General features: G+C 37.3%; 3 protein-coding genes and 1 long non-coding RNA gene across 6 annotated transcripts in view; all 4 read right to left on the bottom strand.

Annotated features, from left to right (window-relative positions):
• Positions 1–35,510: 35,510 nt before the first annotated feature.
• LOC110703630 lies at positions 35,511–38,556 on the bottom strand. 3 transcript variants are annotated; one of them, XR_002507714.1, is made up of 4 exons: positions 38,209–38,556; positions 37,930–38,035; positions 35,944–36,010; positions 35,511–35,839 (listed from the first exon to the last, which is right to left on the bottom strand). It is a non-coding gene; the product is annotated as an uncharacterized LOC110703630 (long non-coding RNA). The 3 variants fall into 3 exon arrangements; XR_002507713.1 differs by having other exon boundaries at positions 35,516–35,839; positions 37,930–38,030; positions 38,209–38,554; XR_002507712.1 differs by having other exon boundaries at positions 35,530–35,839; positions 37,930–37,999; positions 38,209–38,540.
• A 13,660-nt stretch (positions 38,557–52,216) lies between these two features.
• Positions 52,217–65,326, bottom strand: LOC110703684 (ATP-dependent DNA helicase PIF1-like). The gene is made up of 5 exons (XM_021881475.1): positions 65,162–65,326; positions 64,639–65,050; positions 64,242–64,531; positions 52,330–52,518; positions 52,217–52,231 (listed from the first exon to the last, which is right to left on the bottom strand). The coding sequence occupies exons 1-5, from the start codon at positions 65,324–65,326 to the stop codon at positions 52,217–52,219; spliced, it is 1,071 nt and encodes a 356-aa protein (XP_021737167.1).
• Positions 65,327–70,323: 4,997 nt separating this feature from the next.
• The window catches only part of LOC110703594, a 2,431-nt gene continuing 665 nt past the window's right edge, over positions 70,324–72,089 (bottom strand). Inside the window, exon 2 of the mRNA XM_021881374.1 lies at positions 70,324–71,490. Within this exon, the coding sequence (XP_021737066.1) occupies positions 70,525–71,172 (648 nt within the window). The 5' untranslated portion in view covers positions 71,173–71,490 and the 3' untranslated portion in view covers positions 70,324–70,524. The remainder of the gene's footprint in view (positions 71,491–72,089) is intronic.
• Positions 71,233–72,089, bottom strand: part of LOC110703681 (25S rRNA (cytosine-C(5))-methyltransferase nop2-like) — a 10,920-nt gene continuing 10,063 nt past the window's right edge. The window contains exons 19-21 of the mRNA XM_021881474.1: positions 72,026–72,054; positions 71,897–71,914; positions 71,233–71,433 (exon numbers count right to left, since the gene is read on the bottom strand). Of these exons, the coding sequence (XP_021737166.1) occupies positions 71,233–71,433; positions 71,897–71,914; positions 72,026–72,054 (248 nt within the window). The remainder of the gene's footprint in view (positions 71,434–71,896; positions 71,915–72,025; positions 72,055–72,089) is intronic.

The raw sequence follows: 72,089 nt of genomic DNA, 5'->3' as shown, positions 1-72,089 counted from the left end.
CATCTAATCTTTTCTGAAATATATTGTTCTCCCTTGTAACTCTTATCATTTCTTGATTATATTCCCAAATCAAAATAAGCAAGCACAAGAAAGACAAACAACAAAAGCGAAGGCAAATAGCAAATAGACAACAAGAGTAAAGTATGAGAACATCTTAGCGTCAAAGGCGGGCCCACGCTAGCTACAAACAACCTTACATAAGAGTCATTTAAGAAAATCTTAGGGGCAAATTGGGGGCACGCTAAGCTAAGAATAACCTTGCATAAGGATCACTTGAGCAATGTCATTCATTCGATAATTTTATATGATTACAACAAGAAAACAAAAAATAAGGTAAGAATTATTCTAAAAATATGCATTAGCTATGTAATGCTATGTTATTGAATATTCTAGCTTTACAAGGTAGGAATCTTATAGCATTATGTAAGGCCTTGATTAATTTGTTGGCATTCTACACTATGCCTATTTCTAAGAACTATTCTTAGGCTCTAATTCTCCCATGTACTGCTCACCTCTTTGCTATTCTATCTCCTTTTTTCTACTCTATTTTCTTTTACTATTCTATTTCTTCTTTGGAATTTTTAGGCTACTAAACAAGGTTGGTGAGTGAAGGTCATTTAAATTAATAACATCAGTTTATACTAAATATGTACCAAATTGTTGTTGCTAAATTGCAAACATCATAAGGTTACTCTATGCACAACAAGGGTCATAGGTATAATCTAACTATTTCATGTAGCTCATTAGTTATACCTTCTCATTCAAGTCAAGTGTATATTGTATATAAATTCCATATTGATTTCCATCATGATTCACATAAGTCATTCAAATTGTTCATTACTAAGAACAATCTATTCCAAACAAGGTAATCCACAATTCCATAAAAGCACGATACAAAATAAGTCAAGAATTTATTAACATCAAAGTACACTCATACTTGAGATTGTCATGAGAAAGCTAAAAAAATCACGCATTCTATGCAATTATCCCCCTTCAAATTATTGTATATCATCTATCTATAAGACAATCATTTTATACTGAAATTAATAACAGTATTTTAGTTCTACGAATTCTAGCCTCTCAACAAAGTTCCCCTAGAACACATGCTCATAGATCGAAATCCCGAAGTGTACCATCCCAAATTGAAAGTGCTTCAGAAAGAGCTTAGAAGGCCAATAAAAGAACATCTTAAAAGAACTTAAACTGCAAGGATAACATCACCCAACAAGTTCATTATCATATACACCATAACTTAATATACTATAAGATCTTAATAATCAAAAGGAGCTAAGAAGGCCAATTTAAAAAATGATTTGTTGCAACCAAACAACATTAAAGTTAACATATACTGAGTAACAATCAATCATACACATATTTAACGCAGTCATATAAAAGGTCTCAGTTAATGCCCCTCAACTCGTGATCGACTTGCTCGATTAGCACCCCTAATCAAGACGATGAAAAAAATGAAATGGGTTCCAACTTACAAATTATCTAAAATATAAATCTTATAAAAAGTATATTTTTACCGGGAGTTAAAATATATTTTCATAAACATGTGCAACCGTTAACAAGTATAAGTATTTTGTGTAAGGGCTTCAGATCACAGTCGAGGCACTGTCCCAATGGTTCCCATTATTCACTATCTACACATTAGCATGAAACTTGCTCATAAGTTCGATCCCCATTGCCCCCCAATTTTTTATTTTCTCAGACCGAACCATTGTGTTCTTTGCCTTTTTTTTTTCCTTTTTTAAATTTCCCTTGATTAACACTTTATAGTTGACGAGTGCTAAAATTTCATTCCCAAGTCCCAACATTATATGATAGTTTTAATTCATTTATTTTTTCTCTTTACATTTTTTTTCAACTTTTTATTTTATTTTTTGTTATTTTATGATAGTTTGTACATTTTAATTTATTTCTCTTCACAATTTTCTTATTTAGTTTGTCAAATTTGATTGAGAGTTTTTTGTAAATTTTTAAAAATTTATCCTAATTTAATGGAAATGTTGTATTTGTAAGTTAGAACAAGAAAGGGATCACTAACATCACTCCTTTGAGTAACTTTTAAAGAGATTGAATTCATTCCATATGAAGTTATTCATTGGATTAAAAGAGATTGGGTACATTGAAAGCTTTTGAGAATAGTAATTTTTAGGGTAATTATGGCTATGATGTTTTAGGTCCCTATGTCATCCCATCATGTCATATAGGGAGATTAAGGTGACAATTTTAATTTTATGTATTTATTCTTTTTTTAATTTATTATGGGTGGAAGATTAAAATGACTTGGTGGTGAGATAAGCTTTTAGGTGAGGTTGTAGCATTTATGGTGTAAGAAATATGCAATTTGCAACACATATGATACACAATTTACTTCATGATGTGTTATGCAATTTGTTAAAAACATTATTTGAATTGGTTAAAAAAAATGTCATTAATTAATCGACCAACATAGTACTACAAATGCTAATACTACGGAATAAAATTGCTAATTAGTAATCCATATGAACAAATTTAGACCTTAAAAATACATATTTTGCAAACTCAGATTTGGTAGGTGTCATTTAAAGGCTTATACCTTTTGGTAGATATCATTTACAGATTTTTTGGTAGCTTTTCCTCAAAAAATAAACAAAATTTTAAAAAAAATTAGTGAAAAAAAAAACTTATAATATGATGTTATAGCTAACTTGCATTGAAATATTTTTGACTATTTTGGAAACAATATCATCACCCTTATAATTTTATAGAGTACAATACTCTGCAAATTATAAAGGGTTCTCACATACACTTAGGGTATGTAGGGTTTTGTAGAATATAATAAACTTTACATATTGATTTAGAAATCCAATAAACAATCTCAATTATGAACAAGTTAAAATGATTATAAATTGCGGAACTTTCCTATAAACATACTATTATCGAATTATATACTACGACCAAGTAACTCATGTAATATATTATTGATGTGAGATGTAAATGAGAAAAATTTGTTAATTAATACCTCAAAAAAGGGGTCTTTATGAATTACTACCCCTAAAAAAATGTTGTTAATTACTACCTTAAAACTGATGAATTCTATAGATTGCTACCCTTTTCCCTAATCAGCCCCTAATTAGGCGATTTAATCTATTAATGATATCATTATCCGACTAATTTGTAATTAGTTACTTTTAAGGCATGATTAATTAAATAAACCCTAACACCACCTCTAAACCACCATTGCACCGCCTCCGACAGCCCCCTTACACTATCCCCACCATCTCTGGCAGCCTACCCCCGCCCCGCCCACCTCTAAACCACTCATTGCACCACCTCTAAACCCCCCAACAATCCCTCCTCCCCACCCACCGGCGACCCTAGCCCCCTCCCCCTTGCCAGAGAACCCTATTAGGCCCTCCCTAAGCCTCCTCCATCCTCTTCCCCCCTTTAATCACCACCCTAATGTTCCAAAATTAAAACCCTAAAGCCCTAAAATTGAAACCCTAGGGTGGTGATTAGGGGGAAGGGGATAAAGGAAGATTAGGGATGGTTGTGCAAGGTTTTCCGGCGAGGGGTAGGGTGTCAAGGCCGCCGCGGTAGGGGATGGGGGTATCGTAAATGGAAGGTGGTTTTAGGGTGGGCAGATGGTGGTTTTAGGGTGGGGAGTTGGAGGAGGTAGGTTCGGTAGTGGGTGGTGAGTGGCCGGAGGTGGTGCAATGGTGGTATGGAGGTGGTTCTAGGGTTTAATTAATTATTTAAGGTTTAAAAACAACTAATTACAAATTAGCCGGATAATGATATCATTAATAGATTAATCACCTAATTAGGGGCTGATTAGGGAAAAGGGTAGCAATCTATAGAATTCATCAGTTTTAGAGTAGTAATTAACAACTTTTTTTTAGGGGTAGTAATTCACAAATACCCCTTTTTTGAGGTAGTAATTAACAAATTTTCCTGTAAATAATAAGGCTTAAAAATGAGAGCATTTGAGGGTCATCTATGAATAATGTCATCAAATTTGGTTTTTATTGGGTTGAATCACTTGAACCTATACAATTTATAACAATGTGTTCATATCTTTTTAACGCTCAACATTTGATATACCTAGAATAATGTGTTAGTATAAGTTTTTGGTTCGGCTTCCTAATGTTCGACTTTTTAAATGCCCTATAATTACTTAATACTTGTGTCTGTGTGTATATTTATCGGATAATTTATATAAATTGTCCAAATTTAAAAATTTGTTTGATATTTATTATTATTTTTTATTTTTTTTGAAGGAGATATTCTAACTTCCACACTTTTTTAATAATTTTGTTTTTTTTTTTGTAAAAAAAAACAAATAATTCAAAGTATCCTTGATGTGCAATAACGTCTTGTTAAAAAAATAATAATAAATAACTTCTACTAAATAATTAAATAAAAACCAACACCTTAACTTGATGAAGTGACACCAAAAAATGAAAAGCAACAGTTAGTTTATAAAAAAAAAAAAATCGAAAAAACAAACAAACAAAATTAAACAAATATCCTTTTATATGAGTCTCTTTAACTTCCTCATAACACTTCACTACTTCTCCAAAATACTTCACTTGTCATTAATATCACCTTTAATATTTCCATTCATGTTCTTCCTTTTTGACTTCCATCATCTTTAACCTTACTGTTCTTCTTTCTTATTTAAATAACCAAAAAAAAAAAAAAAAAATCAGATACAAACTTTTACCAACCAAGATTAACTTAACTTTGAAGATGAACAACAAAGGAAAGTCAATTGTTTCACAGTTGTCCAGTCGTGAAATTGGTTGTACATCAAGAATAAAATTCCACCCTAAAGCCGTATGTTATTTGCAACCATGCATGAGCACCACCGTTGAATCTGATATAAACAATACTTCTTACTTTGAGAATGATTTCCTACGTCTCAATGAAGCCTCAACACCGAATGAGTATATTCGAAACGAAATTTTAGCGTCCACGCCTATTCCGACGGCTTATGGTGGTGGAAATCCTGGCCGTGTAATGAGGACCCCCACGGGTGATATCGTTCCTGCACATGTTCCCTTAAGGGAAGATTTCCTTGCTGGCCAAAAAAGGGGGGCTAAGATGTTCATCTTATGGGATATGCTCAAAAATCAAAGGGATTTGGTGATTCCAGAGGACCTCAAAGTTATAATTGATCCAAGACCCTTTGTAGATCCACAACCGAGTGTTATATTGCTTGTGTCGGATACTCCTACTACAATTTTTATGGGCGGCTATAGTGATGGTGTGCATGCTATGGAGGTAAGTTCCACGATCCACACATTACAAGTTGAAGTTGGGTGCCGAAAATTTGAAAAATCAAGAAATCGTTATTTGTGAATCGAGTTTTGCCCGAAAAGAGTTTTCATATTGAAAAAAGGCCTCCAATTCCCGAAGGTACTATTATGTTGTTGTGGAATTGTCGGGGGTATGACAAGAGACTCATTCGAAGAAAAATTTATTTTCTTGCATCACAAGTACTCACCTTCAATTATCGTACTCACCGAAACCCGTGTATCGGAAGAAGCCCTAGAGTTTGTTGAAAGGAAGTTGAAAACTAACTACAAAATTGAGGTATTCGGGTCGCTTGGTGGACCGGGTGGGGTGGCTTTATTTTGGGATCCAGTCCTTTTGTATCCTTCCTTCGAGCACAAGGGCTATGAGGCTCGGGGTCTAGCTGTGTCGGTGGTATTCGAGGTAATCTTGACTTTATTTTAGTTTACTATGTTTTGTATTAAGTTTTTTTATTTTATTTTATTCTGAAACCATGTTTTGTATTAAGTTGGTATTATGTGAATATAATATTCTTGTTAATAAAAAAACAAATTTAAGATGAAAAATGGTTATCTGTTTTATCTTTTATAGGAAATACAATTACCACTAGTGATATGTTACAAGTTTATTGATAGTGAAATTTATTGTTTGCTTTCTATAATAATATTTTTACATGTTTAGTACAATTGCGTGTAAATGTGATAGAAAAAGTTGTTACTACATTACTTGTTAGGTTGCTAATGTATTAAATGCTAGTAAAGGTAAAAATTTAAATATAAATATATTATATTGAAAGATATCAATTTAGCCAATTTTTAAAAATATATTATATTGAACTTGAATGTACAAATAGTGCTATTGATTATGATAATGTCAGTAAACTAGGCTTGGAAAGTTGGAATGAAGTATAAATAGGTATAAACTAGATTTTGTTACTGGAGGAACATTTTTTTGGGCATGTGGCTTCAAGTATTTAGGTTGATAGATTGAACTCCCACTTGAGATATGTTACTGCCAGATTTTTGCTTAATTTGTTGAAACAATGATTCCAATTTTGTGCTGTGTCATTTCTGATATATATATATATATATATATATATATATATATATATATATATATATATATATATATATATATATATATATATATATATATTATAGTTAGGTGGAAGGTAATAAATGAATATACTAAGTTCTCCTACATAATCTTTTTTAGCATAATGTTCTATTACACAATGAATTTAGATCTTCATAAATATGGTGATTACGTTATACTTCGTCCATTATATATTAAAATTCAATGTTATATTCAATAACCATTGTATACAATAATAGGCTTCTATTTGCTCTAATTATATTGTGATATATATATATATATATATATATATAGATGCATCACCTAGAGGATGAGTTTGAGGAAGAGGAAGAGGAGGAGGAGGAGGAGGAGGAGGAAGAGGAAGAGGAAGAGGAAGAGGACGAGTTAGAAGAGGACGAAGAGGACGACGACGAAGAGGACGAACAACATGACCCAAGTGGCAGTTCTTCCGGAGATGACGCAGCTGAAATACTAGGTGAGATTCAAGACGAGCTTGGATGTAGTCTAATAACCTAATGTCCATCCTTAATGGACAATCTATTAATTAGCTTCTATTAATGTATGTAATGTATGGCTACTAAATGTCGCATTTGTACTTCATATGGGTACACTATGAGCTATTTTTACATCCGCATTTTGACTTCTTATTGGTTCGCTTTGAGCTATATATAGTACTTGTTGCATGTTTAATTGGCCTTTTGAAAAAGATGAATTACCACTAGTATGGTAATGATTACCACTTTGTCTATGTAGACTTCTTATTGGTAATGATTTTTTGTTAACAAATCTATGACAACAAATAATCGTACAAATTAAACAAATTTCAGTTGTTGAAACAATAAGTCGTTTTAGTTTAGTTTTGCAACCCGGATAAATTATAAGGCGATCATCATCAGTGGTGGAACCAGGATTCTGGACTAGGGGAAGCGCTCAACGCATTATACATTTTGCTATGAGTCATTATTGTTGCGGATAAAATATGCATGCATGTACAACTTTCAAGCTATTAAAAAAAATAAAAAGCATTCATAGGTGCTTTTTTAATCTAAAAAAAAATAAAATAAAATAAATAAAGACATATAATAGAGCATAAAGAAGGTGCTTGTTGTCCAAATTAAAAAATTATAATAAAAAACAATAAAGAAGAGTATGGAGAGTGAGTCGAACCCTGATCCCACGGAACACAAACAAGCTTTATTTACATACATTGTGTAATTCATCTAGCGCCGCCTTTGCCAATTTTGCTCTGACATTTTAACTTTATGCAAATTAAAGCAATTTAGAGACAAAACGGGATAGTAAAGTTCGACCAATGGCATAGAGACTTTTTTAGGGCTTTAGGCAACCACTTACATAACATTATATATAATGAGTGTAATCATTTTAGTTAATAATTAACTATAAGTCAAAATATGTCTCTTTCATTTATCTTTGATCGTTCAATTATTTCACTAGTACCCTTGACCATGAAATGGGTGCCCTCCAAATAGTTAATAGTACAAAATAGATTACACTATAAACAATGGTAAAAATACCAACTGTATTTCATTTAGTACCAAGGCTTACATTTTCCAACATCTTATTTCTACAAAATTTTCTAAGATGAAATATGCCACAATAAAATTATTACTCACAAATTAAACATATACGACCCTAGGGGTGCTAATTGAGTTGAGCAATTCGTACTCGATTTGAGTTAGCTTGACTCGAATTCCACTCGACTCGAGATGTTAACGAGCACGAGTTGAGCAAGCTCTAACTTGACTCGATAAGCTCATGAGCAGCTCGATAATATATTATTAATATAGAATTTACAAACAAAGTTACTAACTTTAAACAAATTTGACACTTATTAACTCTTAATTTATATCATAAAAAAAAGAGTTAATTTTTAATAATATCTATATATGATTAGGAAAATAGTATAAATTGAACAAAAATAAATAAAGGCATATGATAATAGAAGGACCAAAATTTTAACGAGCAGATCATGAGCTACTCGACTCAACTCGAAACTTTACAGAGCACGAGTCGAGCAGGTTTTATTTGCTCGAAACTTTAACGACCATGAGTTGAGTACATGTAAAAAGTTTTCGAGTTGAGTCGAGAACCCCTCAACTCGTGATCGACTCGCTCGATTAGCACCCCTATACGACTGTAAACAATAACGAGATAGAACTTGTTATGTGTATTAACATTAGAAGTTACAAGCACATCTTGCCAAATGTAACCATTTTCATATCCAATCATTCGAGTATTCGACCATGACCATTCTTCAAGCTAAGGGGTGCTAATTTAATATATATATATATATATATATAATCGAGCGAGTTGATCACGGGTCGCTTGTTTAAAGGTTTACCACCTTTGAAATTCAATTTTTTTCTTTTTTTTTTTTTTTGTGGGCTGAAATTCAAATATTTGTTTATGATTCTTCTCTTTAAATATTTTTTTTTAGTTTAAATTTATCAAGTGTCAAAGTTAATTTTTGTTTTTAAAGATGAAATCATATATAAAAAAATTGAGTTTCTTGTACACTTATCGAGTTTTGAGCGAGCACGAGCAAACTTAAACTCGAGTCGAGTTTTAACAGAGCGTTGACCGAATCGAGTATTGAGCTGCTCGCGAGTTGCCTTACTCAATATGCACCCAGATTCAACACACACCAAATTATTTGCCCCTTTTTGTTGAAATTGGTATGTAAATCAAGGGGTGCTAATTGAGAAGGGTATAGTAACTCGCGAGTAGCTCGAATTCGACTCGGTCAACTCTCGGTTAAAACTCGACTCGAGTTTGCTCGTGGTCGTTCGAAACTCGATAAGTGTACAAGAAATTCAATAATTTTCTATTATTTTATCTCTAAAAACAAAAATTAACCTTGGCACTAAATAAATTTAAAAGAATAAGCTTAAGTAGAAAAAAATTTAGGGATATTCTCATTAACTGGTACACTAGTGGGTTTTACTTACCAGATATTTTGAAGCAAATTCAAATTTCTTCCCGGGGTAGCACGTGCCCCATGCCAGTGATCATCATTGTCCCGACCCGCAAACGGGAAAGATTTTAGTTAAGTAAAACGGAGTTCTGCTTAATATACACCAAAATTTCATCTGGCGCCTTTGTTTGCCAAATTTTTGCTCTAACACTTTTAACTTTCTGCGAAGCAATTTAGAGACAGAAAGTGAGAGCAAAGTTCGATCAATGGCAGAGTACCGATTTTAGGGCTTTAGGTAACCTCTTATACAAAATTATATATCATGAGTGATTGAGTATTTGAGTGTAGTCATTTTAATTGAAAATGGTTTTTTTTAAAAATATATATAAAAAAAAACAATTAAAAATAAATAAATGAAAATGACTATAACACACAATATGTCTCCAAATATTTTACCAGTACCCCTCTCCATGAACTTAGTACCTCATCTAATAGTAAATAGTACATAAGAGATTACACTATGAACACTGCTAAAAACTCCCAAGAATGTTTCATTGAGTACCAAGTAGCTCAAACTCAACTCGGTCAACGCTCGATTAAAACTTGACTCGAGTTTGCACGTGCTTACTCGAAACTAGATAAGTATACAATAAATTCAATATTTTATATTATTTTATCTTTAAAACCAAAAATTAACATTGACACTTAATAAATTTAAAATTATTAGCTTAATTAAGTAGAAAAAAATTAGGGATATTCTCATTGATACACCTGGGGTTTTGATTTTTCTCGTTGATACACTGTTAAAATTTTGCCTTCCTGTTGGTACACCCATGGTTTAGTCTTTTTCCCAAACTTGAAAAAACACCGTTAAAAGTATTTCATTAAGTTATACAAGTACTTCGTAATAATTAATGAAAAGACTATAATACCCTTTTAAACTTCTAATGTCTCGATTTGCGTGTCCAAATTATATGTACGGTTAGCGTTTAGGAAGTTATGTTAGACCTTAAGGATCCAAATTAACTTCGAAATTAACACAAAAAAATAAGGCAAGTATCTCACATGTTGTTCAAAAATTGTCTTGGTTTGCGTGTCGTTACTTTTTAAAGATAATAATAACTGTTCATTTAAGGTTGTAGGGGTCATTTTGTCATAATAATTGTCAAAAAATAAACGAACATATCTTATTTTGCACGTCAGGAGACTCGTTAATTTTTTGACAGTTTCGAGTAACCCTTAAATGGTCAAATGACCCCTAAAACCATGAATGAACAATTACTATCAAAAAAAAGTATCGGCATGCAAATGAAGACATTTTTTACATGCACATAAGTTGTTTTCTTTTTTTTTTTCCCCTAATGTCGAGGTTTACATCCTTACCGACTAATAAAGAAACAAATGTATGCATGATCAATAGTGCAAAAATAAAAATTTAGTTTATTACAATCCTTAAGTTCATGTAAAAGAATTTAGTGTTTGTCTCATATTGCTTGAATTACAATGTTACTTAAAACTTCATCAATTGTGCATAATGATATATGCCCCATATAGGATTTGTCCACTTAGCTTGTTTTAAGACAGTAATAGAGAGTTAACGCACAACTTGCTCATGTTTTTGTTATATTGCACTCGAAATTCAACTGTATTCACCCTCGAATGGGCAATATATATATATGTTTGTTTGAGATTGACTAATTTTGCAAAAAAGAAAAAAAACACACTTCCTTGGTTTATACGGAGTACATTAGTAATCTTATTTCAATTGAATTATATACTAATGATAAAATTACTCCATGACACTATTTTACGGAGTATATTAGTAATCTTATTTCAATTGAATTATACGGAGTACATTAGTAATCTTATTTCAATTGAACTATGTAGTAAACGAAGTGGAGAAGGTCCAATTGTTAGCAAGTAGGGGTAATATCGATTTTTCGCCACTTAAGTAGGACCTTCGTTTTGCTACAAATTTTTAAATGGACCTGTTTCACACTAATTTATTGTGGACTACTAACATTAGAGAAAGTAGGGTTGTTTTATTAATAAAAAAAAGGGGTCACTATAATTAAAAAAAAAGGTCACTATATTGAAATAAAAATTTATTTTGGTAATATATATGCCTAAGTGGTTATTTTTGTAATGAAATATTTTATATACTGATCAATATGAATAATAAAGGCCACTATGTTAAAATTAGGGTAATAGCGTCATATTTCAAGTTCACAATATTATTAAACGTTGTAGTAGTTTTAATAAAGGTTACTAGGTTAAAAATAAGGTTACTATGTTAAAAATAATGGTCACTATGTTCAATATAATGTCAGTTGCGTGTGTATAGACCTCGGGTCCACAATAATATTATTGTGGACCAGGCCCACGCAAGTCTTTTTGTCGTTTTGCTGATTGTATTTAAGGATGAAATTTTGGCAAAAAATTCATAATCTACGCGTTTCTTTGCCAATTTTTACTTTTTCCACTTTCTGGAAAGCTATTTAGAGCAAGAAAGTGAGAGCAAAGTTCACCAAGACAGAGAAAGTGGGAGCAGGAGAGATAAAGTGCGAGCAAGAGACGCTCCTCCTTGTCATCTTGTTGTGTAAGGTAAATCTGAATTGAATTTCTGAATTTGTGTGAAATTTAGTGATTAGTTGTATATTTTGTTTGATTATTTCTATAAGTCAAGATATGTTCGTTCAATTGATCATTGATCATAAAAAAAAAAATATTATCAATGATCAATCAAATTTTAACAAGTACCCTTAATCATTAATTTGGTACCCTCCAGCAAATAAATAGTACACATCAGATTATACTAATTAAAAGGGTGGTACCACAAAGTCTTGTAAAATTCCCCTTTGATTTTTATTGACCAAATTGAATGATATCCTCCTTGAATTTTATTATTAATTTTTTTGATAAAAATATTAAATATTTTATTTCACTTTAACAGAATGACACTAATTTTTATGTCGTATTTGTAAAATAAGTAATTTTTTAAAGTAATTTTTGAAAGTGAAAAAAAGCGAAATATGTTTCAACTATTAACAAGGTATATATTAAAATTTTGGGGCAAATTTATCATGGTGCAAGCACTGTCCCAATGGTCACGTAGTACGCAAGTCTAATCATTCTACAAGTAAGAGGTCATGGTTCGATCCTTACCAAAGCCAATTCAGTTTCCTTCTACCCCATTTTTTTTGTAATTTATTAATTTTTAAATTTTTTATTATTGAATAATTTTTATTTTGTTATATATATTTTTTTAAGTAATGATTAAAAATACATTTTATTCCACACTTTAAAAGAATGACATTAAATTATATTTGTATGGTGTCAATTTTTATTTTTTTTTCAACTCAAAGAAGTCACAATATGTTTCAATTGGTAACAAGGTATATAAGAATTCTTTTGGGCTCCTTTAGCACGGTGCAAGCACTGTCCCAATGGTCATGTAATACGCATGACTGTGAATACTATCAAGCATAAGATCATAGGTTCGATCCTTACCAAAGCCTATTCGGTTTCCTTCCACCCCATATATTTTTAATTTATTATTTTTTAAATTTTTTATTATTGAAATTTTTTTTATTTTGTTATATACAAGTATATTTTATTTGTGTATAATCTAAACTAAAAGTTCTTATTTTTTTTGTAAAAAATCAAAATCTCTTTATTTGTGTATATATAATATTATAGTAAAGAATCCGGGCTTCTTACGATCTTTCGAGTCGAGTAATGATCAACTCAACACGACTCGTTAACATTTCGAGTCAATCTCGAGTTCGAGTCGAGCTAATACTCGATTCGAATCCGAGTTGCTCGTGAGTTGTCTCGTCTCATAAGCATCCCTAGCCCCAAATAATTTTACTTATACATAACAATTAATGCACTAATTCGTATTAAGAACTATTGAAACTAAGCTAACTTCAAAAGGAGTGCATTGGATCATATAAGAAATAAAGTAGTAGTCCATTACATGCATCATAATACTAAATTCAATATACATAATTTTTGATTGGAAATCTAAATAATAGCCGTCGATACTATGTTTGTAGAATAATAGAAAATTAAAATATTACATAATTTAGCCGGAGCTTGATGCATCAGCATCGTAATAGTCAGAGTTGACGTTTAAGTCGTGCATCATAGTTTCAAACTCCGTAAGATTCATGCGACCGTCATTTGCTATTCCATCTTCATTTTCAGTTTCATTTTCATCATCAGTGTCATTGTAATCATACGGTAGAACTTCATAAACCTTTCTAACAGTCGATGAGCCATCGGGATTGACCCTCTGTTTGAAGATTATAAAATATAAATATTTTTAAAAAATTAAAAAATATACAACATCTGCACAAATATCCGAATTACTATTCTGACATTTTAATACATCAAACTTTAAAAGCCCTATGTTATTTTCTAAAAGATATATAACTTTCTTAAAATATACAATATGTGTAACATTATTAAAAGGTACCCAACTAACTTAAAATATACAATGTATGTAACATTATTTTTTAAAGGGGAATACATATTCAAATACTTAAAGTGGGTAAAAAAAAATACGACCGTAGTAATTTGGATATTAAAAAAGCTACTACAAGCTAAAAATACTAGCAAAGAACATGTGAATTTTAACAAATTATTTTATTTAACTTAAAGCAAAAAAATTTGAAGGCTTACCTCAAATGAGACATGCGCAATACGACCGTAGTTCGCAGAGCCCTTAAACAAGTAGAACGGCTTTACAATGGTTGGATTCCATAAAAATACGATACCACCGGGTCCTCCCGTTGAGCCAAATACCTTGACTTAACCACCAATGCTTCCCTTGATACTCTAGATTCGGTAAGGATTATAATTATCGGATTGTATTTGTGATAAAGATACCAAAAATTGTCTTCAAATGACTTCCTAGTCACCCCCCTACAATTCCAACTAAGCACAACCGACCCTTTCTCAAATGGAACCCTATACGGATTTTTAAGGTACTCATTTATATTAGCCGAAAGTATTTGAATTGTAAAGTAATGGGTTTTCCTCTTGGATAATTCACGGCCGGCAACAATAAAATCAATTGAGTCAACGGTTGACCTCACCTCCATTGGGTGCACACCATCACTGTACCCACCCAAAAAAATTGTAGCATCGTGTGGAAGGGGTACGTGATAGTGTTCGGATAGTTCACACAAGGTCTTGGATCAAACACAACTTGAAGCTCTTCAGGAACAACTAGTCCTCTTGAGGATCTTTCGTTGCTCATAACCCATGGAATGAATTGAAGTGCCCAATCTTGCTGGCCAGCCATGAAGTCTTCTCTTAGGGGAAGGTGATAGGGCACGGTTTCCTCGTTGTTAGTCACCATTAGTCGTCGAGGAAACCACCGCCCTAACCACTGCCGGTCTGGTGTGGTGGCCATTATCTCCTTCTTTATATTATTTGGGTTAATTTGTGCATACTTTAACTCATCATCGTAGAACAATGTTTTATTGATTTCCATTTCGGAAATGTTGTTAAAACATGGCTCATAATAGGTGATTGCCTTAGGGTGGTGATCAATAGGCTTTGTTTGCCCAATTTCCCTAGCATTTAGTCGTGAAATAATGGACTTCCCTTTCCCTTTCAAAACAGATTTTTTTGTTTTCATTTTTGGATGCTTTAGAGTTTTGGATGGTGGCTTGTTAAAAGTGGTGAAAGAATTTTGGAGTTGGCGCAAATGGAGTATTATTTTTTGGAGAAGTGAAAATGGAGTAATTGTGACTTGTGAGTTAAAGGAAGGTTGTACTATCCTTCAACTTTCCATAAGCATTTATATCATACATTAAATGTATTGTGTTAATCCCTTACTCATATTATCATCAATTTTACATTATTTTTTATTGCAAGCATATTATCAATCAATTTAATTTATTTGAAACCATATTATCAACATAACCTTTTTTTTTGGATATCATATTATCATCATAAGAATTTATATCATACATTAAAGGTTGTACTATTCTTGAACTTTCCATAAGCTTAATTTTTTTTTTTTTATAAAAGGATCATTGTTAAAATTACTTATTTTTATAAATTTAAATTATTTTTAATTTTTTAATTTGGGTTTAATCTGTTGAAGATATTGATGGTGGTAGTAGAGATATTAATGACTTGTGTGTTGAATGATACCAAGTAGATAATAAGGGTAAAGAATAAAGAAAGAGAAATGAAAAGTGTGTATTATTAAACTTGGATTCCAACCAGAACTCATAATCATTAAAAACGGAAATCCGGATACAACCTTTGAATTTGTTAATAAAATGGCAAATCCAGTTAATAATACAAAATTTTATGCAATAGTGTTTCCTACTAGACAAAAAAAGTTGCATAAGTCTAATTGGGACTCCCATTTATAGGCACTAATTATTTGATTAAAAATTACACATTTGTACATTGTCAAATATGGACAATAGATATAGCCACAACCACAACTACTTACATTTGGTTATAAGACATGCATTGTGCCCATTTTTCCTACTATCATGTCAAAGGAGAAATTAATTGTAAAAGGTGGTATGATAGGTGGAAGAACTTTTCATCATATGTGTTTCGGGGTTTTCTGATGTCCTGCGGGAGAGTTACAATTCCGAGACTGGAACCAGACGCCTGTACCTGCAAAATAACGGAGACTCCTGTGAGCTCCGCCTCCAACGGTCAAGTTAGTAACTGATTAAGGAGAAATTAATACGGAAATTAAAGTGATTAGGGTCTCTCTGGTGAGAGTGTTTAATGTAGGTAATCTGCTTTGTTAGCGAGATCAGTCGGTTATTACTGTGTGTAATTAATGTGTTTGTTCCGTAATGTTTTTCGTAAACTTTTTTTCTCCTCCCTTAATGAGGATTAAGGGAGGTATTTATAACCTTGGGAAATGCGCCCATCCTAGGTTTAGGTAAACCTAGGGCCGATTGAGCTTCCCTCGGAAATTGGGCCTGGGTGGCCGGTTTCTCCATTAGGCATGGAGTATGCCACATGTCGTGACATAACAGGTCCAAGGTGGACGAATAAGCGCGTGCCACGTGGCAAGCCCTGACAGTTCCAACTAGGAGACACTTGGCAGGACCTGATTGGTCCACGTGGCGCATTCCGATTGGTAGGAGCAAAATCCCCTAATCATTTGCCCCTCACAGGTGGCACGTGATTGGTCACGTGTTACCTGTGACAGGTGTCGCACAGTAACGGGCGACGGCCTGCTACAGGTGTCAGTCGGCGAAAGGACGAGAGATTTTCCCGCCCAAATTTTGAATTCTGGAAGTGTCCCTTCGCCTTGTCACTTCGCCTATATAAGGGAGAGTTGCCTTGAGTCATTTTCACACTTTGAGAACTATTTGAGAACATTCGGACCCCTGAACTTGCTCTGACATTTTGGACTTTTTCTGCCTACCGCCTGTTCTGACAAGCCGACTGCACAGGATTTTCAGAACTTCATCAACCGTCACTCGTTCAGGTAACTCAGTTCTCTTACTCTTAATTTTCTTTTTATTTTCTGAAATGGCACCACGGAAGCACACGACACGACCTAGGTTAGTGATCAGCCGGTCACCGGGGACGGCTGAATCTAGGACTAGGAGTGCCGCCTGCCCTTTTCCGGACCCATCTTTGCCCTTTATACAAAGTCCGACTGTATCTGTGTCTATGCAGAGCAGGATGGCCAGAACGAAAAAGACAGCTAGGATCTCAAATTCAGACGGCTCCTCCCACAGGGTGCCGATTAGTGAAACATCTGACCAGGCGCCAGATGTTGAAGTTAAACAAGGCGGCCTGGATGCCGGCAATTCTGTGGGGGGAGTCATAGTGACCCCTTCCAATTTAACAGTTAACAAATCTGCTCCTTTTCAAAGAGAGGAGGCGGGCCCCTCCGGGAGAGGGGAGGAGTCTTCCTCTTCAGACTCATCCGAGGACGATTCCTCGTCAAGCTCTTCTGGTCATGCTTCTTTGGGTACAGAAGAGAAAAACAGCCGCCTGCAAGAGGCGAGACTTTCTCACGCAGTTGAGAAGGGGGACAATTGGGCGGAACCATCCGCCTCGTACTGAGAGCTAAACACCCCTTACTACTGCACGGTACCTCGGGGCCGAATCACAGCCATGCAAGAGAAAGTGGAGAGCTTTATTGCCAACCACACCATGGGCCCCGATTTTCTAGTGTTTGTGCCGGATCCAGAAGACACAGTCGTCTGGCCGGCTGGTTCTAGTTACGAAAGCTCCTGTTTTGGCTGCTACGAGGCGGCCATCAAGGCAGGGCTTCGCTTCCCATTACATCCGGCTGTTCAGCGGATTTTGGATGGGTATGAGTTGGGGTTATGGCAGTTAGCCCCAAACTCCTGGGTCAACGTACTCGGCTATGTGGCCGGGTGCGAACTGCACGGGGTGGAGCCGAGCTTCGAGGCTTTCGCCCACATGAACTATCTCAGCCGGACCCCTAAGGCAGGCGGTACCGGCTGGTATCAATTGACAAGCCACAGGGGCTACCTCATGACGAGAGGTAAAGCAAACAAGTGGAAGGACTGGCGGAGCACCTTCCTCATCATTGAGAGTTCTGACATTGAACAGAACAAGCGCTTCAATAGGTGGAACAGGAATCCGCCCCTTCTTGCAGGCGGCCATAGCATGCCGCCTGTTCCCCCCAAGGCTAAGAAAGAGATCCTTGATAAAGGACTCTTTAAAGTAGAGTCGAGGGTCGACTCTACTTCAGGGGTACGAGAGCAAGTACCCCTGCACTGCGTCCCGAGCTTCAAGTGGCTCTATGACGAGTACTTTTTGGCCGCCTGCGGCCTCAGCAGTCGGTGCTCAAGAGGTAGTCGGCCTGTCGAATACTCTGTTGTTTCATACATTTGTTGTTTATCTTTTATTAACTTTGCTGTTTGTTTTTGCAGCTGACGCCATGAGCAAAATCACCGCCTCCAAGACTGCGGCGGCCATGTTGCGGGCCTCTATTATGCAACAGGCTTCAACCGACTCCCCCAAGAAGGGGGCACCCTTGGTGAGATCCAAACCTTTCACCCTCTTTTTGGAGTGTTTATGCATATACTGACTTTTTTTTTTTAGACGGGTGCTCCAAGAGCTTCATCTTCCCAACAGCCGGACCCCAAGGCCCGGAAGACGACTGTTGGGAGCTCTCCTAGTTCTGCCAGGAAACAGGTGGCGGCTGAGAAACAGCCGGCCACTTCTTCTAAAGCTCCAACTGGGCCGCCTAGAGGTATGAAGTTGTCCTTGTAAATTTTAGACTTGCTCCCTTTTTTACTAAGTCTAATCCGTTTGTTTATGCTTGATGCAGCCGGCCCCCAGGAGCCTGACTTGGTAGAGATGGCCAAGTCTATGATCAGGGCAGTTCCTCCAGCTGAAAGGGAGGCGGTCAGGGGTGTCGGCACCCTTGACCTTGACGGGATTGCAGGGGTCCTTGCTGAGGTATACTTAGCATATTTTTGAGTATTTGAATTTCTGGACGCCTGTTTTCTTTTTTGTTTGGAAACTGACGCCTGTTTTTTTTTTTTTTTTTTTTGTACTTAGGCCCTTCTCCGAGTTAACGGCCTTCGCAAGCCGCTTGATCGGAAAAACAAAGAGGTAAAGGCTGCCAAAGCTATGGCCGCCTCTGACTGTGATAAGGCAATGTTTCAAATTGCCCGAAATGAAGTACTGACCATTGATATTCTTTATTATCAGGCGCAGGCTACCGCCGCTGTTCGGGCTCAGTTAGAGGCGGCCCAGAAGAAGAATGACGAGCTGCAGGCGACCATCACAAATCTCCAGGCCGAGCTGAAACCTCTTCGCCTGAAAATGTACTCTTACGAAGCCATGGAGAAATCCTTGGCGAGCGTAAAGGAACGCCTGGTGACCCAGGAGAAGAGTCTTACCCAAGAGCTCTCGGAAAAGGCCGAGCAAGAGAAGAAAGAGCTGGTCCGGGAGATGATGGAAGACTCCGCTCAAATCCAGCGCATGACCTGGGGCCGCCTCTTCCCCAGTGCCGACTTTGCCTCTTGGGAAAAAACGTACCGCCAGTGCTCGGATGCATATAATCAACAGATCCTGGCGGCTGCTGAAGAAGAGGCGTTGGGGGAGGAGTCGGAGGAGGAGGAGCCGGTAGTGGCGCTTGTGCCGCTTGGGGGTAAGGCATCAAAAAAGGATGCAGATGAAGCCGAGTCCAACAAGAAGAGTGCTGACCAGGCGGCAGCTGCTAATACTGAACTGCCCCCTTCTTAAGCTTTATGTATTCTTTCCACGGCCTGCGTGCCGTTTGCTTTGTATTTACCCGGCCAGGGGGCCGGGGCTTTAAATATTTTGCTGGTCTTTAATGACCGGCTTATTTTTAATGAATTTTTGTTTTGCTTCAAATTTGTCTAAGTATTCCATATCTAATATCCAATTGTTCACTAGACAGGTACGGAGAGTTAGTACGCCGCCTATGCCCCTGGACGACTGGTTGTCTGTTTCCAGGATAGACGATCAGTCGACCATTTATCCAATCGGTATTCGAACTATTTTGTCTGGATCCTTTTTAGGCAGGCGGGCATGTCTTTTGTAAATTTAACCAAGTAGGAAAGTGGTCTGACCAAGTAGATAGAGTATTACCTAGTCTCCAAGGAATTGAGTAGTAGAGAAAACAAGCGGCGGGTACCGGTTGTTTTCCCTTTATTGCCAATGTTGTTGGCTTTTAACTCATAATTTTTTAACCTAGCAAGAGTAGCGATTGAGGGCCCCTGTTTGTTAAAAACAGGCGGACGACTCATACTTTTTAGGCTCCATACTAAGTTTGAGTGACTATAAAGTTAACATAGGAGTTACTTAGTCTTCGTCACAATCTAGATTGAGTAGTAGAGGTACCAGGCGGCGGAGACCGGTTGATCCCCTTGATTTGCCAATGTTTGTTGGCTATTAACTCAATAGGTTACCTAGTAGGAATAGGGGTTTGAGTGCCCCTGTTTGTTAAACAGGCGGACGACTCAAACCTTTTAGGTTCCATACCAAATTTGAGGGAGTGACTTATGAGTTAACTTTGGAGTTACTCAGTCGCCGTCACTTTTGTTTGAGAAGTAGAGGTACCAGGCGGCGAAGGCCGGCTAGACCCCTTGATTCGCCAATGTTTGTTGGCTATTAACACAATAGGTACCCCCTGTATTTATCCCAAGTAATACAGGCGGTCATCTGACTCAGATGTCAACTGCTACCACTGGTTTGGTTAGTGATAGAGTTATCCTTGTCTCAAAAACGGCTACGTGGTTGCCCTTGGGGACAGTCGTATAGGTGCCGTGTAATTAGTTTATAGAACAATGTTCCACCCAAAAGGGAGCTGCTCTCTGCGACGAATTTCATCCGGATGGATGCCGTCGGACGCCTGCTATGATGTTGGGACAGGTCGTATTAGTTTTGTAGATTTGATCAGTTGACTTGGCGCCTGGTCTGATCATTCGGCCTGTGGCCTTGGTAAGTTCTTGGTGTACGTAGGTGCTAAGTAAAAGGAGGGTTGCCGCCTGTTAGGCACACGGTCGGCCAGGCCCTTATCTTTTTTAGCTAAGTATTGTGAGTAAAATACTCAATGGAGAGTAGCCGAATGTAAAGGTACAGACGGCATGCCCCTCTGAATATAGAGTGAAAAACTCAATGGAGAGTAGCCGACTGTAAAGGTACAGACGGCATGCCCCTCGTAGTACAAAATTGAATAGTAAGTGCAAACTTTTATTAAGTAGCTCTTGACTATTTGCATCATTCAAAAGAAATATTTCTTAATATTATCTACATTCCAAGTTCGAGGCAACGGTTGTCCGTCTGGTGTTTCCAGACGGTAGTTACCGTCCCTGAATTCCTCATAAATTCGGTAGGGTCCTTCCCAGTTGAGAGTTAGTTTGCCAGACTCATTAGCCCTACCAACTGCTTCCATTTTTCTAAGTACAAAGTCCCCTATTTTGAGTGGACGCCTGTGTACTTTTTTGTTGTATGATCTAGTCATTCTCAGGCGATAGATTTCATGGCGCAAGACAGCATTGCCCCTCTTTTCAGGAAGTGAGTCTAATGCCAGGCGCATGGCTTCCCAGTTTGCCTCTTCGTCATATAGCATTACTCGAAGAGTCGGCTCATAGTGTTCTATTGGAAGAACAGCTTCCGCACCATAAGTTAGGAGGAATGGAGTTTCTCCAGTCGCCCCTTTTTCAGTCGTCCTAATGGCCCAGAGAACATGTGGTAGTTCATCCGCCCATAGGCCGCCTGCTCGTTCAATCTTTTTCTTGAGACCGTCTGAGATGATTTTATTAAAGGCTTCTACCTGGCCGTTTGCTTGTGGACGGCCGACAGATGCAAAGTAGTTTGCAATTCCTTGGTCACCCAACCAGCTTTTGAGAACAGGCGTCTCAAATTGGGGACCATTATCAAAAACCATAGACATGGGAACCCCGAACCGAGTGATGACATTTTTCCAAATGAATGAAATTACATCTTTCGTCTTGATTCCCTTTACAGCCTCCGCCTCTACCCATTTAGTGAAGTAGTCGACGGCAACAAGTATGTACCTCCTGCCGCCTGTAGCAGGCGTATATGGACCCAGAATGTCCATGCCCCACTTAGCAAACGGTAGTGGGCTGTGAATGGTAGTGAGGTCAGTAGCCGGACGGTGAATTAGTTTGCCAAACCTTTGGCACTTGTCACATTTTTTCACTATCTCCATTGCATCTGCTTCCAAAGTAGGCCAAAAGTAGCCCTGACGCCTTGCCCTTTGAGCAAGCATCCTACCACCTATATGAGAAGCACAGTAACCAGAGTGAAGATCATCTAGTATCTCTCGTCCCTTTTCTGGAGTAACACACTTTAAGAAGGGTTGAAGGTACCCCCCTCTTGTGAAGTTCTCCCTTTATCATTTCAAAACAGGTGGCTCCTTTTTTCAGTGCTGCCGCCTGTTGAGGATCGTCCGGCAGTGTACCGTTTGTCAGATATGCCCTGATTGAATCCATCCAGGTTGAGCTTCTGTCTAGGATTCCAATAGGGTTTTCCTCGATGCTTCTCTTCTCCATTACTTCCCAAAAAACAGTTCGAGGAGTATCGGAGGAGGCGGATGATGCTAATTTTGACAGTGCATCCGCCTCGTTGTTTTCTGATCTCGGCACTTGGATCAGATGGAAATCCTCAAGGGAGCCGACTGCTTGTCGGACCGCCTGTAAATACTTGATCATGGCCGGATGGGTTGCTTCGTATTCGCCATTGTACTGACTCACTATCAATTGTGAATCGGAACAGGCGTCTATTTTTCTTGCCCTTGCCGCCTTGCACATGCGGATCCCGGCTAGTAAAGCTTCATATTCTGCCTCATTGTTTGAAGCCTGAAAACTGAAGCGTAGAGCATACTCGTACCTGTCGCCTTCTGGCGACTGACATATGACGCCTGCTCCACAACCATTTGAAGTAGAGCTTCCGTCCACATATACCTTCCATACTTGGTCTGGAACTTGAGAGTTAGGAGGACGAGTCATCTCTACAATAAAATCAGCAAAGGCTTGCCCCTTCACTGCTTTTCTAGGCTCGAAAGTAACTTCGAGGCTCTGTATTTCTATGGCCCATTTGATCATCGGCCTGACTACTCCATGATGGTCAGTGGCCGCTTGATAGGTTGGTCTGTATACACGACGACTGCATGTGCCAAAAAGTAGGGCTTCAATTTGTTAACAGCCATGAAGAGTGCAAGACCGAATTTCTCCACTAGTGGATACCTTAACTCGGCATTTTTCAGTACGTGACTGACAAAGTAGACCGGGAGCTGACAGCCGTCCCTTTCAGCAAGGAGAACAGCGCTTAACGCATGATCCGAGACGGCCAGGTACATGTTGAGAACCTCTTTGGGCAAAGGGCTGACCAGCCTCGGCAAGGAATGCAAGTGAACTTTTAATTTCTGGAAGGCGGCCTCAGCATCCGGCCCCCATTCAAACCTTGCCTTTTTCTTAATTGCCTGGAAAAAGTATAGGAATTTGTCGCCTGATCGGCTTAGAAATCTTCCCAAGGCCGCCAGACAACCTGTTAACTTCTGAACCTCTCGGATGGTACGAGGCGACTGCATGTTAATGACCGCCTGCACCTTCTCAGGGTTCGCCTCTATTCCTCTCTGATTGATAAGGAATCCGAGAAATTTCCCAGACTCGACTCCAAATACACATTTCTTGGGATTGAGCATGACATGGTGCCGCCTGAGTGTGGCGAAAGTTTCTCGGAGGTCCGACAGATGATCTTTCTGAAGTTTAGTCTTGACAATCATATCATCAATATATGCCTCGACGTTTCTCCCAATCTGATCAAAGAACACAGTGTTTATCATTCGTTGGAAGGTAGCCAGGGCATTCTTAAGACCAAACGGCATGACCGTGTAACAGTATAACCCCTGATCAGTGACGAAGGCCGTCTTCTCCTGATCTTTCTTCCATAAAGGAATTTGATGGAAACCAGAATAGGCGTCCATAAAACTCATTAAGGCATGGCCGGCTGTTGAGTCGACCAGGTTATCAATTTTAGGCAGAGGGTAACTGTCTTTGGGACACGCCTTGTTTAAGTCTGTGTAGTCTACACACATTCGCCAGGTGCCATTCGGCTTTTTAACAAGCACCACATTTGCAACCCAGTCTGGGAAGTAACATTGCCGAATGAACCCTGCATCAAGTAATTTTTTAACTTCGGCGGCTGCCGCCTGACTTCTTTCTTCGCCATGGTTCCGCTTCTTTTGTCGTACCGGCTTCTTTTTCGGATCCACGGCGAGTTTATGTACTGCCAGATCAGGACTAATGCCTGGCATTTCATGGACTTCGAATGCAAAGATGTCCTTGTATTCTTTCAATAGGTTGTGAAAGTCGTCACCAAGGTTTCTCAGAGCAGTCGTTCCAACTTTGACTGTTCGGTCAGGACGTGAGTCGTCTAAGATCAGGTCCGCATGCTCACCAGCCGGCTGAGGGCGGAACTCATCCGGACGCTCCTCTGCCAATGATTGCTATTTTCTTGCTTTTCTTGTGGCCTCTGTCTGGGACGCCTTTCTCTTTTTTCCGCCTGCCTCTTGAACAGGCGCACCCTCCTTGACATTGTCAAGGTTTGTTTTTTCACCACTTGACCTAGTGGCCAAAACAGTGGGCTTGACATCCGAGAGATAGCACTCTCGGGCCATCCTCTGATCTCCCCTTAGGGAGCCGACTGTTCCATTATCCCTCTCAAACTTGAGCAACATAAGAGACGGGATTATAACAGCCTTGGAATTATTTAGGGTTGGTCGACCCAGAATCATGTTGTAGGCCGAGAGTTCCTCTACTACTAGGAACCGGACTACCATGTGTCGTCCTTCCCCTTTTTCGCCCAGGCGAATGGGTAAATCTACTCGTCCCAGTGGGTGGACGACTCCTCCTCCAAACCCTACTAAAGGGTGGGAGGCCGGATGTATGAAATCAGTCTGATATTTCAGTTTCGACAGACATTTGCTACTGATGAGATCTGAGGAGCTCCCGGTATCTATGAGGATTCGGCCAACTCTCTGGTTGGCCACTTTACATTCAATAACGAGAGGGTCGTCATGCGGCCCCCTTACCCCTCCTAGATCTTCTTCAGTGATGACAATCTCAGGAAATGTATATTTGGACGGCCGTTCTTGGTGAACGGAATTTACATCTAACCGCCTTATATTATCTTTGTTGCCCCTAATAGTGGGGCCGCCTCCTGAGAAGCCGCCTGCAATGGTGTAGACGACTGCATCATCTGTATCGGAGCTGTCGGCCTGTTGATTCTTTTTGGCCGACTGCTTTTTTGAGGAAGTGTTCCCCGTAGATTTCTTGACATAAGTGTCAAGATCACCTTGCTCAGCCAGGCGGTCTAGGTACCGCATAAGACTGATGCAGTCATTGGTGTGATGACCAACGTCATCATGATAAGCACAGATTTTATCTTGGTTCCGGTTGTTTGCAGAACCCTTCATGGGGACCGGCTTATCAATTGAGATCCGTCCCTTGATTTCTTTTAGGATAAACTGGTTATCCTTGTTAAACGCATACTTTGGGGAGTATGGTTTGAATTCTTTTTTCTTTTTCTGGGCCGGCTGTTTAGAGGAATCAGCCGCCCAGACCTCTTTTCTTTTCTCATCTTTGTTTGACGACTGTTTCTGTCGTCCTTCTCTTTTGTCGAACCTTTTCCCGTCCGACTGTTTTATCGTACAAAGATCAGTCGCCTGTATATAGGCTTCTGCTTCAATCAAGGCCTCTTGAAGAGTCGCCACCCTTTTTCGAACCAAATCAAATTTGAAGGTAGACCCGTCTTTGAGACCTCTAAAAAAGTCGGTATAAGCTATCTCATCCGGTAACCCTTGAATCTGTATTCTCATCAGGTTAAACCGCCTGATGTAAGAACGAAGCCCCTCCTTCTCGCCCTGCTGAATTGTTCCCAAATCAAGGGTCGTTTTCTTCGCAGGGATGTTCATGGCGAAGTTGGAGGCAAATAAGTAAGCAAGCGTCCTGAAGCTATTAACACAACCAGTCGGCAGGTTGCCGAACCATCGCTGTGCGATTCCTTTGAGAGTCGCTGGGAAACACTTGCACCAGGTGGGATCATCCAACACTTGAAGGTACATCAGGTTGGTGAATGCCATCAGATGGTCTTCTGGGTTAGTAGTGTCGTCATAGGCGCCTACTAGTACATTTTTCACTTTGGTCGGCTGAGCGGCTTCAGTAATTTCCTTGGAGAAGGCCGACGACTGTTCACCAAGTCTAAGCAACCGTAGCTGCCAGTCCATAGGTTGGACGTTTTTTGCTGTAGGTCCACCAAATGGAGGTGGCTGCATAAAATACTGTTGTTGCGGCACAAATGGTAAGTTTGGTACCGCCTGGGCACTATGAAAGCCGGACTGACGGGAGGTGCCGCCTGACTGACTCTCATGGTACGACTGAGTATGCCTCATCGAGGCATTTCGCAAACTGTCTTGAAAGTTTGAAGTAGAAGCCGACTCTGACAATCGGTCACTCTTCTTCTGCTCTAGCAGTAGCCGAGCATCTGTGAATGTTTGCTTCGACCCGTCCGCCTGAATATGACGAACCGGTTTCCTATTTCCTGTAGGATAACGGAATTTTGTGAAATCAAGGGCAGGTGGCTCCGGTTCCTAGATTTAGGATGAGGAGTCGCCTCTCGCCCTTGAACTGGCTTCCTCTTCAGTGAAGTGGAGGGTTTCTTGGCCGACTGCTCCTTGACTGGAGCAGTCGACTTCTTGTTGATCAACTCTTGAATCTCTCCCTTGAAGTCCCTCATGAAGGTCATGAGTTCGTTCCTTGTGATGGGAGCAGACCCATCAGTCGGCTGTTGCCGAACAGGCGGTGCGCCTGCTGGCTCGCTTCCTGTTTGAAGATGCTCCCGTTCCCTCCTTTCGGTATGACGGGTACTTCAGGCCCTTAGGGTCCCGTCTGAAGCTGTATGAGTTTCAACTTCAAATTCACTTTCGGTGTCATGGTCCGACTGAACTTGAGGGTCGTCTAGGGGACGCCTCTCTTCAGGAGTCGGTACAGACTTGGATGCCGTCTCTGAAGTACTCTCCCCACAGACGGCGCCAAATGTTTCGGGGTTTTCTGATGTCCTGCGGGAGAGTTACAATTCCGAGACTGGAACCAGACGCCTGTACCTGCAAAATAACGGAGACTCCTGTGAGCTCCGCCTCCAACGGTCAAGTTAGTAACTGATTAAGGAGAAATTAATACGGAAATTAAAGTGATTAGGGTCTCTCTAGGTGAGAGTGTTTAATGTAGGTAATCTGCTTTGTTAGCGAGATCAGCCGGTTATTACTGTGTGTAATTAATGTGTTTGTTCCGTAATGTTTTTCGTAAACTTTTTTTCTCCTCCCTTAATGAGGATTAAGGGAGGTATTTATAACCTTGGGAAATGCGCCCATCCTAGGTTTAGGTAAACCTAGGGCCGATTGAGCTTCCCTCGGAAATTGGGCCTGGGTGGCCGGTTTCTCCATTAGGCATGGAGTATGCCACATGTCGTGACATAACAGGTCCAAGGTGGACGAATAAGCGCGTGCCACGTGGCAAGCCCTGACAGTTCCAACTAGGAGACACTTGGCAGGACCTGATTGGTCCACGTGGCGCATTCCGATTGGTAGGAGCAAAATCCCCTAATCAATATGCTTGTCAAAATGGATAACCTTTTAATGATTTATAACTGTTGCTTTTAACATATGCACAAAGCACAATATATGCATATAAGCTAAGAGTATACAAAATTAGTCCAAATCATTTAACCCAATTAATTCATGTTAATCTTAAAATTGTAATTGTTTGTACTTTTTTTTTTTTACTATGTATATATATATATATTAAATTATGATTTAGGGGTGTAAATGAGCCGAGCCGAGCCGAGCCGAGTACTACACTGTTCATGTTCAGTTTCATTTAACTTAATCGAGTTTTGAGCACGATCTCGAGCTTTAAAGTGAGCTCAAAATTTGTTGAAGCTCGTCTCATTTACTATAGTATATGTTCACGAATGGTTCATGAACAGCTCGTTTATCAAACGAGTTGAACGAGCTTAATAATAAACGAGCTTTTATAATAAACGAGTTTTGTACTATTGACATATGATAATCTCAAAAGTAACATAATAACTAAAACTAAATTATGAACTTAAGAATTAAATTAAATAAACGACTAGTTCTTGAACAAAAAATAAACGAGTTGTTCATGAGCTTGTCTGAACAACCATATCTATGTTCCTGTTTTAGATCCTTTGTTACGTACTTACGTGAAACGGGCTTCAAAATTTGTTCAATTAGGTCTGTTCATTTATTTAATAAATGAACTTGAACGAACTTCAACCGAACTCGAATCCAAGTATTTTTTGGATCGGCTCGGTTCATTTACAGCCCTAGTTATAATTTTGAACTTAAAAGTGATATAATCAGTCTGTCTTGTTGGATAAAATACTATCTTAATAAAATAGGGTACTAAAATTTCACATATGATTTTAATCTTTAGGTTGAAATGGTGAGTGTGTAATGTGCTAGAATAGTGTACCAAAATGTCAAATGAAATACTATTTTTGTAGATATTAGTAAATCATAAGTATATCATCACCATCATTTCAAAACATTTGACCTATGCATGTCATGATGGTAAAAAAAAAGAAGTAGGGTGCTATGACATAAATAAGATTTCATGAATCTTCCCTTAATTTATGGTTTCATCTTTTATTTATTAATAGTTCAGTTTTTTTAAGTTTTGACATTCTTTAATTATTATATAATTACTTAGTTAGGATATATTGATTATTTTGTATTTTTGATATGTTATTGTTAATTATTGAATTAAGGTCTATATATTTTAAGTTAATTTTGTACTAGAAATAGACTTAAAACATTTTTCTTTTTGTGAACTAAATTATACTAAACATAGGATTTTAATCTTTACCTAAAAAAAGCGTTTTAATTGATTAGTCTATGCATTTTTTAAAAGTTTGATGATTGTAAAAATAAATTCCATTTATTTTGTTTTTACTGTATTTTTTTGGCCTTTATTTTCAGCTTCATTTTTAATTATTATATCTTACTTTTTTTTAAATTAAAATTTACAAATTTTTTTTAACATTAATGCCTATAGCTGCATCACACTGACACGTGAATAACAAGACACTAATGGGAGAAAACAGAAAATATTAACTATATCACTTCCTTTGATCAACTTTCTTATTGTCATTTAATTCATTTCAATTAATTTCTCACTGCTCTGCATCTTCCTCCTTCTCTTCCATATTTTCTCACCTTCAACTTCCTCCTTTTATTTCCCAAAAAATTGCAAAAAAAGTCTAAAAACCCATTTTACTTTTCTAAATTTACCAAAAAAAAAAAGAAAGAAAAATAACCAAAAAGGGAAGTCAATTGTTTCACGATTGTCAAGTCGTGAAATTGGCTCAACATCTAGAATTAAAAACCACCCCAAAGCCGTTTGTTATAATAAACCATGCACAAGCACCACCAAAGAGTCTGATTTGAACAAAACAAAATACTACGAGGATGAGATGAATTATTTTAATAGATATGAAACCCCTACGGAGGTTATTCAAAGCGAAATTTTGTCATCAATCGCGCTTCGGATGTACTTGGAAGGTGGAAATCCTCGCCGTACGATGAAAGCCCACAAAGGTGATGTCATTCCGGCACATGTCCCCTTGAAAGAAGATTTCAAAGCCGGCCAAAAGGAGTGGGCTTACATTTATATCATGTGGGATATGGATAAGGTTCAAAGGGAAAGTGATTTGGTGATTTCGGACGAGCTCCAAGTCGTGATTGATCCAATACCCTTTGTAGATCATCAACCGAGTGTTACCTTGCCTATGCCGGATACTCCCACTACAATTTTTATGGGAGGCTACAGCGATGGAGTGCATGCTATGGAGGTGAGTTCAACAATTCACAAGATCCAAATTGATGTTGGGTGCCGAAATTTACCAACATCACAAAATCGTTACTATCTTTCTCATCTAAGGCCCGGAAAGAGCTTTCACATTGAAAATAGGCCACAAATTCCCTTAGGAAGTATTGTTTTGTTTTGGAATTGCCGGGGAATGACAAGAAAATCATTCTTAGACAACTTTATTTTCTTGTTTGACAAGTATGCGCCTAAAATTTTTGTACTCACCGAACCCGTATAGCTAAATTAGCCCTTGAATATGTTGAACGGAAGTTGGGAATTCAATACAACCTCGAGATGTTTGGTCCAAGGGGTGGACCGGGTGGTGTGGCTTTATTTTGGGATGCGGTTCTCTTTGACTCATTTCTTTGAGCACAGGGGTATAAATATCGGGTCTAGCCGTGTCGGTAATATACGAGGTAATCTTGACCTTAATATTATTTTACTATGTTTTGTATTCTTTTGGTATGACTATCATTTTATTTTTTTTATTTAAGCATGTGGATATTATTATGTTGTGTATAAAAAAAACAAAATAAAGATTAAAATAAATTATATACAATATCAATTGTCAGTTTTCTTTTATTATTATTATTTTTTTTTTGAGTAAAATATTTTCATTCATGTTCACTACTAACTCATATTTGGGAAATTAATTTCATGTCAGTTTTCAATTGATACATAAGAGATGCATTAAATTTATTTCTTCCCTGTTATGAATGTTTACTAGTCATTACAAGTTGTTTTTTTAAAATGAATAACATTTAAGTATGATAGTAAATTAGTAATTTGTGTTTGGTTGTTTAAAAGCTAAAGTTAAATGATATCATCTATCTAAAATAATGTAGGAGTAGTGAGTGATATCAATGCAATTAAAAAAATAATTGTTGTACATTTATTTTTTTTAAAAATAGTGACATAAAAGGGCTAGTGTCAGTGTGAGTGGTGAAAACCTAATAGCCTAATAGGTGGATTTTTAGAGTACAATCTATGTCAGAGAATTTAATTGTTAGGTAGGTAGATTGAACTCCCACTTTATGCATGGTTTTTGCTAGATTTATGCTTGTTATATTGAAGCTATTATTCCCTTCTTTCAGTTCTTTGGTCTGTCATCTTGTAGGCTGTAGTGCACTTATTAGGAATAAATGATTCTTTATTCAAAAAAACAAAAAAAAAATTATTCTTAACAGCTTTTTTTTTTTTAGTTAGGTGTTTTTTTTTTGTTTTTTTTAATGAGGAAAATGAATGTACTCACTTCACCCACATACTCACTTCCATTATGTTTGTAACAATAATTTAGTTATGTACGGTTTTGTTAAGTTACACTTTAAATCCGTTTAAAAAAAAAGTTACACTTCAATTAATACTCGTACATAATATAATTAAAGAACTACATTATCCCTTTTAACTTAAGGTTCTGTTAAAATTTTTGAGTTTAAGTTAGCTTTTAAATAAGATAAAACCTAATAGCCTATATTTAACCATGTGTTTTGTACTTGAAGATGCATCGGACAAAGGTTGAGTATGAAGATGAGGCTAATCATGAGGATGAACATGAGGTAGAGGACGAAGAAGAGGAAAAGGAAGAGGAAGAGGAAGAGGGAGAGGAAGAGAAAGAGGAAGAAGAAGAGGAAGAACAAGTGGGGTACAAGGAAGAGGAAGACGAGTAAGACTCTGATGAGCACAGCTAGATGTTTTTTCGGTGATGACGCTCCATAAATTTTATTTGTTATTCAAGATGAGCGTCGATTTTGTTAGACTATATTGCCTAATAGTTTACGGCTACTACATGTTGCATTTTGTTAGACTCTATGGACATAGATAACCTTAACTATATAAGTCATACAATTTAAATTATTGCATTTTAATTGGTCTATGAAATTATAAGTCATACAAAGTTGCGTAAACTTGAGGATTTGCTCTCGAGTTTTGAATTGTTTGGAAACTCTGTGGATGATTTCTCCAGATTGTTCCCATGAGATCGTTTTGTCGTCTGCCATTTTGGTTTTTACTCCCTAATCTTAATTTGGTGTTGGTGTTGCAGTGTTTTTAGCTTACTAGAGAGTGAGATTCGAGAGAGAAAGAAAGTTGGAGTGTAAAAACCAAAATGGCAGACGACAAAACGATCTCATGGGAGTAAAAAAAACTTATTTAACAAATATTAATTAATGTCATTGTGTTAAAGTGAGTTAAAATATTTAATATTTGGTATCCCAAAAAAAAAAGGATAAACAAAAAGGGGTGGAGGGGAGGACGATATTGCTTTGGTAAGGATCGAGAACCCAAGACCATTTGCTTATAAAGTGAATAGACTTGCATGCTAAGTGACCATTGGGACAGTGCTTGCACCGTGATAAAGTGAGCCGAAAAATTTATATATACCTTATTAGCAGTTGAAACATATTTCGAGTTATTTTACTTTTTTTTTTTATAAAAAACATATTTAACAAATATTAATTAATGTCATTGTGTTATAGTGAATTAAAATATTTAATATTAGGTATCCAAAAAAAAAGGATAGTGTTCAATTCTAAGTTTAAATTTGTTACGTGTTTCTTTTAAACATCTTTTACTAATTTAGCTAGTTTAGCAATTATAAATTTTAATCCATAATTTTTGTACTATAAAATCAATCACTTTTTGTTTGTTATAAAAGAATGATAAATTATTAAGACAATACAATGATGTACATGACATTGAAAACACAAAAACCTCACTATTATATAAGTCAGTGTATATAGGACATAAAAGTCAGTACTTGTTACAGAAGAACCAAAGTCAATAGTTAAAAATTATAGATTTATAGCTAAAGTAATTTTTGTCTATAGTGTTTTTTATAAATTATATTTTGTTGTTTTAAGGAATGCATTAAGTTTATTTATTTATAAGATTAAAATTGCATGACTAATAAGTAGGTAAGCATAAATATATAGTTAAATATGATGAGAAGAATAATAGTCACCTTTTAATGCAACTAACACATGTCTCAAAATCAGCAAAGTCTAGAGTATCAAGTACCCCATCCTTTACTAACCTTTTAACTCTCTCAATGGAGATATGTCCTAATCTCCGGTGCCATAGCATAGAGGATTTTTCATTCATAATACATCTTTTAAAACCAATATTAACATGCATGGAATTATGAGTGATATCATTTGGCAACTTAAGACAATATAAACCATTAGACAAAATACCATAACCAATAACTTCAGAATTTCTTGATAAACTGAAACCAGAATCTGAAAAATTAAAGGAAAATCCCAAAGGTACAAGTCTTGAAACTGAAATCAAATTTCTAGAGAAATTTGGAACATAAAATGTCCTTTCTAAATGCAAAATAAAACCACTACTTAGAGTTAAGCTGCATGTCTCAACTGCTTCCACATGCGAACTCATCTTGTTGCCTGAATAGATGTTATGTTCACTCCCCATTGGTTTCCTTAGGTTTGTCATACCCTGCAAGGTATTCGAAATATGGATTGTAGTACCAGATTCAATCCACCATGTATTAGAATTAACATCAACCATATTAGATTCATAACAAATAAACGCTAAAAAATTACCTTTCTTCTTAAGCCATTCCTTAAACTTGGTACAGTCTTTCTTCATGTGTCCCTTCTTTTTACAAAAGAAACACGTAGACTCCTTCTTAATGGATGACTTTGCTGGAATCTTTCCCTTTCCCTTTTCTTTAGTGTGATCCCTTTTCTTCTTTTCAGAAGTTGTGAGGTTCACCTTTTCACTCTCTTCCATAGCCAATCTTCCCTCCTCTTGAACACACATGGTCATAAGTTCATTAATTGACCATTTATCTTTATGTGTGTTGTAAGAGACTTTAAAAGGGCCGTATTGATTAGGAAGAGTGCACAGAATAAAATGCACTAGGAAAGAGTCAGACATGGTAACTTCCAAATCCTTAAGTTGAGCTGCTATATCCCTCATGCGCATGATGTAATCACGCACTCCTTTGGTCTCAGTGAGCTTCATGGATGAAAACTGCATGATTAAGGTGCTAGCAAGAGCTTTGTCAGAAGTTGTAAACTGCTCATCATGGCCTTAATGAGTTCTTTGACATTAGTATGCTTATCGACAGAACCACGAATACTAGCACATATCTTAGTCTTTATGAACATAACGGAGAGACGGTTAGACCTCTCCCACTTTTCATAAAGACTAATTGCATCTTGAGTGCTATCCTCCGTTATGGCAGGTGGTTCGTCTTTCCTAATAGCATAGTCAATATCCATCCATCCTAATTGCAGCAACACTCTTTCTTTCCACACCTTATAGTTATCACCCCTTAGTTCAGGAATGTCACATTTGACATCAGAAATATTTCCAGGTAAAACTACTGCAAAAAATAAATAAAAATGCTTAATATCAATATAGACTGTAAAATATAATCATGCTTTACCAATGTAAATCATGTAAATACATAAATCTAGTGACATAAAACTTGCCTGTGGGCTAAAGTTCTACTCAATTAGATAAACATAATATAATAATCAAACAGTGAAGCTATTAAATTGTATCAATTTCTTAATTTCCTGTGGGACATTTAAGAAACAAAGTTCAATACTTCACTAATTAATCATTCTAATATAATAAAATTCCTGTGGGTAAGTCTTATTATATCATAGAGGATTAATTACAAACAAATTTCTAGTTTCCACATGTGATTTCTATATAAAATTTTAATAAATAGAGATGTTGTGGCTACTCCCTAAATAATAAAACCTTAACAGACTTGACATTTACACAATTTAATTCATTATCCAATTGATCCAAAATGAATAACAAAATCCTTAAACAATGATGTATTACAAGATTAATAAAGTATGCAAATAATTATCATACTGACTATTAATGCGTTGCATATGAAAACGATTTTACCGCAATAGCACTAATAGAAATCCTTTTCCTATTATTTTAATTTATCACATACTATAATTATGTAACTGGATAAATGCAAATATATTGTATAAACATTAAACAATGCATGCAGAGGGGATATCCATACTTTATATATACATAAATCAAAAAGATATGTGAAAATATAAATATGTGATGATGAATACGATATACACAGAAACATCAAGTAGTAGTGATACATTAAAATCATAGCTTTCATGCATACTCCTTATCCAAAAACATATTATACAGTAGCATATATGAAATAATCGCCCAACACAATCGAGATTGTTGCATCGTCAATTTAAGCAGCATGTAAAAAAAATATTGACGATTCTAACTAAGCAAGGAAGAGGAAAACATGGCTCTTGATAGCAAATGTAAATCATGTATAGCCACTAGTACAGGAAAGGGATATTGCGACACTAAGAAATGGGCTCCTGCGACGCAAAAAAGCGCTGCTAGACCCTTTACCGACGCCACGAAAAGTATCGTTTAAGCCGGTGCCGCAAGACCCTATAGCGACACTATTTAATAACGTCGGTATAGTGTTTAAAAAAGCGTCGCGACCTTGACGTGCTTTTTGGCATCTTATAGAGGCACTTGTAAGCGTCGCCAATTCCTTGGAACCCGCATAGTACATAGCCTACCAAGGCACTTGTAAGCGCCACCATAGCTTGTAAGGGAGTGCTTTTCTATACTATTGGTGTCACTTTTAAGCGCCGGCATTATTTATGTAACGCACTTACCTATAGCCTATAAAGGCACTTTTAAGCGTCGTAAGAGGTAAACTACCACACTATCTTACAATATGTAAAGGCACTTTTTAACATCGCAAGATGTACAATGGTGTGGTTCTGTAATAGCATCTATAATAACATTTAGAGCGTTACTAAATAACCTGTTTTTTACATGATAAAATTGTAAACACCAAAAATTTTATTAAAAATAAATTATAGTCATAAATGTCATCAAACAAGAGACATTGAAATAAAGTACCTAAAATCATTTAAACAAATAACCATCTAAAGTCCTAAAAAAAAAATAAAAAAACGTTCAGTAGCTAGAATGTACTTAATGCCAAAACCAAATCTATGCCAATATAAGATTTATTTTATAAGACTAAATATTGATGCTTTAAAATTGCTTTCATGTTCCAACTTTGAAGTTGCCAAAGCATACCCTACATGAGTGAAAACAAATAGTCAACTACTATATTAAAAATTATTATATGATGAATAAAAAATAAAAAAAAATAAATGTAAGACATTTAATAACCAATCTAACCTTGGTAACGCAATAACTAATCTCTACGATTAGTGTCATTGTTAGCTCTGGGAGAAGCTTCAACATCCTACAAAAATAACAAAGGAGAAAAGTTATCAACTCCATATCATCAAGTTAAAAGGCGCAAATGTACCAATCAATAATAAGAAATCAAACCTGGAAAATTACTACATACATATTACTAACATTCCCAACATTAAACACTCAAAGATGAAAGAGACATTCCCAACATTAAACAAAGTATTAATTAATAGTTCCTACATTACTAACATTATCGTCAATGTAATATGCAAAAGTGTTAATTTAGAATTTCGCAAACGACAATGTTCAACCAATTTCACTTAAAAGTAATGAAAAAAAATTGTAACCAGATTAGTACGATCCTTAATTAAGTTTTCCAAGTTCACACAACATATTTCTTTTATATGATTCTAGTAAGTAATCATACCAAAGAAAAATAAGCAACTTATGTAACTAGGAGACGGAAAATGAACAACACTGGAGAATGAAATGTTTATGAGTTTAATTTATTAGGCGAAAAGGAAAAAGGCAATCACGATATAACATATAGTAGATATAATTTTCAAATAATCTAATAACTTTAAGTAGCTTAAATGAATTAAATTAAGAAGATATTTTAGCCTAATGTAGACTTCTTTCTTTGGTTTTTAATACGTTCTTTTGGGTTGAGGATGTCTTATACACTACCAACAATTTGAATTTTTATAATTACAAATTAAAATTCATCCCCCCACCCCCAAATATCGAGAATGCAGTGCTTTACTAGTCTTACTGCAGCTTTAGAAAAGAAATTTGATCCCTTGACACCTATAAGCACTAACCTTTAAGATTCTTGTCCTATATCATACCATGTGAAACACAAGATTGTAATATATATATATATATATATATACCCTAGTCTAGGATTACAGAAATATCACTTGAGATTAAAATACAAGTTTTTCTCCAAAAGGCTTGGCTCATGTTCTTATTATATCAGAAGCCGATGTGATTTTTGACCCAAAAAAAATAAAGGAGAACAACAAGTCAAAGAAAAGAATTAGAGCAGCAACTTTTTACTTACAAATATATCATGTCAAGAATTCATGCCCACATACATGAACACTAGCCTTCTCTAAAGCTATATATCATAAATCCATTTACTTCCTATATTTCTAGGCTCTTCCCTAATCAACAATCTATTCCATGTAATCTTTTTTCTTACCCTTTTATTCTTTGCATCTAGTTTTGTTGGATTATCTCCAATAACATATCTTATATAGTTGTGTATAGGCAATTAGGATACCAACCAATATTATATAACCAACTGACACATAATTAAAATAGGCTAGAGGATAGGCTAGAAGATGCATATCACAAACTCCACAAATCCAATCGTAAAAAGTGCCCACAGACTCTATAGTCAAGTTAACTACTCTACATTTTTCTTTTTTTTTTTTTTTTTCTTTTTTTGTGGGGGGGGGGGGGGGGGGGGGGGTGTGAAATGAAGTACAGTGTAGTTACTAATGCATTAAACATGTAGTAAGCCTATAAATTGCAAAGTAAAGGACTCTTAATACAATCTGTCTCATGTTTGAGGTGGATGAAAACTAACATACTATGATAGAAACAATATGTCTAATGGCTTAAAGGTGTCAAACGACCAAGTTTAATTTCATTGACATGATGTTTTGAGAATCTAATCATACTGGTTTAATTCATATTCAATTTGATTGAGATATATCATTGGACCTTATTAATTTCATTACTTATACAGAATTATGAGACATGAGTAATCAGGGTATATACTAAAGAATGAATTAAACACTCAAGAATACATAATTACAAAATTGATAGCCAAAGAAATTAAACACAGCACATGATAAGCAACATGAAACATTAAACACTTCTATTGATGAAAAATTGCTGAGAAAATATGCATTACATAGACGAAATTACATCTAAATAAACATGCAATAAACATACCTGAAAGTAGCCTCTTTTCTGGATCTCTTTCTTTTTGACAAGAATTTTTTCGAGAATATTGAAATTAGATCTGCAATTATAGCCGAAATTGATGGGCAAAACTGAGCTTAATTCAGCAAATTGCAATTGGAATTGGCGAAATAAACATATAAAGATTAGAAATTGACAAAACCCGGCAAAAAATCAGCAAATCGTGTAAATTAATTTGCAAAACAGAGAATTTAAGTAAATTAAAAGGGGAAATTCAATAGAAAAAAAAAATTATGAGAAAAACTTTACCTTAGAATGAGAATTTTGAATTTGTATGGGTCGATTAAAATTCTCAAACAAAATTGACGAATTGGGCAAATTAAAAGGGAAAATTCAGCAAAAAGAAAACGAATTAAATGTTTATGGTTCGTCAAGTAAAAATTTGAGGATGATATTCAGAGAGATTAGGGAGATTGATGAGCGCACAATTGGGGCAATTTCATATTTTCAGTAGTGATAGGTTAGGGATTTGCAGAAGTATAGTGGGAGTCGTGGGAGTTTTGAAATATTTCACAAAATAAAAAAAACTAAGTGGCACGGTTTTTTTTGGCTGTAACAACGCTATATTGCAGTGCTTTTTAATAAGCGCTCTAATTTTACACGGAAAGTGCATATTTCAGCACTATTAACATGTTGCGCGGCTACCAATGCGCCTTAATAAACTGTTTTTGTAGTAGTGAGCAAACAATATGTTTATAGGTTGAATTGTAAACATACAAAACATGATTGCGGAAGCGATAATTGATTAGTATACCTCCAGCCATTGCAAATTAATTACAAGGAAGGCAAAGACTCGAACAACCTCGTCGCGACACCAAAACCGTGAACAATCTCTTCTCAACTTTGGTGCTGGACCCTCACTCTCACTTTGATGGTGTATATGTATTTTTGAGAGTTGGATGCAGTGACCTTGTTGCTTGAATGAGACTCACGTTGAATTACATATATATAGGAAGTTTTGCCATAAAAAACTCCTACTTTACGTGAGTTTGTTATGAGTGGTTTCCTAAGTTAGTGGGATAATGGGTAGTTAGTTTCCTTGATCATGGGAAACTAATTTTCAAAATAAATGGACCATTTTCTTGATAATTATCTATTTTCAAAATAATTCAAAGTATATCCAACAGTTGTAGAATAGAAGAAAGAGAAGAGATTGATTGCAGAGGAAATCGTAGAGAAAACAAAATCGCCAAACCCTAGACAAGGACAACGAACCCTAGGCCAGGGACTTAATATGTTGAATACTTTCTATATATATATATATAGTTGTATTGCTTTTGTGAAAATTTTGGGCCAACATGTCGTCTAATATGACGATTGTTTTGTTTCGGCGCGCCAAAATGGTTTGAATTTTTGTCCAGTTTGTCGCACGAGTTATTCTCCTTTCAACCCTCAATTTATTCGAAACACCGAGGGATTTACCGGACTTATTCCTGACCCAAACCGCTTCCCTGACATTTCTCTTGGTTACATAGATGATAGTGGAAGTGTGAGTGAAGGTGATGGTCAAGGAAGGGATAGTGGTGGTAGTCAAGGTCAAGCGAGTTGGGGTGGTGGTCAAAGGAGTGGGAGCAGAAGTGGTGGTCAAAGGAGTGGGAGTGGAAGTGGTGGTGACAATCGTAGAAGAGTTAGTGCTAATGGTGGAAGTAACCGTCGCGGTGGTAGTTATTAAGTCTAAGTTTAGTATTGATCATGTATGTTATTCTAGTTATAGTAATAATGACAGAAGGTGCTCATTTTATTTGTGTTTGTGTGTTTTAATTAGCTTAGTGTTTGTGTGAAGGTTATGATTTGGGATTTAAAACGATATGTATTACCTATTAGTTCGTTACTCCAAATAGTAATAAACTTGGTGAGATGTTTCCTTATTTGTTTTCGTTAATTCTTAATTTGTAATGTTTTATTCCCTAAAAAAAAAATTGTAATGTTTTACTCCGTACTTTTACTACTTTATATCTATTAAAAAAAATGTTTTACTAAAGTTAAAGTTTATTTATTAATTTTGGCAAAAGTGCTTAGGTTTTTTTTTTAATTTTTTTTAATAAATAAAATAAAATCAAGGCCGAGAGAAAACGCAGAAGGAAATTGTCCCTCGATTTGGGTTCCTCGTTGACTTGGTGCCTTGTCCCTGTTTAGGGTTAATTCGTGTTGGTTGTCTGGTTGATTTGATCCTGGTGTAGAGTTTGTGCTGCTCTCTGTTTCAATGGACTCTGAACTATTGAAAGATTGGGAGAAATTTAAATTGTTAGAAGAGGAAGAGGTGATTGTAGGGGGTGACTTTGAAGAAGCAATTGATGATGCCTCGAACACCGAAATTTCTCTGTCTTTGGTGGGGAAATTATTGACTGATAAGACTTTTAATTTTGAAGCTTTCAAAAGAACCCTAATCTCGATTTAAAGAGCGAAGGATGAGGTTGCGATTCGGATGGTGGAATCTAACTTACTACCGTCGTTAACAGTTATTTGCAACAAAGGGGGTCTGCAAGGACTCCTAGGAAAAAGTTTTTAAGTGTAATTATTGAAAAGTAAGGCATATGCTTAAGCCCTTAAGTATTAATCCTACTCCAAAAATAAAAAAAAAAACAATTACACAAAAACCCAGAACCACCAAACCAAAAACCACCAAAAACCATCAAAACCACCAAAGCCATCGAAACCCAGAACCCAAAACCACCACTAAAACCACCAAAATTCAACTACGGACCCAGGCAAACCACCGGTGAACCATTGAAACACGACCTTCGACGAACCACCAAAACCACCCCTACCGAAACCCTTTAACAAACCATCAAAACCACCCCCACCGAAACCCTTCGACGAACCACCAAAACCCTTCGACGAACCACCAAAACCACCCCACGAACCACCAAAATCAACGAAGAACCACCGAAACCACAATCCACCCCCACATAAGCCACCAATATCCGTGAAGAACCACCGAAATCCACGATCAACGAAGAACGAAGAACAATAGAAACCCACCAAAACCACCCCTTACGAACCACCAAAATCAACCGAGACCACCGAAACCCACGAATCCACGATCCACCCCCACAAACCTGCAAACCCACCCTTAAACCACTAAATGGAACTACAAATACAAGCGAACCATTGATGGACAACCAGATTTGGAATTTTGAGAGATGAAGAAGATGAGGGAGAGAGAGAAAGATAATGGGAATGAAGATGCATTGAAATTAATCTGATTATTAGGGTGGGAAGGCTTAGATAATTAATTTAGATTAGAGTTAAAATAATCTGTAATTATATGTAATTTTATGTGTTAGTAATTATTAAATGACGGTATTTTGGTCATTTTGATAGAAAAAAATTACTAAAATAGGAAAGAAATAAGTTTGTTGCAAATAATAGTTAGCATCCTTTTTTTAGTAAATGTTGCAAATAACTGTTAACGGAGGTAGTATTTGTTTTTCAATTCTTTAATGAAACTGTGAAGAATCGAGTTGTTGAAAAGAGTCCTTGGTTTTTTGACAATAAACTTGTTGTGCTGAAGGATATATCTGGTAACAAGCAGCCTTCTGAGGTGTCGTTCACTCGATCCCCCTTCTGGATTCACTTGGAAGATGTCCCGTTTAACAGAAGAAAAGCCTTTGTGGCGAATGAAGTAGGAGAGAGTCTTGGAGGTTTCATTGAGTACGATGCATCAGATCCCTTGGGATATGAGAAGGTAATGAGAATCAAAGTTCTTCTTGACATAGAGAAACCGCTGCGTCGTGGACTTAGAATAGCTACTGGTCCGTCCTCTTCGAAATGGATTGGCATAAAGTATGAAAGACTAGCAGATTTTTTTCTTTTACTGTGGCAGACTTGATCATACCAAAAGGGATTTCCAATTCTTGAATGAAAGTGCAAAAGCTGAGGAGGAGGTGGTCTACCAATATGGCCCCTTTCTTCGAGGTTCTCCACAAAAATAAGTCGTGTCACTGATTCTGAGCGAATTAGAGAAGCAAATTTGCTACAAAATCTGAAAGAGAAAAAGCTTACCCTTCGTCCTACCTATGATGACCCGTGTGCAATTAAGCTAGGACCTCCTGGTGTGGCAAAAATGTTACTTTTTGAGACTCCAGAGAAGTTGGGACAGGGGGGCTTCTCACAGTCTGGAGAAGCAGCAGAATGGGCAGAAAAAAGAGCTGAGAAGGGAGCAGCCTGGCCAGGTTGTTAATTTAGAAAAGTAGAGCAATTCCCACAATGTGAGTGTGTGGATAAATGGACAGAAGGCAATTCCTCTTTTGCCTCCCAATTCCCTTGTGGAGGCAGAATTACAGCATCATGTTGCTATGGAGTCAGATGAGGTGCAAGGTGTTGAAAAAGTGAAAAAAATGGAAAAGAGTAGCTCGTGAAGGGGGGCTTGATCCACCTGGTGGGCAACTATCAAGTTCGAATGTGAGGAAAAGACACCATGTAAATCTCAGTGATGTAGAGGAGAGGTTACCTGACCAAGAGAAGAAAGCGAAACTGACTGAGAGTATGCTTTTTGAATCAAAGTCGTTTCAAGTAGCGGGAGTTGGAGCAAGCCAACCCCGCGAACAGCAATGAGTTCTTTGTGTTGGAACTACAGGGGCTTCGGCAACCCCAAGGCAGTTCGCGCACTACGAAAGTGGTGTGTTTCTCTTGCCCCGGATATTGTTTTTCTTTCTGAAACTAAAATTAGTAGTTATGATTCTGAAAAAAAAAATTCGAGACTTGGTTTCGATTGTGCTTTTGGTGTTAGTAGCATAGGTTTATCAGGAGGCTTGTGTATTTTTTTGGAATAGTAATAAAATAAAATTTACGCTTATTTCTTATTCCCAAAACCACACCTGTGGTGATGTTAGCTCTGCTGATTCTGGAAATTGGAGATTTATAAGATTATATCGTTGGCCTGAAACTTCGAATAAGAACAAAACTTAGACTCTAATCCGTGAGTTGTGTCAAAATTACCATAACCCTTTGCTAATTGGAGGAGACTTCAATGAAATCTTGGGCTCTGCTGAGAAGGAGGGGGGTGTAGATACTTTTAGGAGAGAAATTCTCGAGTTTCGTGACACTCTTGAAGATTGTGACTTGCGTGACTTGGGGTTTAATGGCCATTGGTATACATGGGAGAAGGGGAATGAATCAGGTAGAGTGTTAAGAGAATGGCTGAATCGCTTCTATGGGAATAGTCCCTAGTGTTCTTTGTTCCCTGATGCTCATGTTGAGCACTTGGTCAGATTTAACTCGGACCATACTCCGATCTTTGTCAGGCTCAAACGCCCAAAGAGGAAGCGAAAGAGGGGAAAAAAGTCGTTCAAATTCAAAACTGCACTAGTAGAATAAACGTGAAAGGCACCGGTTCAAACTCGGTTTAAGCCACCGGTTCGAACCGGTCACAATGTGGGGGGTGCCAATACCTCCCAATTTTGCCACCGGTTCAAAACCGGTGGTATAAACCGGATTTGGCATCGGTTAATTGGTGCCAATAATAAAGCCCGCGCATTTTTTTTTTGTGGCAACCACTTTTGGCACCGGTTAACCGGTGCCATTTAACGCCTTGTAATTCCAGCAATAATATTAACAAAAATAATTAATAATATTATTATTATAATTACCAATAATAATAATATTATTATATATTATAATAAGATACAAATAATATTAAAAAAAATATTCATATATAGATATAAATATTTCCAAATAATACAATAAAAAGAGTGTTATATATATAAAGGATAGTAAGTAATTAATGAATAATAATATAGTTAAAAAATTAACAAAACATAAATGCACAATAAAAGTGACATTTACATGTTAAAGGTCATAAAAGACGCCAACATATCACGAGCTTCATTAAGTTCCTTGATTGTCAACGGACCATCCTTTTGTACCCTGCAAAACTTGAAATACAGAAAAATTATGTTAGAATTAACGACTATTTCACAAAATGCCACTGAGCAATTTAAAAATTCACCAAATGCCATCGGACTTTTCAAAATTCACCAAATGTCACCGAGTTTTAAAAAAATTCACTAAGTGTCATTATGGACCAACGGCCATTTACTCCGTTAGTCATCAGGGGTTAATCATGACACATGTCATGATATAATTTGTCCATTTATCTTAATTCATAAAAATTAAAAAAAAACAAAAAATTAAAAAAAAAAACTCCAAAATTTTCCCAGCCACCCCCACCACCGCCAAACCCTAGCCCCTGCCCTTATCTCGTCGGAAAACGGCCGGCCACTACATTAACCACCAAAAATCGGTCGGCCGTCCCTTTAACGCCCAACCTGACCCACCGCCGACCCCCAAAACCACCCACACAAACTGCCCCGACCCCAAAAACCAACAGCGAGCACGAGCTTTGACAACAACATCACCACCGCGCAAAACCACTCACATCCGCCACCCTTGAAACGACGATATCGGCCATAAAAATCGACCATTCTGGGTTTCCATAGTCGGGTTTTATTTTTGGTTTCCATGGTCAATTTCGGTGGCTATGGTGATGCGTCATTTTGGTGCGTGAGGTGGTTGCGGGGGCTGGGGTGGGAATCACTGCGGGGGTGTCGGGTAGGCGAAGTTTTGTAGGTCGTCGTCAAGGTGCTGGAGTCGGGAAGGCGGAATTGTGGGCATTGTGTGAGATAGTTGCGGTGGCTGGGGTGATTTATCAGGAGGAGGATAGGGGGATTAAGAGGGGTCAGTGGTTTTGGTGGGGTCAATGGGTTCAAAAGGGAGGTTAGGGGGTTCCGGCGGATTCCAACGGGAGGTTAGTGGATTCTGGCGGTTGGCTTTGGCTAGTGGTTGTAGTAGTGGGGGCTGGTTTGGGTTAACATTTAGAGTTTTTATTTTTAAAAAATAATTTATTTTAATTTAATTTACTTTTTTTAAAACAAATAGCTGACTCACACGTGTCCACATGTGTCATGATTAAGCCCTAGTTATTAACGGAGTTAACTCCGTTAGACAATAATGGCACTTTGTGAATTTTTTTAAAACTCGGTGGCATTTGGTGAATTTTGAAAAGTCCGATGGCATGAATTTTTAAATTGCTCAATGGCATTTGGTGAAATAGCCGTAGAATTAATTAAATAGGCTAAACAATATGTATTTTATAAAAAATGGCCTATATGACTTCAACTTTGCCCATATTCTACATTTCTTATCAAATGAACTATTTCTTTCTTATAACATGTTAATGTTGGCTATTATTAGGTGTCTAAGGCTTGAAATCACATCAATAGAGCATTTTATTAAGTTTTAAGATGCATTTTACTCAAAATGGCCCAAATATGGCCTATATGACTTCTACGTTGCCCATTTCCTACATTTCTTATCAAATGAACTATTTCTTTCTCATAACATGTCAATATTACCTAGTATTAGGTGTCTAAGGCTTAAAATTTAATCAAAAGAGCATTTTACCAAAAATTGCCCTAATATAGCCTACATGCATGACTTCTACTTTGCCTATTTCCTACATTTCTTATCAAATGAACTATTTCTTTCTCATAACATGTCAATATTATCTAGTTTTAGGTGTATAAGGTTAGAAATCACATCAAAAAAACAAATCAATAAAAAATGGCCCAAATATGGCCTATATGACTTCTATTTAGCCCATTTTCTACCTTTCTTATCAAATGAACTATTTCTTTCTCATAACATGTCAATGTTACCTAGTTTTATGTGTTTAAGGTTAAAAATTGAATAAAAAGAACATTTTATTACGGTTTAAGACACATTTTTATTACTCAAAATGGCCCAAATATGGCCTATATGACTTCTACTTTGCCCATTTCCTACATTTCTTATCAAATGAACTATTTATTTCTCAAAACATGTCAATGTTACCTAGTTTTATGTGTCTAAGGCTTGAAATCCACATCAAATGAGCATATTAACAAAAAAAATGGCACAAATATGGCCTATATGACTTCTATTTAGCCCATGTTCTACCTTTCTTATCAAATGAACTATTTATTTCTCATAACATGTCAATGTTATCTACTTTTAGATGTATAAGGCTTGAAATCATATCAAAAGAGCATTTCATTAAGTTTTAGGACTTACCTCATCAAGCTCTTGACAGTCCGTACAATGAGTCACTATGTCAAGCATGAATCTCATCACATACAAAGCACTATCAAGTCCATTTTCTTGTTGTGCGCACTAGCATATGACGAAAAAATCACATCAGTGAAACATGCAAAGCAAATTAACAAATATTTATTAACATAGATTTTTAAGATAATCAAAATATCGTGTAAATTACCATCGGTGACTTCCATGTTGGACCTTAAGGAGCACGACAATGTAGCTTTTTCATAACACTGTAGTAAATAAAGTACATTCAAATTTGATTAGTCGTCTGACTACTAAATTAGTTAGCAATAATCATTACTAGGTAGCTATATATATATTTACTTTTGCAATATAGACTTCACGAGTCATTTCTCCGATGATCAAGCTGAATCAAGGTGATAGATTGTGTTATTGGAATTACAAATTACCATGAGGCTCCAATGCTCCCTACATAAGTTCACAATAGACAAACAAATTAATATTTAGGAGTCAACATATAATGAGGCCAAATGATTGAATTTGACATGGTTAGACTTACTCTTATAACATGGGGCGAATATGAACTTGTGTCCCGCACGCACTGATTCCCTGATACTCTGTTCAACATAATACAACACGTCACAGTGGTTGCCTATGATTCTAGGAGTGGATGCTCGGGGAATAACTACCCAAATTTACAAGGAGAATCAATTTCAGTTAAGTGCTCCTGTAGTGCTCTGCGTGCATGAACATTGAATAATTAATTAAATGGAGGATAATCACCACAAATTTGAATAACTTGAAAAAAGTGTAGATTATGTGGGCATCGAATAGAATGAGGGAAATGTTAAGCTTTTCACCACGTAGAAATTCCTTCACATCTTCTTTGCTAATCCATGAAAATGCATCCTCATCATAGTGGAACATTACCTTAGGAAGTGCAACTTCCATGGGATCGACCAAATGACAAGCACGGTTGTGAAAAAAGGTCAAATCAACAGAGAGCGATTGAAGAACAATGTCTTCAACAAGTGGAGTAGGTCAAATTAGTATCATCCAATCGAACCATTACTCGATCACGAAACCAATTGACAAACCTCTTATTATGCAACTGCATAAGTGCCCTTTCACCTTTCGATGGAAATTCGTCACGCAAACTAGCCATGTGCTCGTCTAAATATGGGTGCACATCTGTAACATGGTGCAACACATAAAGGTGTGCTTGTAAGAACTGATCTCGATCAAGTGACATTCGTTTTGACCCAATTGTTCCATGAAATCAAGTCTCCCTTCATGTCGAGAACTAGGAAGACCAATAGGTTGAGCAACGGCTATATAGTCCACCACAAAGTTACCTATCTCCTCACCCACGGTCCCTCGCATCATACTTCCTTTCGGGTGAGCCCGCATCCATACTTTATTTTGCAATGTACCCATGTGTCTTTCAAAAGGATAGCACCACCTCATGAACACTGGACAGCACAACTTAATCTCACGCACCTAATGAAGAATCAGATGAACCATTATGTCAAAAAATGAGGGTGGGAAATAAATCTTAAATTTGCACAAAGTCACAACCACATCCGCTTGCAAAGCATCTAGTGTACAAGGATCAAGCACTTTGTTGCATATTGTATTAAAAAAACGAACAAAGGCTTGTAATCTCTTCCCTCACGTGCTTCGGTAAAATACCACGGATTGCAATCGGTAGGAATACTTGCATCATAATGTAACAATCATGGGATTTCATACTTGTCAGCTTCAATTCTCCATTCCAGGATACAAATATTTTCATGTTAGATGAGTACCCTGATGGAACCATAATGCCATACAAACATGCACAAAACATACGTTTCTTTATCCTTAACAATGTATAACAAGCTGGAGGTAAATAAGTCTTTTCATCCTTCCCTTTACCCTCAACTATCTTATTTGACGCATTCGTGGCCTTTCTTTTTCCCTTTCCCTTGCTCTTCTCCTTCCCATTTTTCGAAACATTTTCATCTTCTTTTCCCGGTTCCTTTCCCTTTCTAACCTTTTCCTGAGCCCATAATTATGGACGAATCCCCATCTCTAGCAAATCTAACCATGCACCCTTTCCGTCCTTTATTTTGCCTTGAATATTCATAAGCGTTCACAAAAGAGCATCACACACATTCTTCTCTATATGCATCACATCACGACAGTGCCTAACGTCATGTTCTTTCCAGTACGGAAGCTTCCAAAAGATTGATTCTTTCTTAAATAGAGTAGCTGAGACCACAATTTTTTCTGATTTTCCAAACACCATTCGTATACCCTTCACCCGAGCAAAAATCTCAGCACCAGTCAATGGTCTAGGCGCAGTATCCTCTTCCACTGTCCCATCAAAAGCCTTTTTCTGCCTACGGTATGGGTGATCATGCCTAAGAAACCTTCGAGTCCGCAAGTAGACATATTTGCGAGAATTCTTAAGGTATACGCCTGATGTGTCATCAATACATATGGGGCATGCCTTTTTTCCTTTGACCTTGTACCCACACAAGTTGCCATATGCAGGGAAGTCATTCATGGTCCACATAAGGGCTACACGCAATGTGAACATCTCGTTCTGATGAGCATCGAAAACGGAAACCCCTTCGTCCCACATCTTTCTCAAGTCGTCAATAAGCGGCACAAGGTAAACATCTATGTCGTTTCCAGGTTTCCTAGGCCCCGTTATTAGCAATGAAAGCATTACATACTTGCATTTCATGCACAGCCAAGGAGGCAAATTATAAATCACTAAAAGTACCGGCTATGTGATGTGTTGGGTACTAAGAGTGCCAAATAGATTCATCCCATCCGTGCACAACCCAAGCCTTAAACTTCTAACTTCATCACCAAATTTCTCAAGCTTTAAATCAATGTTCTTCCACTGCGGTTTCTCAAACTTCAAATCAATGTTCTTCCACTGCGGGGAGTCAGCTGGATACTTCATTATTCTGTTTTTCTTTCTTCCCTCTGCATGTCACCTTAAGTTTTTAGCGTCTTTCGGTATTGAGAATAGACGCTTAAACCTTGGAATAATGGTAAGATACCACAACACCTTAGCAGGAGGTCCCTCCGTACTAGGTTTGCAACTCATGCTCTTGTAGCGTGACAGATTGCATCATGGACACTCTTGCAATTGTCCATACTCATTTCGATAAAGAATACAAACATTAGGACATGCATGTATCTTCTTATATTCCAAACCAAAGGGACACATGAGTGTCTTTGCATAATAGTAAGACTTAGGAATTTCATTCCCATCAGGAAACATATCACTTAATGCGGTCAACAAAGAAGTAAAACTAATGTCTGTCCAACCATGCTTCGACTTAATGTTGAAAAGTGTTAGCTTGGCCGATAGTTTAGAGTATTTTTTGCACCCAGGATACAAAGGCATTTTGGAAGCCTCTGATAATAACTCAAACACGCCACCTTCAACACCATGCAACATCTCATCCACGCCTTCTTCCTCGACCTCATCCGCCTGATCATCATCGGCTTCATCCTCACTATTATCAACAATATAGTCATCATTCTTGTATTCCTCATCCACATGAATCTTATCGCTTCTAACACGCACATAATTCCGATCAAGATCCCCACTGTACTCTCCACCTTCACCGTGCCAAATTCACACATGGTATTTATTCCTAAACCCACAACATAATATATGATCCACTACTACAAAATATGCCTTAGAGACCTGTTTAAATAGACATAAGAGACCTCTTCTTAGGAGGTCTCTAGCTCACATGTCTCTTTGGTTAAGAGACCTGGTCAATAGAACATGTCTCTTTGGTATTAATAAGAGACCTAAGAAGTAAGACAACAGGTCTCTTTGCGTGTGATTATTTTTTAAATTTCAGACAGCAAATAGACTTGTTACCATGGCCAACAGGTTTCATAGTTGTTATTTAAGAGACCTGTTAGTAACGACAACAGGCCTCTTTGTTATTTTTATTTTATTTTTATTTTTTAGTTTTTTTTGCCAAAAATTCAATTATAGTATTTGTTCTTGTACGGTATATGAGCTGTATTTATTTCTGTATGGCACCTGTAGGACATATGTACCTATATTTTTCACCTGCTATTTATATGCACATCATATACATTACTCCATAATTTTATAATATTCATGAAGCATATAATAATATAAAAGTTGATAAACACTTTTACAAATATCCATTAATTACTATATAACTCCAAAAATACTATACATCAACATCTGCAAAACAAAATCTAGTATTCAATTCCCAAAAATATAAACAAAACTCTTTTAATTTTCATGCCATCTTAGATTACCTCCAAAAGTTTTATACAAAAAATTCTAAAATTTGCAATACTTTTCCCAAAATTAATGGACAAACTAAACTCACGCAATGTCCATACCATCTTCATTTCCTTCATTAATGTCATCTTGTTCAAGCTCTAAAACATACTTAGCCCACAAGTCTCTAATTTCGTCAATATTTTCAGTTGAATATGTACAGGGGTCCGCTTGAAAAAACTGCAAGATAAACAATAAATCGTCGTATGTGGTCATAACTCATTCATAATGGAAGATGATGCTATATTATAACTATATTAAAAAATAATTACACATACAAACAAATGAATATAATGATATGGGTTGAAATATGCAATGGTAGGATTAAAATGAGTCATTTGAGGGTAATTTGCACCCGCGTTGTTCAAATAAGCCCTAAACGACCTTCACTTTGTCAAATTAAGTGTAAAAATATCTAGAACCTTATTATAAAATTTATTATGCATAAATGATATTGATTTTAGTAACTAGGGTCGACTTGTGTGCATAAATCAAATTAATAAACATACCTTATCAGAAACCCACAATACCCTTTTCTGTATAATCTCAAGCATATAGCGACAAACATAGTATCCACAAACTTTGGAGTATTGAGGTTGTCGAGGACACTGTTAAAAAAGACATTCAAATTATAAATGCATGAAAATTTGGAATTATAATAACACAAGCATTTAAATGACACATTATTCTTTTAATATCAAGAGTATAAACTAAAATGACGTACCTTAGGTTGCTTCCACTCAATATATGGATTCTTTTTTATCTTCTTGATGTCCTTTCGATGGACCATGTTGAATTTTTTTAATCCCCTATAGAATTGTGACATTGTTTGACAAAAACAATGAATTGAATAATTAATAATAGAGCATATATAATGCAAAAACAAAACTTTTGGATAATTACTCTAACTCGTACTCATTTATGATCTTTTTAGCAAACTCATTGATCTCATTTTCTTCCCCAGCCGGATCTAACCAGCACACTAGTCCATTCCAGGGACTAATAACAGTTAACCTCCAATGCATACTACACATAATGATAGTGATTATATCAGCAAAATCAATGGTGAATATTATTGAATAGTAATTGTATAGAATACACATACTACGTACACTTACTTGTCATTATAATGAGCAAAGAAGAGTTGATTGACATTATTTCCCTCCTTGCATCCAAAAACACGAGAAAGATAGTCGGATCGAACCTCCTCATCTGTAGTTGGTGTCATTGGAGATAAAACATTTGTGTCACAGAATCCGTACATACCCGAGACACCTTCATTCTGACAATGACCTTCCAAGTACCTTGCCTCATCAAAAGTTGTATATGTTGAAGTTAATACACAAATAAATTCAAGAGTAAAGAAATAATTGGTAAAAAAAGACACTCACTTTATGAAAACGTTCATTTGGGATTCTCCAACCTCTCTTTTAAAACACCAATCTAACAAGTCCTCGTAGTCAAGCGTCACACCCACGTCTTCATTAAGAAACATGCATTTTGGAATTGGTATGGAGAGTGTCACACCCCTTTTTTTCAATACCATAGCATGAGTATTTAACACACGTAACCATGTGGAAGTCACCATCTCACGATCCTTTTCGGTGATAACGTACTTAAGAGTCGTGGCCACTTGAGATGATGTTGAATGTGGAGATGGTGTTGTTATATTTAACACTTTTTCTTGGTGGGTAATGGTTTATAGAATGATGAATAAGAGACATTATAACTATATATATATATATATATATATATATATATATATATATATATATATATATATATATATATATATATATATATATATATATATATATATATGGAAAAATTTTAAGCACTATATATGTTGTGACATTTTCTAGATATGTGGTTAGATTAAGCTGATTTTTTCTAAAAGAATTCGCATACATAAAAAAATGCCCATTAATAACCAATGCTGAAAAATATTACAATGCAAACATATACAGATCATTAATTAAATTTCATACCTTTCTTGGAAAAATCAAGTTAATCGGCCAAGGTGTGTAGCTTTTCTTTGCATGACAAACATAGACTAATTCATCATTAGGACATGGCAAGAGAGCAGTCGGCACAATATCTTCTGTAATTGTGACTCGAGCATGACCAGGCAGCATTAATCTAGAATGAGTAACTCTGGCATCTGTTATTTTTTCTACCTGTCAATTTGCAATAATTTGCAACTCTTTACATACGTTCATATTCACTTCATCTATATACGTGCTTAGCTTCCAGACCTAAGTGACGTTCAAGATCGCTTCTTTACACCATATATGATGCTTCGCTCCATCACTTAAGTTCATTCATCTATCGTGTCACATGATGTAATTGTCCTTAGCCTCCTGGCTTAAGAACATGCATCATGCATACATTATTTTCAGGACAAGCAATTAAATCCATACAATTCATTTCGTCTTGCTCAAGGAGGAAGTTCAAAACTTCTTCCCTTTTTCATTATTTTATTTTGAGGAAGTTCAAAAACTTTTTCAAATTTTTTATCGAGGGAAGTTCGAAAATAAAATTTCATTTTTTATGTCTTTCTTTTTCGGGAGAAAGTCGGTACCCTCCACTCATGACAAAAATTGAAGGAAAATTTTTGCTTTTGCATCTTCGTTTGCTTATGTCTGCACACACACACTCAAACTATACACACACAATCACAAGTCATACTCATGTCATGTCATGTCGTGCCAAGTCAAACTTGGTCAAGTTAGTTGGTCAAGTCAATCATAGTCTATACGAGTCCCCTGGCAAATTTTATTTTGCAGGTCTCAATTATAGCCCACGTCAGGGGACAAGCGGACCATCTACAGCCCACGTCCGGGGATAAGCGGACCATTTACAGCCCACGTCCGGGGACAAGCGGACCATAACAACCCACGTTCGCGCCAAGCGAACCAACTACAACCCACGTTCGGGGACAAGCGGACCGCTTACAGCCCACGTCCGGGGACAAGCGGACCATTTACAGCCCACGTCCGGGGACAAGCGGACCATCTACATCCCACGTCCGGGGACAAGCGGACCATCTACAACCCACGTTCGGGGACAAGCAAACCATTAACAGCCCACGTTCGGGGACAATCGAACCACCATCATTTCTCGGCGTAAGGTTCTCGATACACAAAGACTTGAAATCTCATCATCTGTCCACTTTCCTCAAGCATGGAAAGCGTTATCAGTGGATTTTTTCTTCAAGCATAGAAAACCGCCAAATTCCTTTATCGGCTTTCCTCAATCATGGAAAACGTTATCGGTGGATTTTTCTTCAAGCATAGAAAACCGCCAAATTCCTTTGTCGTCTTTCCTCAAGCATGGAAAGCGTTATCGATGGATTTTTCTTCAAGCATAGAAAACCGCCAAATTCCTTTGTCGGCTTTCCTCAAGCATGGAAAGCATCATCGGTGGATTTCTTCAAGCATAGAATGACACCAAATTCATATGTCGACTTTCCTCAGGCATGGAAAGTATCATCCGGCAGGTTTCTTCAGGCTTAGAAAACTACCAAACTCCTCAGTCGGCTTTCCTCAGGCACGGAAAGCGTTTCAAAAAACGTCATCCGATGGATTCCTTCAAGCATAGGAAGCTGCCAAACTCATTTGTCACCGATACACTGGTGCTAGTTACGTATTCTATCCTTTTACTCTTTTATCTGTGGAATTAACATTTTTCTGCAGGTATCGGCGTATAGAGAATGATTTAGGATCGCAGAACGTCTTAAATCATTTTCCATCCCTATCGACTACTTTGACTATCGTATTTGAAACTGACGTTTCTACAAACTCAGTCAAAGTGGGGGCTTCTGTAGACACCTAAAAATGTCTACCCAAAACCAAACCCGATGATGAACAACCTTTCACCGCCACTATTGGTCGGGTTCAGTATTTAATCCCGAGAGTGCTTAAAAAGTCGTATTTGATTAAATTCGTATTAGTCTTGATGTTTGGTAAAAGCATAGTTTTAATTTTAGCCCAAACTTATTATTTAATTTTAGCCCAAACCCTTTTTAGTTTATTGTTTTATTATTTATTTTGGCCCAAACCTTTTATTTATTTTATTTATTTATTTTCTTTTTTTAGCCCAAATAATAATAATAAATCAGAAATGGCCCGAAATTATCAATCGACACTTAAAATGCTGAACGAAATTAGGGTTCAAAATGAATTTAGACGGAAAAACGGACCACAGACTCCCGCGTCACGAGAGCTGTCCACCGTGTCACGGGAACCTGTCCCGTCATACGGTGGGAATCCCCGTGACACGGGACACCTGCCGTGACACGCGGGTTTCCGTGTCCTTTCCGCGTAAACCCTTAACGCGTTTTCTTTCCCGTTAAGTATATATTTCCCGCGTCACACAAAAGTACACCGTGTCACAGGAATGTTTCCCGTCTGACGGTGGAATTTCCCGTGTCACGGTACACTTTACTGTGTCACGGTATACTTTTTTAGGGTTTTTATCATTTTAGGGTTCCGTGTGTTCCCTCAGCACATTTTTTCTATAAATACCCCCTCATTTCTGATGTACGGGGCACCAATAATCATTCTCTCTCACCTTACACCAAAAATCATTCTCTTCTCTTTCTTTAACCTAATTTCTAGCCTCCTTATTCTTCCATAATAATTCCCCTAAGCACTCCAAGGAGTCTATACTTAACCCGAAGTTCTGTCCTTAAACCAAGGCGTGAAAGGTACAAATAACTAAGGGTTTGGACCAAATCAACTCTACTTTTTATTTAATTTAATTTTCATTTACTTTATATTTTTTTTATTGAAGTTACTAATAGTTTATTCATGATGTAGCAATTTAAAGGAACGTGCTGAATGTAAGTAATTAATTAAAGTAATTACTCTTATTTTATTTTATATTGCTAGTATCATGATTAGGTTATTTTATATTTGATTTGACTAACACTATTATTGTTAAATTGCATCCAATATTGTTGTTATTCTATTATTATTTTGAACACCATATTGCATGTTTAAAGGGAATATGTAATTGAAAATAACGCCTAATAAGATAATTTGGACAACCGGTTTAGGCTCCTTTTTAATCTTATTGTTTAATCAAGTGATCACGATATTTTAGAATTATGTGTTGCATTAGTATTCAACAAATTTAGCTTAATAATAGTTTGGAACAAATTGAATCTTTGTTTGTATGCCTTTGAGATCGCAGGAATCACTTTTCACTATAAGAATCGAGTAGAGGCCAATACGGGCGAATGTGACTCCATGACTCACTTCGTACCATCATCCCCGATCCTCCTTTCGTGGTTCCGAACCATATGGAGTTAGTAATCTCATGGATTATGAATGGGATGTAACCTTCACGGGTCAATCGTTGTTGCCTTTGTTGTCCCTTATTCGTGGTTGCCTTTTTATGATCTGTGAACGGTTTACAAGTTCCTTAAAAACTTGTTGGCGGCTCCCTACTATCCTTGTCCCTAATCGTATAATGTCAATTCCCACTTCCTATGAGTACCAAGCATATTCATACATGCTTTTTACGTAGGCGCACTTCGAGCGACGCATACAATTTGGCGACTCCACTGGGGAGGATTCTTGATTATTTATCGATTTGAGTGATCGGTATTTAATTAAGATGAGTGGATGAGACTTGAAAGATTCTTGAAAAAATATTCATGTTATTAATTTGGCATTTTTGCATATGCACAGACGTTTTAACGTCGTATTTAGGTCTGTCCCGTAGGAAAAATTGAATAACTTGATTGCGTACGAAGGAAAACAGGGCACCAGTCAGATTTTCTGACTGCCGTGCCACGGCAAAATCTGCTGTGTCACGGTACATTGCACCGTCTGACGGTGTGCAGTACCGTGGCACGGGAATTTTTGTCGTGTCACGGCAGTCCTAAAATCAGTCCGGTGGCTTATTTTCTCTTCTCATAGTCAACTTCCTTCGATTTTTCTGAAAAAAACGTATGTGTTCTACATACGTCTTAGCCCTGGGGGATTTAAGCTCTATCAACCCAAAAACGCTCATGGTAATAAGGGTTCATCCGAGTTATTAAATCCACCCAAACCATGGAGTCGAGTTCGATTTCATCACGAACTCGCGGAGCCGCCCGTTGGCATACACCCTCAAGGGAGGCTGCTTTGCTAACGCGTCCAAACTCTTAACCATGGTACCTTATTGACACCAAATAAACTTGACCATAGTCGAACATAGAACTTGACCTTAGGTTGCGAACTATTTTTTGCATCATTGTGCCTACGTGTTTTATGTTTGGTCGTTTTGATCCTAACCTTAACGATCTTTCTTTGTCTATGGTGGATTATTTTATGACTAATTGCCAATGGACCGTACTCACTTAGTAATTAGCAAAAAAAAAAGGGAAGGGTTGCCGTGACACGGGACTGTCCACCGTGTCACGGCACAGTCCACCGTGGCATGGTGGACTTGCAGCAAAAAAAAAAAAAAAACGTCTGCCGCGCCACGGGAAACTCTACCGTGTCACGACAAATTTTCACCATGACACGGTGGATTTTCAAAAAAAAAAAAAAATTCTCGTGCCACGTCAGCATCCACCGTGGCACGAGAATGTTTACCGCGCCACGGGAAACTCCACCGTGTCACGACATAGTCCACCGTGGCGCTGTGGACCTACAGCAAAAAAAAAAAAGTCTGCCGCGCCACTGGAAACTCTACCGTGTCACGGCAAATTTCTACCACGACACGGTAGATTTTCAAAAAAAAAAAAAAATCCCACGTGGCACGGGAAAGTTCACCGTGTCACGGCAATTTCCACCATGGCACGGTGGATTTCCCAAAAAAAAAAAACCACCGCGTCACGGCAGCTTGTCACGTGACACGGTACAGTTTTCCGTGTCATGGTGCCCTTGAAATAAGTCCAGTCAGCTTTTTTTAAGTCTTCCGTGTTAATTTGGTCCTCGCGTCAGTCATTTTGGTTATTGTTCACATGTCTAGCCATACGATCATACCACGAGTCTTATAACATCACTTAGTCATTCACGAGTCAAGTATAGTGCACACACTTTCTTTATGTTCCGACTCGAGTCGTGCACCAGGTCGTTTATGATCGTTTATTAGGTTCATGCACCCTTTTTTCGTCATAATAAAAAAATGAGAGGAGTTTTCTCACCTGTTTTCAAATGTCTATTTTTTCCTTCCTTTCCTATCTTGAGCAATGAGTCAAACAATTAAGTGAATTATTTTATTTCACAGTACTTGGTCAAGGAACAGGGATAGATTAATACGGTTCGAGTCATTACCGCAACAATCTCTCAGATCTAATAGGCGTTCAAAGAGAACTTTGCCATCTCCATTACTCATCACCTTTCAATGGCCACTAAAGAAGATATTGAGAACATCAACAAATCCATCGAGGCACTGTCTGCCATGATGCAAACCCTTACCACTAGGGTCACTACCATGGAACAAAACAAGGTCACTGTTTCCACCCTTGACAAACTGAAGGAACAAATGAGTAAGATTTCTGAGGATTTCACTTATGTGGAACAGCCTCCTACTCCTTTGGATGTGAAGGACAGGCTCCCTGAAAAGTTCTCCACTGCTGATATTCCAAAGTTCAAGCCTACTGACAATCCAATATTCCATTTGAAGGCGTTCTCTGCAACCATGGCTCTTAAGGGATTGGACGTAACACTCTTCCCTACGGTGTTCCCTCTCTCCTTAGAACATTCTTGCCAACAATGGTTTTATTCCTTAGATGCCAAGCATACTGCGACTTGGCAAGATGTCACCGACAGTTTCATGAATCGTTACAAGTATAACATTCAAACTAAAACTTATGAACGTGAACTCTCCATTCTCAAACAGAAAGAGAATGAAGGCTTCACCGCTTACCTGAACAGGTGGAGGGAAACAGCTTCACTCTTGGTAGATCCCCCCAAAGAAAGAGATATGGTTCGCCTCTTTATTAAAAATCTGACTCATAAATATAGGGAACATCTCAAATTTCTTCCACTGAACACTTTCGAAGCTGTATACGACATTGGCATCAATATCGAGGATGAGCTAATAAAGACTGCTGGTAGTAACAATAATAACACTTGGAAAAACAAGAAGAACGACCATCCTTCTTCTTCGTCTTCTAAGCACGAAAATACTACCAACAATATAAGCCAAGTTGATCTCAATGAAGTGTTAGCTCTTAATACTCCATTGCTCAAGAAGAAAAGAACTTACACTCCTTTAGGAATGACTTATGATGCGGCCTTTGATCGCCTTTACAGTCAAGGCTTGATCACACCTATTGGGCCATTTCTAGAGCCAAAACCTGAAGAAAGGAGCGCTAAATGGAATCCCAATACCCATTGAAAGTACCATCAAGGAAGGGGCCACACTACGGAGCAATGTTGGAATTTGAAGGACGTCATTCAAGACTTGGTGGATGCAAACAAACTTCCTGTCCCTCTAGGCAGAAAGAAGTAATGAACACAAGGCGCACAACAGATCCTTCATGCAAGATTTTATGATTTCTTTCTTTATCATTCATCTCCATTCCCCCATTCATGTCTAGCATAGGTTTTCCATTCTGAATTTTTATATGTTTCATGTGTTTCGTTCACCTTTTCCATTAATAAAATGAACAAATTTCCTTTGCATCTCGATCATAGAATTTTTCATTCATTGATTCATTCTAAAAAAAAAATAATAAAAAAAAATCAATTACCGAACTAAACCCAAGGTACACCAATGACTTGAGGCACCTTTGCAACCCTGTCATTCCCTGTTAACCGTTCAATCACATTCCATTTCTTCATCAACCATTTTGAGCCTTGTCTAACGTTTGGCCTTCATTTCTTCAACCCACATTCACTTAACCCTGGGATTGGAAGATGTGTAATTGTATAACATTAAAATAGCAAGTAAAAAAAAAGTAGCAAAGCAACAATAAAACAATGTCTAAAGGCAAGTGTTCCAATGTCTTTGATATGAACATGTCTCAAATTGCGTCTCTCATCGAGTGCTTGGTACCGTGCCTGAGAAACATGAATGCTAAGTGAGTGATGGACCGCATGATCTGAGATTACCTACATTGATTCAAAAGAATAAAAAAAAAAGAAATTTTTTTTTGAAAATAAACTTGCAAAATCCAAAATTTTCAAATTCAAAATTACACATCTTGGGGATTCTCTCGGGTCTTGAGCCTTTTATCCCTTTCTTCCTTAAAAAATCAACTTAACCACATTACAACCCTTGAAAGACCTCTTTGACGTGTACATACACTTGTGCAAAGTTTGGTTAGAGCTACGTTCGGCCTGATTCCTAACGGATACGTAGGCAACCTCACATTGAGGTGCGGCCACATTCACATTCATATCTATGCATGATCGAGTCAAAGAATATCCAATGCTTATCTCTATATCCCTACTCATTTAGAGCTAGACTTGGGGGCTTGAACCCACATCACATTAGCTTACCTAGCCTAAAGAGTCATCATCTTTGACTCTTCTCACATCTCTTTTCCCTTGCAGCCAGCCTTAGTATCACATTCACACACTTCACTCACACATCCATATCCATATCAATCATCCTTCCCCTTAAGATCCCTTTATCATGAAATCTTGTTTCAACACTGTGCATGTTTCATCATATTTAAAGACAACATTCATTAGAAGAAACATTGTATACTTGCTTAGCTTCCTGACCTGAGCAATATTAATTGTTTCATGCATCGCATAATGTGCTGAGAAAAATTTATATATCAATGATTTTTAATCATACAAAACATATCGTGCTTAGCTCCTTGACCTAAGCAACGTTCATAATCACTTCATCTATATACGTGCTTAGCTTCCAGACCTAAGTGACGTTCAAGATCGCTTCTTTACACAATATATGATGCTTCGCTCCATGACTTAAGTTCATTCATCTATCGTGTCACATGATGTAGTTGTCCTTCGCCTCCTGGCTTAAGAACATGCATCATGCATACATTATTTTCAGGACAAGCAATTCAATCCATACAATTCATTTCGTCTTGCTCAAGGAGGAAGTTCAAAACTTCTTCCCTTTTTCATTATTTTATTTTAGGGAAGTTCAAAAACTTTTTCAAATTTTTTATCGAGGGAAGTTAGAAAATAAAATTTAATTTTTCATGTCTTTATTTTTCAGGAGAAAGTCGGCACCCTCCACTCATGACAAAAATTGAAGGAAAATTTTTGCTTTTTCATCTTCGTTTGCTTATGTCTGCACACACACTCAAACTATACACACACAATCACAAGTCATACTCATGTCATGTCATGTCGTGCCAAGTCAAACTTGGTCAAGTTAGTTGGTCAAGTCAATCATAGTCTATACGAGTCCCCTGGCAAATTTTATTTTGCAGGTCTCAATTATAGCCCACGTCAGGGGACAAGCGGACCATCTACAGCCCACGTCCGGGGATAAGCGGACCATTTACAGCCCACGTCCGGGGACAAGCGGACCATAACAACCCACGTTCGCGCCAAGCGAACCAACTACAACCCACGTTCGGGGACAAGCGGACCGCTTACAGCCCACGTCCGGGGACAAGCGGACCATTTACAGCCCACGTCCGGGGACAAGCGGACCATCTACATCCCACGTCCGGGGACAAGCGGACCATCTACAACCCACGTTCGGGGACAAGCAAACCATTAACAGCCCACGTTCGGGGAAAAGCGAACCAACTACAGCCCACGTTCGGGGACAATCGAACCACCATCATTTCTCGGCGCAAGGTTCTCGATACACAAAGACTTGAAATCTCATCATCTGTCCACTTTCCTCAAGCATGGAAAGCGTTATTAGTGGATTTTTTCTTCAAGCATAGAAAACCGCCAAATTCCTTTATCGGCTTTCCTCAATCATGGAAAACGTTATCGGTGGATTTTTCTTCAAGCATAGAAAACCGCCAAATTCCTTTGTCGTCTTTCCTCAAGCATGGAAAGCGTTATCGGTGGATTTTTCTTCAAGCATAGAAAACCGCCAAATTCCTTTGTCGGCTTTCCTCAAGCATGGAAAGCATCATCGGTGGATTTCTTCAAGCATAGAATGACACCAAATTCATATGTCGACTTTCCTCAGGCATGGAAAGTATCATCCGGCAGGTTTCTTCAGGCTTAGAAAACTACCAAACTCCTAAGTCGGCTTTCCTCAGGCACGGAAAGCGTTTCAACAAACGTCATCCGATGGATTCCTTCAAGCATAGGAAGCTGCCAAACTCATTTGTCACCGATACACTGGTGCTAGTTACGTATTCTATCCTTTTACTCTTTTATCTGTGGAATTAACATTTTTCTGCAGGTATCGGCGTATACAGAATGATTTAGGATCGCAGAACGTCTTAAATCATTCTCCATCCCTATCGACTACTTTGACTATCGTTTTTGAAACTGACGTTTCTACAAACTCAGTCAAAGTGGGGGCTTCTGTAGACACCTAAAAATGTCTCCCCAAAACCAAACTCGATGATGAACAACCTTTCACCGCCACTATTGGTCGGGTACAGTATTTAATCCCGAGAGTGCTTAAAAAGTCGTATTTGATTAAATTCGTATTAGTCTTGATGTTTGGTAAAAGCATAGTTTTAATTTTAGCCCAAACTTATTATTTAATTTTAGCCCAAACCCTTTTTAGTTTATTGTTTTATTATTTATTTTGGCCCAAACCTTTTATTTATTTTATTTACTTATTTTCTTTTTTTAGCCCAAATAATAATAATAAATCAGAAATGGCCTGAAATTATGAATCGACACTTAAAATGCTGAACGAAATTAGGGTTAAAAATGAATTTAGACGGAAAAACGGACCACAGACTCCCGCGTCACGGGAGCTGTCCACCGTGTCACGGGAACTTGTCCCGTCATACGGTGGGAATCCCCGTGACACGGGACACGTGCTGTGACACGGGGGTTTCCGTGTCCTTTTCGCATAAACCCTTAACGCGTTTTCTTTCCCGTTCAGTATATATTTCCTGCATCACACAAAAGTACACCGTGTCACGGGAATGTTTCCCGTCTAACGGTGGGATTTCCCGTGTCACGGTACACTTTTCCGTGTCACAGTATAATTTTTTAGGGTTTTTTTTTTATCATTTTAGGATTCCGTGTGTTCCCTCAGCACATTTTTTCTATAAATACCCCCTCATTTCTGATGTACGGGGCACCAATAATCATTCTCTCTCACCTTACACCAAAAATCATTCTCTTCTCTTTCTTTAACCTAATTTCTAGCCTCCTTATTCTTCCATAATAATTCCCCTAAGCACTCCAAGGAGTCTATACTTAACCCGAGGTTCCGTCCTTAAACCAAGGCGTGAAAGGTACAAATAACTGAGGGTTTGGACCAAATCAACTCTACTTTTTATTTAATTTAATTTTCATTTACTTTATTATTTTTTTACTAAATCTACTAACAGTTTATTCATGACGTAGCAATTTAAAGGAACGTGCTGAATGTAATTAATTAATTAAATTAATTACTCTTATTTTATTTTATATTGCTAGTATCATGATTAGATTATTTTATATTTGATTTGACTAACTCTATTATTGTTAAATTGCTTCCAATACAGTTGTTATTCTATTATTATTTTGATCACCATATTGCATGTTTAAAGGGAATATGTAATTGAAAAAAACGCCTAATAAGATAATTTGGACAACCGGTTTAGGTTCCTTTTTAATCTTATTGTTTAATCAAGTGATCACGATATTTTAGAATTATGTGTTGCATTAGTATTTAACCAATTTAGCTTAATAATAGTTTGGAACAAATTGAATCTTTGTTTGTATGCCTTTGAGATCGCATGAATCACTTTTCACTATAAGAATCGTGTAGAGGCCAATACGGGCGAATGTGACTCCATGACTCACTTCGTACCATCATCCCCGATCCTCTTTTCGTGGTTCCGAACCATATGGAGTTAGTAATCTCATAGATTATGAATGGGGTGTAACCTTCACGGGTCAATCGTTGTTGCCTTTGTTGTCCCTTATTCGTGGTTGCCTTTTTATGATCCGTGAACGGTTTACAAGTTCCTTAAAAACTTGTTGGCGGCTCCCTACTTTCCTTGTCCCTAATCGTATATGTCAATTCCCACTTCCTATGAGTACCAAGCATATTCACACATGCTTTTTACGTAGGCGCACTTCGAGTGACGCCTACAGGGACTATTCAAGACTTTCTCCTAATGAGAAAGCCTTGAACAGGTATCTAGGCATATGATGATGCAAGAATACTATATATTATTGTATTTATTTGAAATTAAACAATACAAAAGTTGTAATATCATGAAAAAACTTTTATTAAATGGATAAGTAGAAAGAAATATAGCTTAGTAAAGTTTATACGGAGGTTCATTTTAAGCTAGAAAGTCTTTATTCTATCTAAATAACTGCTAAGTTTGTATTGCACTAGTGGTGATCTAAGTAATTGTTGTTAGTTTTTTAAATGTACTCTGAAGTAGTATAATGCTAGGAATGTGTCGAGTTTAATATTATGTGTGTAATACCTAAGTGCTGAAGTTTTATTAACTGTATTGTATTATGCACCCTAAGTGTGATTTATCACTGTTTTATGTCTTCTTATTAGTATTAATAACAGCTAACTTTTAGTCAGAAGCTATTTTTTAATGTCGGTTCCTATTATAGTTTAGTAAATCATATAACAACTGTTTACTCAGCATATATGTAATGCATGAAGCTTTGTTAAAGTTTAGCGTAAAATAAACTGAGTGTTGATAATGGTAAGAAAATGTTAGTAAAGTCTTAAGATATACTAAAAATATAAATAAAAGCAATGCTATATTGTATTACATAAAAGCAAAAGCATATGAAGTCAAGAGAAACTGCAACAGGCTATACAAAAACTAATGAAAACTGAAAAGTGACAAGTTCATACATACCACAATTGATTCTGGATAAATAATTGAAGCTAATCTTAGGACGTCGTAAGAAATAACATTTTTCACATGTGAAGTAGACAATGCTGAAGATACTTTTAGGTTGAAGACAATGACTTTTTTAGACTTCTTTGCACGCGAAAGTGCTACATATAGCTGACCATGTGAGAAGCAAGGCTGTGGAAGATATATGACAACTTTGTTTAATGTTTGACCTTGTGACTTGTTTATTGTCATGGCAAAACTGAGCTTAATTGGAAATTGCTTCCTCTCAAATTTAAAAGGGTAATTTGCTGAAAATTATGAAGGGCGAAGATTAACACGCGGCAGAAACCAATATTTCCCTTGTAAGTGCTTGTTGCTATCTCGCAGAGAATATTATTTGGTAAAAATCTCTTACATATAAGTCTTGTTTCATTACACAACCCTTCAGACGGTTCTATGTTTCGCAGTAAGATGACAGGACAATCTATCTTCAAGATGAGCTCATGCGGGCTCATACCTCCTAGACATAATTTGTTGAGGAATTCAGTGGGGTATATTGTACAATTATCATAAAGAAGCGAGTCGAAGCTTTTATAAGTAGCATGCTCTCCTGGAAATTGGTCAATCATAAAAGTATTGATTGAATCTACATCTTCATTCATATGTGTAAGAATTGTTGTTTCTGTGAAGATGGTTGGACATATGTTTATGTTTCTAATTTTAGGAAAAGTAGCAGATGCCACAGCAGGTACAAGATCGATTTCTTGATCACAGCAACGTATAATGTGTCGTGGCAATTGTACAAAATCAACTTCAGCATTCTGCAGCTGTCCATTTCCAAGTGCAAGTAAGAATTCAGAATATGCAGGATCATGTTTAGCTCTGATATTCTATGTTAATCGAAATCTTATTAGCTTAGGCCACAAGTATGAGCTGACTAAGCTTGCATCCACCACTTCTCTCTGAGACTTACGAGGAACAATTGGTAAGACTTGCCTGAAATCTCCCTCAAATACGACCATCTTCCCTCCAAATACTTGATCAGGGTCACAGAGATTCTGGAGAAGCAAATCAAGGGATTCCATATTTTCCTGTCGTGCCATAGATGCTTCATCCTATATTATCAAAGAAGTTGCTCTTATTAAAGCGGCCAAGCTACCCTATCTTGGGACATCACATGGAAGCGATATGTCTGAATCAAGAGGAATTTTAAATCTGGAATGTGATGTCCTACCAGATGGTATGTTTGAAGCTTCTATCCCCGAAGTGGCTGTAGGCAATACAATCTTCTCAGCTAACCGAATTTTAGCATACAAAGCATTATACAAAAAAGTCTTTACGGTTCCACCAAGACCATCTACAAAGAAACAACTAGCAACACCGTTCGTTGTTTACATGTTCCATAATGCTATCAAATGCAATTTTCTAAGCTGGATTCAGGGAGTTTCTGCAAGCAATGCATTCATCAGGTATTGGTGCTTGTAAGGCATCAGCAATGTCCTTAGTTCTCCTACTCTATGCATGAGCAGAAATGGCCTAAGACAAAATCTCCTAATGATCTACCCATGCCTTCTAATGACTGTTCAATTGATGTTATAGTTAGCCTCCTTGCTTTCTCTTCATCACCTGGATTTGCATGCTTGTATTCTTGTGCAAGTGAATTGTAGAAGCGGAGTCATAAAGTATCATGATTGCTAGGCTGACAGAAGATAAGGACAGTAGCAAAAAGTTGCCTCATTGACCAGGCATTTGCACTTCTAATGCTTCCTCTAAACAAGCCACCACTGCACCATCTTCCTCCATAAGGCCTCTTTTAATAGCTGCTTCCTGGAAAGTGGAACATACATGTCCATTCACCGTTAACAAATCTTCAAATGATGTAGGACTCCGAATATTAATAAGTAGCAGACGTAAATAAAATCTTTCGCCCTCGCCTGGAACGACAAAGGCTAACCTTCCAATAACTATTTTCTTATTTCTTCTCTAAGACCATGCCTTTTTCCCATTATCCCACGTATAGTGTTCAGTTATCTCACTATAAAGATGACCTATACCACCAGCAGTAGCTGCATTCAGCCTAAAAAACTCTGTTAGAGCTGTGCGTGAACGTCTATCGTTCTGAACCACTTTGTCTAAACGTTCCTTAGGATGCAAATCAACATTTTGCATATTAGGCAAATGTACAGGTAACAACTGAACAGGCAGATGCATTTCAAATAAGTCAAATCTGAAAATTCTCCAAGCTGCTTCACATAGAGAGACCCATCTACCAGACTGAAAGTTTTTTATTTCATCCAAGGATGCATTCTGCTGGGCGGCCACATTAAAAGATACTCTATCGTGACCCTTGTATACATACTTGTACAAGTATTTCACCGCCTGAATTGCTGAACATATCTCAACATTCAAATGACAATAAAAAAGTGCTGATAGATAAGGATTATACGGAATAACCCACCGGTTGTCTAAGTAAGCTCCTCGAATAAGCACACTTTCACTAGTATTTCTCCTCCTATACATTGGGAAACCATCTTCATTATTTGTTGTCTCACTTAGGAATGCCCTCGGATAATTATACTTACAAGCAACATAACCATCTGCTTGTTTCTTCATGCACCCACATGAAGGGTTCCGCAGCCCACAAGGGCCATGCATCATATGAGCCAATACTATTTTCCGAAGGTTGTCACACTCAGTGGGAATTTCAGCACACAAACTTATCAAAATCTGAAGGCGATTTCACCTTGTATCCATCCTTAAGAATGATTAGAAAGTGAGCATGAGGAAGGCCTCTTTTTTGAAATTCAATCACATAGATCATCACCTCAACTTCACCAAACACCTTTTTTCATAATTTGGTGTTTAAGGCTAATAAGCTTGGACCTAAAAACACGTGCCACAAGGTCAGGGCGATTCTGTGCAAGCTCCCTATCAGCAAGTTCAGATGTTATCTCAGGCCATTTAGTATTGCGTGTCATGGTAACAAATAATTCAGGCTTTCCAAATCGCTAAACCAAACACATTGCATTTAAGTATCGGCGTTTCATATCACGGCCCGCCAATAAAAGTCGGAGGAAGAATAACCCTATGGCCAATATTTACAGCCCTTGTTTCACCCCCTTCTACATAATCTAAAATTCCCTAGTAGAGATCAGCATGTATTGTTTGCTGATTTTGCCTGCAAAAATCTAAACGTGTGTTTTCTATTTTGATGTACATATCTACAATATACTGCTGGAAACAACGACCTGCACGAAGGAGCATATTGTTCGGACGATTTTGAAGTTTATATGCATAATACTGCCTTGGGGAAATATGCCTTTCTGAAGTTCCACTGTTTTCCGAAGCACCTATACATAAACACAGTAGTCAGCAAGTAAAAAGACATAAATTCTGCATCATTTTTGGCGCAAATAGCAATAACAAGGAAGCATTTTTAACCATAGTAATATAGGAACTCATGAATTGCCTCCTCAACAAGCAAATCTTCTTCACTATTAACAGAATATGAATGCACAGGGTCTACTACTCTTGATCCATGCTGCTGATTGTCTCTGTAATTCTTGCACATCCCCTGTGCCCATCCACAATCACCATAGGGAAACAAAAGAGGATACTACAATGGATCATAAAATCCATAATAATGATATATTCGATGAGTGTCATTAGATCTACCCGACACAAAGATGTATGGACCTTCTGATTTGCTAGAAGCTGTACTATCAGTCCATATAGTAGCCACTTCATCGCTTGTTGGTACATTAAACACACGCTGATCCAAAACAGTATGTTGATTAATAACTATTTGAGTATCCTCAGTTACACTGATCTCTTTTAAGGACCGAAAGAACCGAGTATGTGGATTGTCTTTAGTCACCCGCATTATAATTTCAATAATATCATCTCTGACTTCTAGAAAACACTTAGTTCTATTTGCAACCTCACATTGGCCATCATAGAAATATAGCTGTAAATACTTAGGCCCTTTCTCATCTGGTAAGAGATCAGGTACAAAATGGTATATTTGACCATGCATTTTGAATACATAAATTCCCTTATCGGTTGTAGCATCATGTTGGCCCCTAAACAAACTTAAAGCAAACAAATTATTGTACAGCTGAGCATATTGCCTAAAATGCACCGCATCTTCATCATCAGAAGTAAATAATCGTTCCAATTCAGGAGGGTATTCATTCGAAGCAATTTTGATATCCCCATCTCCACAACAAAAGTGCAATGTCTTGTGTTTAAATATTTTAGAACCACACTTCAAACAAGAAGGTAAGGACTTTAATTGCAAAGCACTAATTAACAGTGGTTGACTAATAATAGCAGCAGGGTTGATTACAAGACAACACAAAATCAGTCTCTGAGTCAAGCCAATAGCATAATATTATGTGTTTCTGCTAAAACAATGAGGCCTTCGGCAAGGTTATTTAAGTGGGCTGAAGACCGTATTCGGTCCAAGTGATGCTGGACTGACAATTTTCTACACAGAAAATACACGTAAACTGAATAAGTTCAGCATCAGAGGAGTGCACGTGTATTTTCTGTGCAGGAAACTCTCAGCCCAGCATCAATTGGGCCGAGTATAGTCTTCAGTCCACTTCAAAGAATCTTGTCGAATTCCTAATGTTTTACCCTACACATTATGAGTTAAGAGCTGTTCACTCTTAGGCTTAGGTGTTAGCCGAGAATGTGTTTAAGTTTCGGATGCCGAATCAATACATTGCAAAGAAGGAAAGTGCTATACAAGAGCATTAATTGCCTAAGGATATTTGTATTAATTGCAAGACAACACAAGAAATCAGTCTATGACTCAGACTAATAGCATAATATTATGTGGTTCAGCTAAAACAATAAGAGCTTCGGCAAGTTTTTTTAAGTGAGCTGAAGACGGTACTCGGTCCAAATGATGTTGGACCGAGGGTTTTCTACACAACAAATACACGTTAACTGACTAAGTTCAGCATTGGAAAAGTTTTCCTCGACACAGAAAACACAGAAATAGCCTTAAGCTATTAATACAAATAGCGTCAAGCATTAATGCTCTTACATTGCACTTTCCCTATGTGCACTGTACTACTTCGGCATAGGAGGAGAATTCTTCAGCACAATCCCCGTAGCCAGTGCACGTGTATTTTCTGTGCAGGAAACCCTCGGCCCATCATCAATTGTGTCGAATAGTCTTCAAGGGACTGTGCCGAAGGTTCTAATAGTATAGCCGAAGCATTGTGAATTAAGAGCCGTTTACTCTTAGGCTTAGGTGTTGGCCGAGACTTTGTTTACGTTTTGGATTCCGAAGTTAGTACAGTGCAAAGAATATAAGTGCTATGCAAGAGCATTGATTACCTAAGGCTATTTGTATTAATTGCTTGAGGCTATTTTTGTATTTTTTTGTGCAGGAAACCCTCGGCCCAGAAATACTTAGACCAAATACAATCTTCAGCTTATTTCAGAAAGCCTTGCCGAAGGTCCCATTTTTCTACACGAAACATCATGCATTAAAAGCCACTCACTCTATGTCTTAGCTATTGGCTTTTGCTTCGGCTTAGGATTTGACTTCGGCTTCGGACTAAGCTTGGGTTTTTCTTTGGTTTTTTAGCTACTTGCTGCTGTGCACCCAAAGCACTTGTTTCACCAACTTCACTGCAATTGCAAAACAATATCAGGCAAGACACCATTGTACACCACAGTGCACTGAATCTGCCCACAACAACACTACATATACAATGTCTACCGTATTGATACTGGCTAGACCATCACATCCAAAGCTCGTGTGCGCTTGCTAGCACGAGCATGTGCAGGTGTCTTATAATTGAGGCAGCGGTCTACATTACATGAAATTAAAAAGAACCACACTTAGCAAATATCCAACAACATCTATCTAGATAAACAAGAAGGCAACAATCCTTACTCATAGCAGCAACACTACAACTGTGGCCAAGTATAAGTGTCGCAAAACGCTAACCGCAGAAATTCTATGAACATCAAAACAAAAACAAAGACCAGAGCAACAATGATAAGTAAACTCATAACAGAAACAATTTTAGACAAGAACTTAGAATTATAAAGAAGGAAATGGATCATTATCATCAAAACACATAAACCATAAGTTTACGTAAATTAGCCACTGGTTCCTCACATTTACAAAAAAGTACAGCCATTTAAGAATAATAAACACAAACAGTGCTAACAACCACATACAGAAAATATCACATAACTTTTAAAACAAACAATTCTAGCTATGGCTGTAAACTATGGCAATTTCACAAAACAGCCCCCAAAGTCCTCCTAAAATCTACTCTAGCTTTCTGCGCTTAAACACCAATTCTAAGTCTTCAGGAACTGCAACAGGGGTAATAGCAGGCCGAGAGGCAGTGCTGGAACGTGCTTTACACTTGCGTGGTGCAGCTGGTGGACAATTAGAGGACTTTAACTGTTGCTCAGCAAACTTTGGCCTGCTACATTCGGCTGCAGTAAAGAAAGGAGGCAAATGCAGTGGCTGCTGAACACCTAGCACACGCTCCTTAAATGTCATAAAACTTTCCTTTGCAAGAGAACACTTAATCCGAGCATAAACTACATTTGAATGATTCAAAACAATAATGTTCAGATTGTAGCTTGAACATAAGAAGTTAACTCCTTTCTTCGCTGCATCCTGGGCAGCAGTCTTGCATTTCCCAGAAAATGAACTGTATACACACTCTAACCCAGCAGAAGTAAATGAAGTGAATATTGAAAGCCAAGCAATCCACTTCTTATCAGCTATCTCAAGAACATCAACCGACGAGACACGAGCTCCAGTTTCAGCAACCAAAGGACGCAGAACATCTAAGTAATCAATGCAAACGTACTTAGCAGCACGCTTTTGTCCTGGGACAGCAAGCCACCTCACATGTGTCTTCCCATTAGGCTTTTCAATAGATTCTAACCCCAAACGCTTCATCTCATACAAGAATTGACAACGCTCTAGCCTGTCAATCCTTTCACTTGAAAAATCATCAATCTAGACACCACATTCAGCCCTCAGCCCCCTCAGAGCCTGCTCAGACGCCTTTTCAATTGAGGCTTTGAGGGTATCAGCTGCACCACTATTGTACACATACGACCCTAACACGTCACCCGTATCAAGGTGCAGCTCAACAGCATTCTCACCATTCACATACAGAGTGTAAAGAGGAGTTGGCAATTCCAAACATGCCACAACCTAATTCAGCAGACACTGATAGGAAATGGATACATCCCGAGGGCGGTTGTCCATCACCTGTCCGGATGAATAAACAACACAATAAATTGTTCGTGCCTCTAACACACATCCTAACAGCAACAACTACGTATAAAGAAAGCAGATCACTCGAGCCGTAAACCACAGATAAACGAAATTAACATCCCTACCCAAGGCAACTTAAAATCCACAGGAAAGTTGGACCCAGCCACATGCATACCTTAAAACACCAATCACAATCACCAACAAGCACACATAAGACAAGAGAGAAGCCAAGCAATAATCTACAAATAACCAAGACCAAAACGCCTACCTAAATCGACTCAACGTCTAAGAGGATTCCACAATATAAACCCAATAGAAAAGATGTTGCATTCAAGCAAAAAGATAACAAAATAAGAAATGGAGACATAATCACACAACCTATGTAACTATTACAACTCACCCCAGCAGAAGACAAGCACTAAAATATAAAAAAAGTAAAATACCATGAAAATGGAAATATAGAAAATATGCTACACACAAACTGAATATCATGAAATTAAAAGGACTAAAGTGATACTTACAACAATACAGCTTGTCTAAAAGCTGAAACAATTGAATCTGATGAAAAAGAACAAAAAGAGAAAACTCATAGG

Source organism: Chenopodium quinoa, unplaced genomic scaffold (genome assembly GCF_001683475.1).
Source record: "Chenopodium quinoa cultivar QQ74 unplaced genomic scaffold, ASM168347v1, whole genome shotgun sequence".
In the NCBI taxonomy this organism is placed as follows: domain Eukaryota; kingdom Viridiplantae; phylum Streptophyta; class Magnoliopsida; order Caryophyllales; family Amaranthaceae; genus Chenopodium; species Chenopodium quinoa.
Note: the sequence above shows the minus strand (reverse complement) of the source record. Positions and strands in the feature narration are given on the sequence as shown.

Coding starts and splice junctions, on each gene's coding strand:
- LOC110703684 (XM_021881475.1), bottom strand. CDS start 65,326: ATGGCACGACAGGAAAATATGGAATCCCTTGATTTGCTTCTCCAGAAT. Junction 64,532..64,638: donor TAATGAAACAAGACTTATAT/GTAAGAGATTTT, acceptor CATAATTTTCAG/CAAATTACCCTTTTAAATTT. Junction 52,519..64,241: donor TTTATCCAGAATCAATTGTG/GTATGTATGAAC, acceptor GCAAATTGACAG/GTAGAAAAAATAACAGATGC.